The following is a 70,344-nucleotide window of genomic DNA, read 5'->3' on the forward strand; positions in this document are numbered from 1 at the left end:
GGAAAACTAATGAAAAGGGCTTGAAAACTTTGAGTTTTAATGATAAGGACAAAATAAAGGGTAAAGTGAATAGTACCAGGATTGACTTTTTAGTGTAAAAATGTGGTTTTTCGTTAAAGTGAACAGTACCGGGTGCTTTTGGTTAAAGTTCCCATTACTAAATTGTCTCTGATTTTTGTTTTCGTTTGGTAGTGGTAATTTAGTAGAGTTTTAATTAACAAAAAAAATGTTCTATTAATAAATAGTATAGATACTGTAGAATGCTGATTGGACAAATAAAAATATATGGCTTCTAAATCCGAAGCCTCATTAAGAAGTGATGTCCAACATTGCGTTTGGAACCAAGTAAATTACTCCTTTTGTTTCACAGGAATATAAATTACTTAATCCAACACACTGTGTACGTCACTTTCATTCCATTGCCAGTCCGGTCATTGGCTTTACCACCACCACAAAAAGTCATACTTCACAGTTTTCTTGTAGAGTATACAACCAAGATAAACTCCAAACCTAAATTTTGCAGCCTTCTGGTTTTCTGGCCTCCAATGAACTCTGAAATATATGCCATACTTCACTGAAATCCCCCCCCAAAACTCTGATATAATTCATGGGTTTTCTGCAGAAATCACGAATGGCATTCAGCTAAAACCAAATTCCAGAATGAAAACCCAAGTTTTCTTTTCTCTTGGCTGATGAGCTTGGTGGGTTTTTTTACCTGTGTAAGTTGAATTACATTTGTAGGAAAATATGGCTCAGAACCATGAGAGGGTGCCAGAGAATCTGAGAAAACAGTTTGCTGTTGCTGTGAGGAGTATTAAGTGGAGCTATGCAATTTTCTGGTCCTTGTCAACTACACAACAAGGGTAATATGCTTTTTTAATATTAATTTAATTTTAATTGTAATTTAGTTTCGTTGGTGAATAATTTTCAGTTTGTCTTGTTTTCTGATATTTCTTTGTGGGGATGTTTATGGTGCTACAATTTACACCAACTTCCCTTTCTAGGGAGACCTAGGCTAAAAGGGGTATACTAGTTTTTTCTGTACTGGAAATGGAGTTGTTCTGCAGTACAAAAATGGATGAAATTAATATGGATCCTCATGTTGTTTAAGTACTTAAACGCTCCGGTAAAGCGAATTTCAGGTCCTGCATTTGAGCTTAAATCCCTTTGAAAGTGAAAGAATAAAATTAATTTGGAAGGACAACTGGTAAATGGTAGTTTGAAAAGTGAAAATGTCCTCTTTAAAGGATAAAGTACTTGCCTACTTGGCTAGGAATTCAACAAATTTCAACCCATGTCAAATCTGCATCCCTAGATGCCCTTTTTTTATTTTCTTTTTGGTTTTCTTAGGTGGGTCTCAGTTATTGTTGCTCAGGATAATTTGTGTTTAGCTTTAAATTATGATCACTATTTTGTAGGGTGCTGGAATGGGGTGAAGGGTATTACAATGGAGACATCAAAACCCGAAAAACAGTTGAAGGTGTGGAAATTAAAACCGATAAAATGGGTTTACAGAGGAATGTGCAACTCAGAGAGCTGTATAAGTCTCTTCTAGACGGTGAGACTGAGGCTGAGCAGCAAGCTAAGGCGCCTTCTGCTGCATTGTCCCCGGAAGATCTCACAGATGCCGAGTGGTATTACTTGCTTTGCATGTCCTTCGTATTCAATCCTGGCGAAGGGTACTATACTGATCTCTTCAACTGGTTTAAAAAATTTCCCTTGTTGCTTAATGTTTCTCTTTGCATGTGTTTATGTGTTTTCCTTTCTTTCGCTTTTAGATTTCATGTCAGCTTATATGTTCCATATTACGATTTTGTAACTTAGTTCTCCACATTCTGTATAGTTTGCCAGGAAGAGCACTGGCAACTGGGCAGACCATTTGGTTGTGCAATGCTCAACATGCAGATAGTAAAGTTTTCTCTCGCTCTTTGCTGGCGAAGGTTTGTTTTTCTTGGCTGTGATTTGTTTAAAGTTACTGCTAATTTCAGCTCCTATGATTGTCTAATATTAAGAGCCGGAAAGTGGACTGACTGCTATTGTTTTCTCTGTTCACTTGTTTTTGTATTGATGGATATCAACGGTTGCTCACAGAGTGCATCTGTTCAGGTATAGTGATTCCTCCGTGGTATTCATCTTCTGTTTCATTTCACATTATGTTTAATTTGTTAGTTTACTTCACGACGTCATCAGTGTGATATTTTTTTGACACTTTTGCTTTCAGACTGTAGTCTGCTTTCCCTACCTGGGGGGTGTCATTGAGCTAGGTGTGACTGAGCTGGTGATTTCTCTTATTTAGTTAAATTACTTTCAATTTCCAGTTATTTTAACAGTCTTAAGTTGTGTCTTCGTTAAAGTAATTCCTCTCCTTGTGTGATATCTAAAGGTAATGGAGGACCTTAATCTCATTCAACACATCAAGGCTTCCTTACTAGATTTTTCAAAGCCCGATTGCTGTGAGAAATCTTGCTCTGCCCCTCATAAAGCAGACGATGATTCAGAGCAAATAGCTGCCAAGGTTGACCATGACGTAGTTGATACGTTGTATTTAGAGAACCTATATTCCCCTTCTGAAGAAATCAAATTTCATCACAGGGGAATTAACGATTTACATGGAAACCATGAAGAGGTCAACATAGACTCTCCTTATGGATGTTCTAATGGTTGTGATCACAATCATCAGACAGAAGACTCCATGATGCTTGAAGGTACCAATGCGGCTTCTCAGGTTCAGAGTTGGCACTTCATGGATGAAGACTTCAGCATTCAAGATTCCATGAATTCTAGTGACTGCATATCTGAAGCTTTTGTTAATCAAGGAAAGGCTCACTCTTCTGCTAAATGCAAGAATGCGAACCATGTCAATTTAAAGGAACTTCAAAACTTCAACGACACAAAACTAAGTTCCTTGGATCTCGAATCTGTTGATGAACATGTACACTACAAAAGAACTCTTTCTGCTCTTCTGGCAAGCTCAACGAAGTTGATTGAAAATCCATGTTTTTGCGACGGAGATTGCAAATCCAGTTTTATGAAATGGAAGAAAATAGTTGTTGGTGGTTGTAGGCCTACAGTACATCAGAAGATATTAAAGAAGATTCTGATCACGGTTCCTTTAATGTCTGGTGTTCGCTCTCCTAGGGCGATCGGAAAAGAAAATACGGAAAAAAATGTGTTCCCGAATTTGCAAGGTGACGATACTCGCAGGGAACATGATAAAATGAGAGAGAGTGAAAATTTGTTTGTCCTCAGGTCAATGGTTCCTTCTATCACTGAGGTAACTTTGAAAACCATATTTACATTTATTTTGACTTAAATCTTCATGTTCTGTCATGTACTATTTACCATTTAGTAAGAACATACTTTCCATAATTTGAATTTACTGATTTTTGTTTCAGGTTGATAAAGCTTCGATCCTTGATGATACGATCAAGTACTTGAAAGAGCTTGGGGCACGAGCGGAAGAGATGGAATCCTGCATGGACACCGTGGAAGTGATTGCTAGAAGGAAATTCCTGAACAGGGTAGAGAAGACATCAATCAACTATGATAAAACAAAGATGGACAGTGTGAAAAGGTCTTTATTAAACAAGAGAAAGGCCTGTGACATCGATGAAACTGACCCGTATCTCAATAGGCTTTTTCCCGGAGAAAGCTTGCCACTAGATGTGAAAGTGTGTGTAAAAGAGCAGGAGGTTCTGATAGAGATGAGATGCCCCTACCGGGAATATATCTTGCTTGATATAATGGATGCCATTAACAATCTGTACTTAGATGCACACTCTGTCCAATCATCCACCCTTGACGGTGTTCTCACGCTGAACCTTAAATCAAAGGTTTGTACTTCTGAGCCTTCTGGCGTATTACAATATGTTTAATGGTACTAGTAGTTGCATTCTAACCGGCTCTAGAACATATCCATTATCTAAAATGCCCGTCCCAAATCATTCACATTATTAGTCAATCCAACATCGATAAGTCCTCCATTCGAGATTAGTTCTTCACGTTGATTTGCTTTCATATCCAAACATTCTGGTGCTGCTACATTAACTGTTCTCTTTCTGAATTGGTTTCAGTTTCGAGGAGCGGCAATCTCACCAGTGGGGATGATTAAGCAGGCGCTTTGGAAAATTGCCGGCAAGTGTTGAGAAGCCGGAGAAAGCTAATAAACTCGTAGTTGTAGGATTTCTGTGGGCAGGGAGAGTAATGTAGCTACTTGATGATAAATCTGTAGCAGTAACTGGGGCAGTTTGATCTGGTTTCTAACATGCATTCCTATTTTTACTGTTTGACCTTGTAATTGGATACTAAGCTTCACGAGTAGTAACTTTGTTCATGGAATGTGATGGACAAATGGAACATCCAAATTCCAATGTAACTTATCAAGTATCTGATGTGATTTTAGTGAAGTAATAAGTTTCTCTGTTACTTCTGTTACTGCCACTGTAAATGTTTCAAAACAAATCAACCTTTTCCAAAGCACCGTAGAATTTTCGTGAACGATGTGCGGCAATTTTGGAATCTCCTTCATTTTCCAGACAAAGAATTAAAGATAATGTGTTCATTACTCAATAAATTAGATACCTTAAGTAAACTTTGTGGCCTAATCAGCACCGCACAATAGGGGGACCCTTTCAATGTATGGCTTACAGTTCAATGGTTGCATCATTGAATATGTGGCTAAATTGTAACTTGGAGTTGGATTACTTCATTTGAATGCATTGGCAAACAATAATGCCAAGTTGCCAATCGCCCACCATCTTCATGTTTAAAAATTAAATAATTTTAATTAATGGGAAGTGCCTTCGCTCATGAGCGGTAGGTCTCGGGTTCGAGACTTGGGAGCAGCCTCTCCATAAATGGGGGTAAGGCTAGCCGACATTCACCTCTCCCAGACCCTGCGTAAAGCGGGAGCCTTGTGCACTGGGTACGACCTTTTTTTTTAATTCTTCAAAGAAATATAATGTGGTAAGAAGAAGAAATTGAAGTAGGATTCTCTCCTCTCTTTTTTTTTTCTTCCCATTTCTCCCTTCTTATTTGAACGGTCACGATTAAGCCATGTCAACATCTTATATTAATTTTTTATGGAAAGGGAAAGACAAAATGAAAAATGTGAGAAGAGGGGAGGGACGGGACCGTTCAAATAATTCTACTCCGAAGAAACTACCACTTACATCACTTATCACTTGAGAAGAGAGATAGAAAGAGAACGAGGATGGTAAAAACGGGACAAGAACTATTCCTAAGTTAGAAGAATGTGAATTAAGTGAAACATGAACAAACAAATTGAATAGATAGGGTGGTGTTATGCACACACATTTTTACATTTTCCCATTGTTCTAAAAATCCTCAGCGCTAGGCGGCCGGACATTGCCCCGATTAATGTCTAGGCATTTGAAAATTAAGAAAGGGCTCCTAGACCTGCTGAGGCGCACGCCTAGGCACCCAACTAGGTTACGACTCACTTAGATAGAAAATAGATAACTTTTATTTTGCATTTTATTTTTTACAATAAATTATTAGGGACTTGTTGTATACTTAAATGAACACACATTATATGCTTGTTTCCTATGTTTTAATTATATTCCAATACTTCATAATATATATATATATATATATATATAGGCAGACACTATTTATACGAAATATAATAGATTTATTTAAATTCGTCTAGTTCACCTGGGCGTTAGGCCCCAGCATGCCACCTGACTAGCGCCTAACATCTTTTAGAACCTTGCTTTTTCCACACACTTTCTAATTTTTGGTCGCCGGATTGAATACATGCTTATAATAAGGACCATAATATTAGGACAATATTGATAAATACAAGGACTATATATAAGTTGGAAGTTGGGCTTTCCAACCGTAAATCCTTCTCCTATCAACTATATAGACTAGTCAAAGCTCCCCAAGCACAAGCACACAGGCACATACAAATTTAATCACATACGCTAATTAGAAGATAGAGTTCAATTTTCTTTTTCTAACTTTCACAGTTAGTTATTTTGTGTTTGATCCCTGCAAAATCCCTCACAGTAAACCCAACTTTTTCGAACTTCCCTCTCTCATTGCTCTCTCTGAACTTCAAATAATCCAAGCAAACAAATGGCTTGTAAATCCTCTCATTCCCTTCTCCCACCACATCTTCTGGTGCAAATATCACCTTCTCATCCTCAAAACACCAAAAAAAGGCCAACGAAAACCGATTTTTCGGCTGCTTTAAAATGACTCTATGTTCTGATGACCTCAAATTATCATTGCTCCAAGCTTGAAACATGTCTCCTATGTTCACCACCAAGGTCCCCTCACATGGAGTTATGTGCATCCACTTTCCCTCCTTTGATCTCACTTGAAGCCCTCCGATTTCGTCTTGGTACACAATTGTCACACAGCTCATGTCAGTGTGCATTCCAAGTCCTTCAACCTCTTGATGTTGATCTTCCAAACATTCTGGAGGGGTTGAGTAGTTGTTCACTCTCAAGTAACCATGGCAATTTTTGAATTCGGATTCGTAATGTTTCTTCTCCAATCCATCCCCCAAGCTCATCAGCGCAATCCTTACGATCTTCTTCGATAGTTCTGCCATCTTGCTCCCATATTCTTGTAATATTTCACTGGTAGAAAGAAACAAATAATCAAAAAGCAAATATACCTCAAGCAAATATACCTCAAGAAAAATCTCTTTCGATACAATCAACATTAAGCAGGAGAAAATCAAACACAGAACCTCGGATGCAGGTGTGAGCACTTTAAACAATTAGAAAGAAGAAAAAATATACATAAAGAAAAGGTAAATAGAAGCATCTTTATTTATTTACATAAACATATACTTGTATATATATATATATATATATTTTACAGATATAATACCTGAATTCAGAGTTGTGTTGGTCAAAGAGAACTTGTGCAGAACTTTGAGCAGAATCAAAGAACTTGGGGCCAGAAACTCTGAGACTTTCAAAGTAGGGAGAGGCTATGAATTGAGGGGTATAAGTTTTGGCAGAAGAGGAAGGACCAAGTTTGAGTTTGGTATCAGAAGGGAGGTTGAACAGGTCATTTGACAGAGAATATAGTTTTCTGAAAAGATCTTTGGAGATCCCATGATTGGTGATGTGGAAGAAGCCCCATGTTTTGAAGGCTTCAGCTAGAGAGGATAGAGAAGATGGGTGCAATACTGGCTGAGAAATGTCTAGCATGGGGAGTTTAACAGAAGTTTGAAATATTTCTGACATTGCATCTAGAGTTTGTAGAGTCTAGAGCCTAGGATGTAGATAAAAAGGTTACTTTGTCCACATGGGGTTTAAGTTATTAAATAGATGGTTGGTTAAAGTCTAATCAAATGGGGTAGCGCATAGATTAACTTGATATGCTTTCTCATCGTGTGTTGATACTGGATGGTTTGAGATGTCCTGGTATTAATTGGACGATATTTGGCTGCTGCAAATTCAGCAGTAGCTCATTTTTTACTCAACCATAGATGGACAAGTAGACCTGTAAACGGGTCGGGTTTATTGAATTTGGATCGGGTTCAACTTGACCCGTTAAGTTAACGGGTCATTCGAATCCAACTTGTTAAGCTAACGGGTCATCCGAATCCGACCCATTAAGCTAACGGGTCACCCGTTAACAAGTATTATTATTATTTTTTCGCATAAAGTTTATTTTTTGTTATTAAGACTTTACTAAAATTACTAAAATATTCTCAACTAACAGGTGCTAACGGGTTGACCTAAAATGATCCGTTATTTAACGGGTTCACCTATTAGCGATCCGACCCGTTAAGCATCCACCCAAATACAAATATTAACGGGTTGGGTCAGGTCGGGTTCAAAATGCCAGGCCTATGGACAAGTGTCTAAATAATTGAAATTGTAGACACAGATTGAACACATGTCCATTTATGGTTGGGTAGAAGCTGAAGTTGTTGCAGAATTTGCAGCAGCCAAGTAGTGTTCATATTATTTAGGATGCTCGTTTAAATGATGTTGAGTCAATAAAGAATCTTGTACCTGCGAGGTTCTTAAGGGTAGCCATTTTTCTTAATGCAGATAAAATGGTGCACTATGTTAAGACATTTGACATAGGAAAGTGGAAATTTAGTTGTTTCTTCACAGAATTAAAATTAAACCATTTTAATTTAAATAGTGTATCAGAACTTTATTGTATGTAATGACAAAAAAATAAAACATAAACATGTTTGACTATATTTATAGACTTAAAACTAAAGCATAACTTTTGGTATTTCGGTGAAGCAATCCTATGTAAATCAATTGAAGGCAGCTAATTAAATAATTTAATTTGCAGTTACAAGTAGGCAAGAGTACAGGCTGTAAGTTGGCATCCAGGTCATATGTATGGACTTTCTTAAATTCTGTTAGCATGTTATGCATGGCTTCTGGGTTCTCTGGTCTGCATATTTAAACCACCCCCCCCCCCCCAAAAGACACGCACGCACAAAGCATATATGTGAGAGAGAGAGAGAGAGAGTAATGTGACAATTTAGTTTTTAAATTATTATCTGAGTGAAAATTAGGTATATAAACTATTTATCAGAAAAATCAGTCCTTAAAGTTAAAAGTTGCCAATTAAATCCCTAATATTAGATTTGATGCTCTTTTATTCAAATTTTTTGTCAATTTAAGTCATGTGAGACACTTTGGAGGGTAAATGGTAATTTTTCATGAGTCTAAGGACTTAACTTTTCAAAAAAGAGTGTATAGAGAATTTTGGAGGGTAAATTAGAAATTAGATTCCAAATATGCAACTTTAAAGACTTTTAGGCAAGAAAATGATGGTATTACCATCTAAAATGTTTTACGTGCAAGTCACGTGACTTAAGTTAACGAAAAATTAAGTGTTTTAGATTATCAGCTTTGAATATAATAATAGAAATGAAATTAGCAGCTTATAATTAAATTAATTAGCACATTTTCCTCTCATTGTACGTGTTCCCTTTATGAAATGAATATCATACTTGAATTTCAAAAAAGAAATAAATCGACATTTCACCTTATATATTACTGGAAAACGTTTTTGACTAGCAAAGCATATGTAGAAGTTGAAGCTAGAACACCACGTGAAACCTGAGTGAAAATTATGTATATAAAGTATATCATTGCATGTCTGCCACTCTAGTTTTCCACATAGGAAAAAAATCAAAGACGCATGTCACTTGGTTTATCTTTTTAGCCTCGATGGTACAAGAAAAAACTTTATTCAAATGATAAACTTAAATAACAACTGAGAGAAAGACATGAACTTTGATTGAGAGCATTCACTAACAGGAACGTCCTCAAATCAAACAAATTAAAAAATTATACAAAACAAAGCGAGCAAGCAAAGCCAATGAGCTACACATTTGGCACAAATTAAAGCAATATCCATGATGACTGGTTTTTTTTTGTAATTAATCTAGAAATCAACAATGGCCAAAATGGTAGCTTAAAATCAAAAGCAAGCTAAGTGCCAATATCTTTTGGAGTCTTTTTCCTTCTGTGAAACCATGATGAACAATTTAAGTAAATGAGGACAATTTTGAAAAGCTAGATCACCTCTTTTTCATTAGGCAAATTGGGTGTTCTAATGATTATATAAAATACAAGTCCTGAATTAAATTTTTTTATATAAAAAAAGCTATATGTGGGTAAAATGGTGATTCCATAAAGGTGATTCAATTTCAAAGAATGTATAAGAACGTCTAATCAGTTGGACAATCAAAATTTAGTTTAGACAGTGCTATTCACACACTTAATTTTACTTCCTATACATTCTTGTTAATTTTTTTTTATCATTGATGTTCTTTAATTTATTCGATATAATGATAAATTGCATTATTTTAGCACTACTCTTTAGTTTTGCATTATTTTAGCCAATTGCATTTTTTAATTGTCGTTATCCAGATAAAGCAAGGAACTTTGAGCTACTAATGCCCTCTGCAATTAGGAAACTGCACCATCATTCCCGTTTAATTGTCAAAGAAGTATTCAATGTGAAACTTTTAACTTGACTATTAATTTATTTATACCAAGTTGGCAGATCCCACTAGGCTATAATGTTGTACATTTTGTGCTTTGTTGTAAAACAGTGAAGGTCCACTCAAAGAATTAAATAATGGGCAAGTTGTCCTTCCATTTCCGTTGAAGCTTGCAGCACACTACTTCTAGTTTCTATATGGGGTGTGATATCTACATACCTATTTTTACTTCTCACACACCTCTTATTAATTTATGTTCATTGATTTTTTTTAATTCATCCGATCCGACGACCGAAAACTAAAAAAGTGTGGAAGAAGTAAAAATGGGTGTGTAGATATCACACCCCTTTCTATATAAATATAAACCCCACACAACATCAAGGTGAAAAGTTCACGGAAGAGATTGTGAAAGAAGAAAGAGGAAAGAAAAAGAGAGGAAGGAGAGAAGCGAGAATAGTGAGAGTTATCTTTGTACTTCTGTTATTTTAAATTATAATGAAAACACTACTGCTGACCCCGAGGATGTACTCCAGTTACATTGATTATAAAGGAACATCATAAATTTTGTGTCTTATTTCATTTATTCCACTACACACTGTCGATTTTACAATATGCTTAAACTAAACTAAGGAAGTGTTTGAGGGTGTTTTTTTTATTTTTTTTATTTTTGGTAAATGAAACGATAGTAGATTGATAAGTTCAATTAGTGTTACAAAAGCCAATTAAGGCGATACAATATCCTTGACAAGTAAATCAACGATTACGCTTGGGGGGTAACCAACCATTCACTAGATTGACTAGATGTAACGCCGACACGGTCAAGCCGGTGAGCAACTCCATTGGATTGGCATCGAGCATGGGTGGATGAAGCTCCAGTGATTGAGGAGAGAAGGGCCATGATGTCCTCGACAACCTGACCAATGAAGGACAGATTGGGGGGAAGGATCCTTCAAAGCCTCCACAATCTGGAGGGAATATGACTCAAATATGATATTTTGAAAATCCCCTAACTGACGCCCAAACCAGAAGTTCACGGAAAGCCAAAGCTTCCGCCTGAAGTCGAGAGAAAGCGTTCAAGAAATGACCACATTTTGCCGCTACAAAGCAGCCCCGATCATCGCGAAAAACCCCGCCGTAGCCACCGATTCTCCTGTCCACATTCCAAGCACCGTCGACATTCAATTTCAAGTTGCCAGATGGCGGTGCGAGCCACTTTTTGGGGGGCGGAGGATGCCAGTAGGAGGAGAGATGGCTTTGGGGAGGGTGGTGAATTCCTGTCACAAGTGGAGACTTCGAGCAACAGTAACATTAGGAGAGTCAGAGGAACCTGGAACATAGTCTGTGTTTCGAGCGCCCCAGGTCTGCTGATAGACCAGCAGACCATGAGAAAAGTATCAAAGGCCCAAGGTGGGAGATCATCGATAGCATCCATAGCCCAAGCAAGTGGTGAAGATGGATTGCGTCCGAGAAAAGGAATGCCCAGTGGAGACGATAACCACGAGCATTTGGCAAACGGACAGTATTTCAATAGATGCAACGTCGATTCATAAAGGTGGCAGCATTTGAACACACCACCTATGACCCATGTTTACACGGGTGGCAGCGTTGAGCATATTTTTTTGTTCCAAAGGCAAATACTAAACTTTTATCTTGGGCCTTGTTTGGCTTGGCCCATAATGAGCCCAAGTCAGGCACAACCTATCAGATTTGACATAGAGAAATCAAACCAAACACTTTAGGTGTAGGAATAGACGCTCTTAATTACTTGAGCTATAAGCTCCTTGTACAAAATTGCATGGTTCAAAGTTTTATTTGTTGTTACATTGGAGAAAATAAACACACCAAAAATATATATCGTCTTCATCATTTATAAAAGTTAAATAAGACATCCTCCAACTAAGTGACGATTCACTCTTGTAACGTTTTTTTTTTACATTAATACCAGAAGAAAAAAACATGTCGTTTTAATTCAATGACATGAAACGTCTATTAGTGGCTTCTTTAAACGCTTAGACTTAGTCCTTTAAACGTCCAGTTAATTAGTGAACCTGCCATGCACCATTAGTTTCATTTTCTAATTATATTACAGCATTATATATACCATACAAGTATTTTCTGTGAAATATGAGTGAATGCCCACATGCCGCCATCCATGAAAGGAGGAACCCTTGAAGTACTTCTGGTTGATGCTGAAGACATTAGGCACACAAATCTTCTTGGTAAGCCATGGTTATATGATTTTAAACTCTCCACCCTTCTCAAAAGGAGCAATTTTCCTGTAGGTTTTGTACGCGCTAAGATCTAGTAAAATTTATGCGGGGATTATCACACAACAGTAGATTTCACTTATTTTTACTACAAATCAACACTATGCGTACTAGGAAATCTATGTTAAAAAAAATAAAAGATCCTCGAAATTAAACAACAATGTTCTATTTTTCTTAGTTTTATTTCACTTCCCAATTAATTTCTTGAACTAATATTTGAGTCCGTTAGACAAATTACACTAAATTTCTGTTACGAGTGTCCCTTTGTGGACACTTGGTTTTGGTGGTTGATTTAGGGATTAAATCGAAAATTCCAAAATTACTGTTACAGGTAGACCATCCTACTACGTGATCATAAAGTGTGGAAACCAAGAATACAGAAGCAAGCAATCATCAGGTGTTTCTTAAATTTATTCTTCTTTGGACTCCCATTTGGATTATTATACTGCTATATATGCATAGAGGTATTTGCTTATTTACCCTCTGAACTTGTATGCAACTATCAATTTCCTCCTAAATTTTAATTTTAGCCGATTACCCATTGAACTTTTTTAATTAGCCAATTTTCCCCTTGAACTTTAACTTTAGCCGATTACCTCTCTGAACTTTTATAAATAGCCAATTCCCCCATTGGCTTTAGATTTTAAAAACTTTCTTTCAATTTTTCATCCATCCAATTTTTCATCATTTTTGCCCTCATACAGTTGTTATGTATTGTTTTCGTGATCAACATGGATTAAAATTTTTAAAATTTAATGTTAGGGAGGAAATTGGCTATTTATAAAAATTTAGGGGCTAATCGACTAAAATTAAAGTTCATGGTAGAAATTGACAACTCCATACAAGGTCAAGGGGCAAATCGCCAAATATGCCGATATGCATATATATACAGCATTCCTTAGCTAATTAATTAAGGGAGTTTTAACAAAAAATTCCTGGTACTGTTCACTTTTGACGAAAAATCACATTTTTACACTAAAAAGTCAAACCTGATACTATTCATTTTACCCTTTATTTTGTCCTTTATTTTGTCCTTATCGTTAAAACTAAAAAATTTCAAGCCATTTTCATTAGTTTTCCTATTAATTTAAATTGGGTTCTGTGATGCATATGCAGATGAAGATGAAAGAGTTAGCTGGAATGAAAAATTCACGTTTGAATTCCCCTTATCAAATTGGAAAAAGTTGACTCATCTCAAACTCAGAATTATGGACACTGAATTATTCACAGATGGTGGATTTGTTGGTGAAACCATGTACTTGAATGCCTTAATATCTCTCGTGTTTACCCTAAACTAAATTATGTGCATGTTATTCCTAAATCTCATTTTCTGCTAATTAATCATTAATCTTTTCTTTTTCTCAATAACGAGCTTTAATTTCTGCTATGCAGGATTCATCTTGGTGGGATAGTTACTGAGGGAAAGGACAGAGGATTTATTGAATTAAAACCAGCTCCATACAATGTGGTGCTTGAAGATGACACCTATAAAGGAGAGATAAAAATTGGATTTCGATTTACTGCAAATGTACGTATATACTTACATTGTTGACGAATTAATAAATCGTGCAATCAAACAAGATTTTATAATTGAGGATTCTAATTTAGTCTAGCAACGCACGTAACATGTTAGACTGTTAAGTACGTTAACCAACAAGCGAACATTTCTCAAGTTTATTTGTCAACTTCTTTTTGCAATGCTAAACATGTTGCATGATGATTGTACTATATATGCATGCAGAAAGAATCTCATGTGGTAGAGACAAGGGAATTCTCGGCAGATGACAAGACTAAACCAAGAGGATCAATCTGTAGGAGCATTGCCAACTTCTGGAGAATTTTATGGTGGAGGTTCTTGTTTTGTCACAGAACGGATTCTAAAAATAAGTAGAAGCATACTTAGGGAATCACATCATGAGTATAATATGTATTGGAATCAGTATTCTTTTTCTTTATATTGGCATGTTATACTTCAAAACAATTCATTGTTTGTTTTAATAAGAAAAGAAAATGACGAAACGATGTGATCTTCACATTTAAAAAGAATCCGTCAATACAAAGTGCAGATATTTTATCACTAGAATTATAACTTGTTGATGCACAAAACCGGAGGTCTTGGAACAATGTAAATTCGACCGTGAATATGCAAGAAAGTAAAGAACACAAGATGTATCGTGGTTCGCCCCAATGTTTGGGCTACGTCCACATTAATGTTGATTGTATTTCTCTTCTCTGTATGAATGTATGGATTACAAGTGTGAGGGAGTCCCCCAGAGAAGAGAGAGAGTTTGAGATAGCTCTCTGTTTGTGAGCTGAGAAAGAGAGAGTTTGAGAGAGCTCTCTGTTTGTGAGCTTTGTGGCCTCTGTATGTGAGGATGAGAGCTTTGCTCTGAGTATCAGAGCTTGAGGATTGTGAGGGTGAGGAGGCCCTTTTATAGACAAAGGGCTCCTCCCCTTTTTACATATTTGCCCCTTCATTTATTACATAATTACATTTGAGTCCCCCGAGTATTTATATGAGATTTAAATATGAAGGCCCTAAGTATGGTACAAACAGTAGTCCCCCAAGTCTTCAGTCAAGAGAGTCTTTTGGCTGGAGACTTGAAATTCAGTCCATGTGTGAGCCGAAGTAACTAGATGTCGTCTAGAACTAAATACTCAATATGAGACGGTGCTCAATGTGAAATAATGCTCAACTAGATGTAGCACATGTTGCAAGGTTGCTCGACTTGTGGCTTATGTTGCCTTGGTTGGCTCGGTTTGTGGTGTTGAAAGTGAGGGAGTCCATTTTATAGAATAAGGGCTCGCTCCTCAATACATAAATGATGGGCTAGAGTTGATGCTCGCGGCGAGGCGGTTGCTCAGCAGACGACAATGCTCTCTAATGATGGTGAAGGAGTCCATTTTATAGAATAAAGACTCGCTCCTCAATACATAAGTGATGGGCTAGAGTTAATGCTTGTGGTGAAACGGTTGTTCAGCAGGCGGCGATGCTCTCTAATGATGGTGATGGAGTCCCTTTTATATAATAAGGGCTCGCTCTTCAATACATAAGTGATGGGCTAAGAGTGATGCTTGCGGCGAGACGGTTTCTCAGCTGGCGGCGATGCTCTCTAATGATGGTGAGGGAGTCCATTTTATAGAATAAGGGCTCGTTCCTCGATATATAAGTGATGGGCTAAGAGCGATGCTTGCGGCGAGGCGGTTGCTCAGCTGGCGGCGATGTTCTCTAATGATGGTGAGGGAGTCCCTTTTATAGAATAAGGGCTCGCTCATCGATACATGAATAATGGGTGCTCTCTAATGAAAGTGAATGAGTCCCTTTTATAAAATAAGGGTTCGCTCTTCAATACATGAATAATGGGCTAAGTCCCCCAAGTATTTTTTATGAGGCCTTGTTGCGGAAGCCCAATATATGGTACATAGTGTAGTCCCCCAAGTCTTCAGTCAAGAGGGTCTGTTGGCTGGAGACTTCAAATTCAATCCATGTATGGGCCGAAGTGGCAGTTGTTTGGAGGTTGTCTTTGGATACCATGCACTGAAGCTTTGTAGGTGTAGCTTTTGAAAGTGAAGCTTTGAAGCTGGAGCTTTTGTAAATGCAGCTTTGAAGTCGGAGCTTCGTAAATGAAGCTTTCAAAGCTGGAGCTCTGTAAATGAAGCTTTCGAAGCTGATTGACATGAGTGATGCTCATGAATGTTTATATGAGTGATGCTCATGAATGTTGACATGAGTGATGCTTATGAATGTTGACATGAATGATGTTCATGAATGTTTATGTATGATTGACATGAGTGATGCTATGAATGTTTATGTATGATTGACATGAGTGATGCTCATGTATAATTTTGGAGTACTGGACGTACTTTTGATCACCTGGTTGGTGATAATAGCGACAGGCTGCCGAATAATTTTGAAGTACTGGGCGTACTTTTGATCACCTGGTTTATGATAATAGCGCCAGGGTGCCGAATAATTTTGGAGTACTAGGCGTACTTTTGATCACCAAGTGATAATAGCGGTAGGGTGCCGAATAATTTTGGAGTACTGGACGTACTTTTGATCACCTGGTTGGTGATAATAGCGGCAGGGTGCCGAATAAATTTGGAGTACTAGACGTACTTTTGATCACTTGGTTGGTGATAATAGCGGCAAGGCGTTGGATAAATTTGAAGTCATAGGGCCTGGCTCTTTTGGGCATATGGGCCTTGGCCTTCCACATAACATTCCAGCCCATTATTTTGGGCTTGCCGTTTTTATTTTTTTTATTTTTATTTTTTATGATTACCCTCTGATGGGGTTTATACAGATGTCTCCGAAAGATAAGAAAAATAAATTACATCATTAAAAAAAACTGCTGTAGAAGGTGGGTATGGCAGATGGTTGGATAGTGGGATAGCATGTGCAGCTGGTAGTTGCAAGGGGCAGCCACAGAGATCCCAAAGAAATTGAAATTCTCTATAGAATAATAGGTGGTGTCCACCATAGCATTAAACATGCGCATGTGACCACTGCTTCCTCATGAGTGTTTTTTCAGTGGGATACTTTTGCATGTTATCCCGTGGGTTTTCTTTTTTTCAGTGGGATAGTGGATGACCGCTGTCCAGATCCGCAATCATGGTTTCCATGCTTGCCAACAGTGGTAGGGACCAGATTTATTGAGATCCCTATCCAATCTCCTTTTCCTGCTTTCTTAAGATCCCTTTCCAATCTCCTCATTATGGCAGTTTTCAAAACCTTTTTGACGACATGGAGAGCGGCACCGTGGCCACCGACACCGGCGCCGATGATGAGCAAGTCGTAGTCGAACGACTTGGGAGGGCTGCCATTGCCGGAAGACGAGGAGGCCGAGATTGTGGAAGAGCGGGAAAATGAGGCATTTTTTGGTTGCTGGTTGTTGTTGGTCAAGGGGATGACAGTGAGGAATAGAAGGACGATGAGGGCCCTTCAAACATTTCTTGTTTCCAACAGCACGTCTGGTTTTGAAACCAAACTTAATCTGAGAGTGTTTCTCCTCCAAAAAAATTCAACTTATAGTGCACTTACCTTTCAAGAAAATTATCATAGGCAAGGCTCTTATATAGAAAAGTGTGTGTAATATTATGTTTGTTATCTTTGATCAAATCCAGCGGCATCATGAATGGCCCAATTGAGAGATAACTTTGCAGGACGCCATTGGAGAAAGCTTCGAGCTTTGTGGGGTTGTTGCAAGAAAGCTCGGGTCAACGGGTCTGCTGTGAGCTTGGCCCACATCTCGAGACCTGAGAAAGCTTCAGCATCAGGGTTCATGGGCGAAGGTCCAGCCCGGGAGCGGGCCGCACCAGCTTGAGTGTTGACCAAACCAGACTTCCGAGCCTTATTATTGGGATCGATCTCGAGACCCTTCTTATAAGCCAAAACGGCGTTGTTGTACTGGTCGAGGATCTCAGCAGTTTCCTATCTTCTCAGCAAAATCCCGTCTCTTTTGGTCTGTGACGATCCAGCACAACCCATTATACAGAGAGACGGTAAAAAATGGGAACCCAAGAGATTGAGAGCTCTGAGCAGATGAGGAGAAGAAGAAGAAGAAACAAGCAAGCGAGCAGCTTTGAGGTTCAGCTTCGTGAAGACGCAAAGTCCAAAAGTGGAGCATCCCGGCCAACCCGACCCGATTCTGATTCCGACGAGAGACCCTGCGGGTTTTCCAGTGAGAAATTAAGAAGCTCCTCGATGTCTTTGAGGGGCAAAAGGCCATTGGGGAGGCAGATTTCTGAGAGAAACTCTTTTGATTTCTGTTTGCAGATTTCATCTCCATGGTAGAGCTCGTCTGCCTTGGACTTGATCTCTGCTGTGATGATAGAAGACATTTTGGTTGTTTGATCTACTTCTTTCCAATTTCTGGAGGTTTTTTTTGGGGGGGGGGGTTTGGCTTTTCTGAAAAGTGGAAAAATGTGTGGGTTGTGGGGAAAGGCGTGAGTTCAAAGGCAGAGAGAGAGCTCTGTGTCTATGTCTCTGTGTGGGTTTTGCAGATTCACGGTGGAGGTGAAAAAATGAAAAAGAACAGACATAGTTTTTCGTGTCGTTTCCCACAGACGGTGTCAAATGTTGATGCACAAAACCGAAGGTCTTGGAACAACGTAAATCCGACGTGAATCTACAAGAAAGTAAAGAACACAAGATGTATCGTGGTTCACCCCAATGTTTGGGCTACGTCCACACTGATGTTGATTGTATTTCTCTTCTCTGTATGAATGTATGGATTACAAGTGTGAAGGAGTCCCCCCAGAGAAAGAGAGTTTGAGAGAGCTCTCTGTTTGTGAGCTGAGAAAGAGAGAGTTTGAGATAGCTCTCTGTTTGTGAGCTTTGTGTCCACTGTATGTGAGGATGAGAGCTTTGCTCTGAATATCAGAGCTTGAGGATTGTGAGGGTGAGGAGACCCTTTTATAGACTAAGGGCTCCTCCCCTTTTTACATATTTGCCCCTTCATTTATTACATAATTACATTTGAGTCCCTCGAGTATTTATACGAGTTTTAAATACGGAGGCCCTAAGTATGGTACAAACATAACTTATGTGATAATTGTTAGTCTGATAATAACATATGATACATCTTCAAGATTAAGAAACCATACACTTGAAACCTAAATCATAAAGGGCCAGAGATTTGGGTGAATATTTACATAAATGATTACATATTTTTGAGGTAAAACAATAACGACTTAATTATAACATTAATACAATGTATAAACTTAAAATAAGGCATCATGGACTAAATTTGAGAGTCTTTAAATCAAAGATTCAAAAGCAAAAAATAAGGCCAACTTGGTGAAGGTAATAGTCACCATACTGGTGGATATGTGGCCTTGACAAGCACAAAGAAGTAGTTAAGGAATGCAAGTCACATCCAAAAAGCCTAAAGATCTTCAATCCTGGCAACTAGAAATTCAATCAATTTATAATTCGCTATATGAGAGATTTTGCACATGAAATCACCAACTAAAACTTGTAAGGGAACAAACTTTTTTTTTCTTTTTACAAGAAACGATAGCATAGTCTTTCATTAATCAACACCAAACAATTACAGAGTGTCATTGGGTACATAATTCCAGTGACCAATAAATTGATCTGGAATGAATTTGCACAAAACAGGCAAATAACAGTAAAACCCTAGTAGACACCCACAAGCACAACCACACAATCGCCAAGCGCACAAGAACTACCAGTACAGATCTGTCACAATAAATGATAGTCGCAACAGAGAGATACCGACAGACACAACGGTCATTGTTGAATAACGAGGCCACAACAAGTCATTGTGAAAGTGCGAGACCACGTCAAAGTCATCGTTAGCATACGAGACTCACAATACACAATGCACAAAAGCGAAGACCAAATTAGCCAAAACACCAGTGCCACCACGGTGCACAAGGGCGAGAGGAACTACACTACACAGAGAAGGGTTCTGATGTACAACTCATAACAGGGGGAACAAGGCACTCATGCCAAGGCCACTTACAAATTCCGGACAGTGGGATGTCGACATCCACGCATAAGCCGAGCCAAGCCACAACAGACGTACACACCAAGCTCCCAAACCAAACCAATCTTCTAGAGTTGAAAGCATCGAAGCTGTTAAGGAGGGTGACACCACCATGCAACCGAGTTGACGAGGGGGGATCCAACTCACCTGCAGCACAAATTTAAACCCCACACTAGGAAAACGAGTGCCAAATCGAAGAAAATCTTGAAGGGGCATGGCCCTGGTCAGGGTATAGGGCATAGATCCATGGATATCTACACCCAAAATGGTGGGAGAGAAGTAAGGGAGATGAGAGGAGGAAGGGAAATGTCGGGAATGAAGGGTCGGCGTGAAGAGGTGGGAAGAAACAAGAATGGTGAGGGGTGGATGATGGTTGAGATGGGGAAGAGGGGGGAAGAGGAAGGGAGGAAGAGCTAGGAAAGGGAGGGGATAGGCTGCCACTAGCCCCCAACCATAGCTAGAGGCCGGCGGCGAAGGGGTTGACAGCTAGGGTTTGGTTGAAATAGGGAGAGCTTTTTGGGAGAGAGCAAAACGTTGTTGGGAGAGAGCAAATTGTTAAGGGAACATTCTTTAAATACAAGTATTGTTGACTTTGAAAATAAACTGCAAAAGAAGCCAATAGTAACTGCTATAATAGAGGCTATGCACGCAAAACCATCAACAAATCTACAAGTTGTATCAAGATAATCACACCATCTCTACTATATATGATACTCATATGAGAGACAATCGCACAAAAGCAAATCCAACACTTACAAAAGAGGAACTAACAACTATAAAACCTACACTACCCAAAAACACCTACTAATTCTCAAAATTTTAAATCATGAATGCCACCACTGAATAAGCGCATGTTGAGAGTATCAATGTCACATCAGCGAAATGAAGGATATGCATATGCTTATAAATAGTTGGGCTACTCCCCATATTGCTAATTAGTTTTATGGTGGAATCCCAACTTTCTTCATGGTATCAGAGTAGGTTGTCATGCATGTGAAATCCAACGGTCACAGGTGCTCCACCACCAGATTTGTATTGTCCACATGCTAGGCTTGAAAACTCGCCGCACGTGAAGGGTGTGTTAAGAGTATCGATCTCACATGGGAGAAAGGAGAAACCTTGAGTGTGTTTATTTCCTGATTTTGAGTTTTATTGATTTGAAGAACCTACGTATTTTATCTATTGGCTTTATTTCATGATTTTGAGTTTTATTAGTTTGAGGAACCTCCGAATTTAATATGCGATATTATTCTAGACGATTATATTTCTCTTTGATCAAACAAAATTTCTATCGTTTTATCTAACAAAATAAAAAATTAGATAAAGACGAAGTCAACAAAAATGGACTATTATTCACCACATTAGACTAGAAAAAGGAAAATGAAAAAAGGAGGAACAAAAGTAGAAGTGCTTCTCATTCCTTCTCCCCTAATTTTATCATTTTGTTATGATTCAAATAACAATTCGTTATACTTAGCACTCCCCACCGGGCGCCGGGCAACTTTTATTCCATCTATCTCTCAACGCTTCAAGGGCTAGAATTAAGTCTCAAAGAAATCATAAAACGATAGGGATATCATGAGATTTTAATGCGGAGTAGGCCGAATTTACTGGTTTCAAGTATATAGGCAACAAGCAGATGACATTTTACCGGAATGGCCGAACGTAATGATACATATACACTCTAGTGCAAATTCAATTCTACCGATCCTCCTTCCTCTAATAACTAACAATTTAATCCATTAAACTATCGTTTGTCAAAAAAATATATATAGGTAACAATAATGCAGGCAAGACGAGCACAACATCAACATAGAGAGTCAGATTCATGAATTGATTAATTGAGGGAATAAAAAAAACGTTTGACCTTAAATATAGTTATGATACATCCCCTAGTATTAATTACTATATGTCAACCTTATCACGCATCCAAAGCACGAAGAATGGATTATGGGAGGCACGTCTATACAACTCTTTCAGAAGCTAAATTTTTCTTTTAATATTCAAGTCTTATTTTTTAGGTCCAAAGACATAATAGCAATGGAATTTTCGTTTCTTCTCAAAATTAGCCCACCAAGGAAATCAAGAGAAATTCATTTGATGAATAAGTAGAGTTGTTTTTCTTTTCACACAAGCAATAATGGGAGGAGGAATCCAACCTCAAGTGTAGTGGAAAGTGTTCTGCTAATCAAGCAAGTGATGAATCATCCAAGTTATCCAAGTAAATACGACATTTCTCTTCATCCATTATGTCCTGGTTCAAATGCTCCCCACTCCTTAACATAGATTAGATTAATATCGCGTGTTATTTCTAAAAAAAAAATATCAACTAAATCACAAACCTCTTGCAACAAATAAGTATTATCATGCCGGGTAAATACTAAAAAAATAAAGGATTGTTATGAAGATTATTCACTATATGTGATTTATAAATCCTAGTTAGATTGAGTTTTAGATTACCCATTATTCTAGTGATTCTTTCTTTTTAGACTTTACTATATACTCTTGGTTTACTATAAATAAAGCCCCCGACATAGGGAGAATCACACAATCCCTAAGCATTCTACAATTTCTTACCACTCTCACCAGCTCTCTCCTTTAGAAAATTGGCCACAACAAGAATAATACTAGCTTGGCACACCAAATTTTTGCACCAAATGATATTGCATCAATCAAATATGTACTTCAATTTAAATTGGAATTTGAATAATAATTGCAACAAAATTTATAAGGTGTAAAACGTGCCACATCATTTGGTGAGTGATTGAATTTGGTGTATGTAGCACACCACCAAAAAGAAACTACAAGAATAAAAATCAAAGAACCAAAAACAAGGTAGATGGAGGTGATTATGGCATGAGGGAAGTTGATTAAGGTTGAGGGAGGTAATGGAGGCTCGACAGAGATATCAAAGTTAGCCAACTTGATGGAGATAATTAAGCACAATTAACAAATGTGACCCATAAATTTGGTTACGTCTCATTCAGAAGCACTTAGAGAAGAAAATATTGATTAGTCAATACAAATCTTAACATACACAACACGTATATGCATCCATATTAAAACTACATTATTATTTCTTAATTTAATCTGCAAAACTGTTTCCAAATTATTATTTATTATCCCTTCTAAACGTTATTATATTTCACGTACTCAGAGATTCATGAATATAACCCTGCAGAGCCACATGTACATGACGTTCATGCCCAACTAAGATGCAGTCTACCTGTCTGAAATACAACCATTTTTGCTTCTGGGTTTGTGCTGTTTAATATCATCACTCAAGAACTCGACGATCGGACGGCTAGCATGTTACATTTTCCACGATCATGGTGATGTGAGCATTTCATTTTTCAGGGAAAACTTTTCTTTTAGAAAGGGAAAAAAAGAGTGTTTGAAGATCAAAGGCAAATGCTAAGGAGGAGGGAAGTATTTCAAACGGTCTTCAGCCAACTTCAACAGTTCAAATTCAAATTCATGCATTAAAAGGTAAAAAGAAAGAATGTTACAACGTTTTCTTTTTTCATTCAACCGTTTGCTTTTAAATAATTTTCAAATTTCAGTTGGTTTCACCCCAAAAAATCCCTCCAAGATTGCTTTTTTTGCTTTAAATTTTAGCTGCATATCAATCAATAATTTATTTTGGTCCTCCTAAAAAACAACCTATTTCAAACCTCTTTTGCTTTTGTTTCAAAGCATACGATACGTACTTTTTTTCATCTTTCTTTTTTACAATTTTATTTCTAATTCAAAATTGTAGAATATAAACCAATTCCCGGGTCTTATTTTTGGATTGTGAGTCCTACAACTAACCCAAATTGTCACATTTAAATGATTAAATTCTGTGCAGGTTTTTGAGATTTTAGACTAAGACCTCAAGTTTTAGAGCTGCAATGGACAATTCACCAAGTTATGATGAACACTACGATCTTGGTTACCAGCCTTCACCTTCTTCTGTGGATCAAACTGATCATTCGCTCGCGGAAACTTCAACAAGTGGCGATTCTTTCATGTACCGCCGGACAAATTCAGAGACCTCGGCTTACTCCGAGTCTGTGGATGACAGCAGTTACTCTGGTGAAGCTTCTCCTTGGTTCTACCCAAATGTAAAATCCAATCCGCTGTCTCTTACCAGACTTGGATTGAAGCAGTACAATAAGAATGCTTCCGATGATAAGCTTGAAGATCACAAAGCTGTTGATTCAGGTAGGTTTCAGTTATGTTTATGAAGAGGAGGGAAATAATTTCTGCACACCCTTCACCTTCTGCGTACCTTCCTTTTTGCCGACCTTTGGATGGATTAATCCCAAGGGATAGAAATAGACAGAGGTACGCACAGAAGAAGAAAAAGAGTGTGTGGAAATCACTTCCCCACCAAAAAAAAAAAACAATTTAAAAGCACTAATAAGCGACTGGAATATGAAATTTGGCAGAGCTTGAGATGATGAAAGAAAGATTTGCAAAACTCTTGTTGGGTGAAGACATGTCAGGAAGTGGGAAAGGTGTATGCACCGCGGTCACGATCTCAAATTCGATAACCAACCTTTATGGTAACTCTCTGCTTGCAGATTTTGAAGATGAATAAGAACTTAATATGTCGATTTTTTCGATTTCAATCTCAATGAGTCAACTTTTCGGATTTTCTGCAGCCACGGTGTTTGGACAAAACTTGAGGCTAGAGCCATTGAATCCTGAGAAGAAAGCAATGTGGAAGAGGGAGATGAACTGTCTTTTATCAGTCTGTGATTACATGGTAGAACTCATCCCCATATCACAAAACTTACAAGAGGGGGCACAAGTGGAGGTAATTGTCGAAAACCCTCCTTTCGTTGGATTAGGTTCTGCTATCTTTGCTTGTTCTAACATTTTGTGTATTGGTCTTTCAGTTGATGGAAAGCAGGCCAAGATCGGATCTTTATATCAATCTTCCAGCTTTGCAAAAGCTTGATGCAATGCTCATTGTAAGACTTGCCTTGCGTGATAAGAAATCGCATATTTTTCTCAAAACAGAGCAAGTCTTTTTCAATCAAGGGCTGAAAGTTCATGAATTTCTTTTCTTATGGCAGGAAGTACTTGATAGTTTCCAGGATACAGAATTCTGGTATGCAGAAAAAGGGAGCATGTCTTCAAATTCAACGCGAACAGGATCTTTTCGTAGGGTGGTTGTTCAGCGGAATGAGGAGAAATGGTGGTTGCCTATTCCATGCGTTCCTCCGGGAGGCCTGTCTGAGAAGGCAAGGAAGCTTTTGAAACACAAACGCGACAGTTGTAATCAAATTCATAAAGCAGCCATGGCAATCAACAGCAGCATTCTTGCCGAGATGGAAATCCCAGACTCATACATGTCAACTCTTCCGAAGGTAAGTCCTCAATCAACCAACATAAGTTTTGTTGTGGTCGAATTCGAACCCTGAACCCTTTTAACTTGAAGTTCGGGGTCGATTTAATCCTATAGTTGATCCTAATGAAATTCTACAAACTTGCTAGATAGCTATGGTTTATAAGAATAAGATTGCAAGAATTGCAACCAATTAATGCTGAAAAGCTAGGGAAATGATATCCGCACACTCTTTTCTCCTTCCGCACACCCACGTTTATTTTTTTCCCTTGATTTTCTTTTGATTATACAATTCAAAGGCTAAAAATGGATAAGAGTATGCAGGGGAGAAAACGAGTATGTGGAAATCACTTCCCTTCTACATTGGTTCGTTTTGTTTCTTGTAAAATAGTAGGTTTTATCTAACTTGGTTTTATTCTTCTACGAAACAATTTTTCTCAGAGCGGAAAAGCTTGTCTGGGAGACTCCATATACCACTACATGTGCACGACGGACAAGTTCTCCCCAGACCAACTTCTGGACTGCCTCGACATAGCAACTGAACTGGAAGCACTTATTCTTGCAGACAGGGTCGAAGCCTCGATGTACACGTGGAGGCGTAAAGCGTGCATGAGCAACTCAAAATCTTCCTGGATCATGGTGAAAGATCTGATGTCAGAAACAGAATGGAATGACAAGAATTATGTTTTGGCAGAGAGAGCCGAGTGCTTGCTGTTCTGTTTGAAGCAGAGATATCCTGAGCTCTCTCAGACATCCTTGGACACATGCAAGATCCAATGCAATAGGGTAAGCACATTCAAGTGTCACTTCTAAGTTACTACCCGATATGAATCACACGAACATTTTCTACAGGTGCTAAATTCGTTCAACAAATAACGTGACAGACGACATGACAATACCTTGTTAGAAAACGAGCAAAACACGATTCCTTCGAGCACCCGTAAAATTTTGACTGTTTTCGTGTCGGCGTTTTTGCAGGATGTGGGGCAGGCAGTGCTAGAGAGCTACTCAAGAGTGTTGGAGAGTTTGGCATTCAACATTGTTGCCTGGATTGAAGATGTAATTTGTGTTGACAGATCCGCGAGAAACCAAGACAAATAGAGAGACTGCAATGCAACTGAGTTGGAGCATTCTTCTCAAATCCAACATTTGATTCCACAAATTTTGAAACAATTTAACTTTAGCTGCTTAATTACTTATTTAAGCTAATTTTTAGTGGTTTCCCCTGTTCTACGTTTTGAGAAACTCGGCGTGAATTTGTACATTAGCATCCAGTTAACCAAATCAAACAAATTTTAAGTGTTGTAGAATTTCTACGTATCTGTAATCCTCTATTTCGTGAAGCTTGCAGGAAATACTAAAACCAATCAAACCGGAGTCTTGGTGAACCCGGCTGATGCTCCGGTTATGGGAGTAATATATTCCTGCCGGGAGATCTCTGTAGGATGCAACAACAAATCACTGAACCCCATCGCACATGATAGTCTGGTAGATGAACCAAGCAACAAAACAGCCTTTGTTTTCATTGAAAGTATAGATTTCCGACGCAAACACAGGAAAGAAATGGTGGCGAAACAGCCTGAAATTTGCATGACCAAAGGAATCCAAACGACTCTTTCCATTAAGATCAGCAAGATCATGACAACCATTTATACTGTATCAAGAAAAGGAATCCGATAATATTTCGCCCCACAAGTGCACACGATCAAAAAAAATTGTTCACAAGATGGACAGCAGCATCGCACAACTAACGCTATATACTTGCAGCTGAAACGAATTCAAATACGAAAGTAATTTTCCTTGGGAATCAATAAAGATCATGTCAAAATAGCATACACAAAACTACTACAGTACCAAGCAGAGATCTCTGTAGGAAATCACCATTACATATATGAATAGAATACACTGCAAAGACTATGCGTTCGTCACAAAGCAGTTTTGTCCGAAATGCAAAACATCCATCCAACAATACCAACAATAATGCTGGAAAATACAGCGCTATAAAACAAGCTTATTGCACAGTAAGTGTGCGGGAGAAGGAAGAATGAACTCAGCTTTTGGGATGACACAAAATAAAATAGAAAGAGAACGTGAATTCAACGCATACTACCAACTGAAACTGAAGAATCAATCTTCCTGATAATCCCAAGTAAACTATAAGTAATCTGACCACATAGACATGGTCCCAGACATCCAAACGAGTCTTCAACCATTCCTAAATCTTATTTAGTACATGACCGAAAAACTGCAGCTGGTGAGGTTTGTGTTTTTCTGACATTGTGATGCTCTCCATTCCACCACTAGCATCTACCAGTATGCCTTGTTTCTTCGACTATTAACAAATCATATCCATCTTAAACGACAGCACACCAGGAAAGGACCACTTTTCAGACAGCAGAATAAATGTAAATGTGCCCATAATAATAAGACAATATAAGTATGTAAATATGAAATATACTTGTTTTTTGTTTGTGCAGGCACACATTTGTGTGTGCATGTGGGAGCGAGAGAGAGAGAGTATAACGTAGAGATTGATTATAAGGAGAAAAAAGAACAGCTACATATCATTCTGCAGATATCTTACTCAGATCAATTGGTAAAGTGAACAAATCATCTCTATATATACAACTGCCCTCCGTACAGCATGCGGAGGTGCACATTTGGATGGGGGGGTGATCGAAGGGTTAGTAGTCAAGCAGCCACAAGACCCGATAGTATGGGCTGCATAACATCTTCAATTTTCTTCCAAAAGGACCCATGCTAAATTTTTTCCAAAAGGAACTTGTGCGTCCCCCCCAAAAAAATTTCCCTCTCAACAGCTTCTCGATCATCAAAGAAAAGGACCCGCACAACACGTTGATCCTTATACCAATTATGCACAATGAATGTAAACATTAAGTTACCTGCTGAGGGGGTCTCACTCCAGAAAAATCAACAGCAAAGTTTTCTTTTGAACTCAGCTGTCATCATCCACAGCACCAATGTATGTGAGATCCTTTCGTCTCACCCTCACAGTCCCCTTGAGCCAGCTAGATGCTCGAAGATTGCCATGGTCCGCACTGCCTATCAAAGCACTGCTACTTGAAGATGGGCCTGATCCTGCACCATCTTCCAGCAGCGTCCATGGGTCAATATCCATATCATAATCTTGTGATGGCAATGGTTTAAATTTCCCTGGTATGTTAGTTACTGTTCGCGCAAGAGGAGCCTGATTTCTCTGAGGTGGGTTTGAGTTTCCAGCATGCAACCCAGAAACCGATATGCTGGGTTGAAAAACAGCCAAACCAGTATCTGGAACAGGTGGTGGTTGGCAAGAGAAAAAGCACCGAACAGAAGGGAGAACCACTGGCATTGCAGTTTGGATACGCCAGCGAATCATTTCAGGAAGCTGCATTCGATCTAAGTCTTTCTGCATTCACAAGTACACATATAAGACAGGTAGAAAACCATTTACCTAAACTGAAATTCATAATCAATATTAACAAATGAACAGATTGAATGGAAAAAGTGTACTAACACTCAACAAGACAGGATACGTAAACATATTTTTTTAACTTAATTAATTTTGTCGAAAATCCCAATACAGGTATATTCATCCAGCAAACGGATGGGGTTCATGGAATGCAAACTTTTAATGTCACATACATCACTTGACATAACTTCAAAAGAAGGGAGTGGGGGAGGACTTTGAAACAATGAAGTTATTTTGTTCATTGTTAAATAAAATTGAAACTGACGGTGCCTACTCTATGTAGTGGTCAAAATTTGGCACTTTTTTTTTCCTTTCTTGGGAGTGCAGGGTATGTTCTAGAAAGCTTACAAGAAGTTTGTAATGTAACTTATAAAATAGCAGTACTGCTTCCAAAAGAGAAGCACCTTAAAACTTTGCCTTCCCTCCTTTCTTTTCTTTTCTATTTTGTTGTTTGTAGGACACAAAAGGAATGGAGGATATGAGGAAGGTTACAGAAGACCAAACCTGCAAAATATCTGCCAGTTCACAATCAAATGCAGCAAAATCTTTTCCCCCCTCATTTGTTGACTTAGTAGACCTCAACCACCTTGGCCGGTAACTGCTTAACAGCCCATGAAGAACGAACAATAACTGATTAAAGAGACTTTCATTTGACAATTCTGCAAAAGCTGCAGAGGCAGCTTCTCTTGAAGACTCTGCATCCCTCTTAGAGAAAGTACTCTGCATGATATTGAAGCATAGGTCTGCACCCTCATGCACAACTCGGTTTCCTAGAAGACGTAGTACTACAGAGGCAAATCCATGCCTCATGTTCCGGGCAGATGGCTCCCTGACAGACCCAACATGTTCAAATTAGTCTATCTGGTGAACAATATTCAGCATTTATCAAATCATGTACAAACCATCACGACAAATACAGCATACAGATGTTGGAAAAGTAACACTAAACCAAGCAAGAAGAACATCGTACAAAAGGCATCTACTATATATCTAGGCTAAAATAAACAAAAATTACAAAAATGAGGGCAACCGAAAAGCCTGAGAATAGTGTTTTAAAAAACTAGTTTTGAGACTAGCTTAAGTGGTTTTTTGGGCGGGACTAAAAAAAAAAAAAAAAAGCCTCTGCCCCGCCAGAGTGGGCTATTTTTCCGGCGAGGCACAGTGGAGAGGGGCGACAAAGGCACCCATGAGGCGTTTCCCGGGTGATCTGGGCATGTGGCTTTTTTTTTTCAAAAAATAAAAATAAAAATGAAAAAGCCCATACACAAACCGACGTCGGTTTTGGGTAGGGTTTTTAATACAGCAAACAAATTACAGTGATATAAAACTATAAATGCCATAAGGGAAATTTTATGCTCATTTTTTAACTACATAGAACAACACGTTTATATTCATTTCAGATCTTTCTTACTTTGCTATGGTTGGGTTGTCGAAGGATAAAGTACTAACTGAAATCATTAATGAAAGTCGGGAGGATGCACCACAAGTGGACTCTTAATTAACTTGGTAACATTTGTTATGGGGTTTAAGTGTCTTATACCCTACAACATTTCTACACGTTGAGAACATGAAGATAAAAGCTCTCAAATTATCATTCTGATAATCATACTTACAGAAATGACAGTTTCTTTACCACCTGATGCACCCTATATATGATGCATTAATATATTCATAATTCACTTCTGTTTACATCCTTACACAATAACAAAAAACAAAATGTATCAAAAAGGGTTATTAAATACGCAGTTCAACTAGATTGTTTAAAAACTGCAAAGCAAGAAAAAGGAATCAAACAGATATTCAAGAAGCAAGTCTTTGCAACACCATAGCTGCCCCACAAATCACAATTAGATGAACAACATAACCAAATAATCACACTTCAGTGACACTAATATAGAAACAATCAGCAGCGAGGGAGATACAGGCAATTGCTAACCAAGACAAACAGGCACATGCTCATGCAATCAAAATTAGTACAATACCTCACCATAAATTGTACAATTACCTGTCTGCCCATATGATAGGAAGCAATCTTAAGAGCAAATGCAACCGCAGCGACATAGAAGCTCGCAAAGCTGCAGGGGACGGTGGAGCATAATCAGCTGCTCCTGCTGCACGCCTAGCTAATCCAGGACTGCCACCCCTTATACCTTTGCGGCTATTTCCTTTGCCAGTGGGACCTTCAACTCCAGAAGGAGTTGGTCCTGCTTGCTTATGTGTCCCACGAGTACCTGCACTAATTTGTTGCTCAATACTAATCAACTGCTTGATCAAATCATTTGCAAAGGTATTGCGCGACTCATCAGAACTTTGATCTATACATGGAAGAAGTAATTCAATGAGAGCCCTCTCTGTCACATAATGCTGAGTGACATTGTAGCTTTCAATGTCCAACGTTTGACTGGCCCCTTTCCCATACTTTTTTGAGTCTGTTCCCTCTTCAACCATCTCACCCTCTTCAAGGGAAGTGACTTCAAATTTTCTCTTATCTCCCCTGTTTGTTACAGGATCAACATCATAAATACACCATCCCCACGGCTTCCAAAATTGGGTCTTAGTTGAGAGACCTTTACTCTCAGCAATATTAAGAAGTCGTTGTCTAATTGTTTTTCGTCCATAAAGAACATCTGTGCCACCCAGGAACCATTTGACCTGCAACAACATAGAATCTGCTAGTGACCTCCCAAAAAGATGAACCACATCCGAGAAAAGGGGTGCAGCATCAGGTCTAACTAATAACCTTGTAAGGATGATCTCGATGAAATGTTTCTCATTCTCGGAGGCAGCAGCCCTTTCAGGACTAGGCGAGGACGACCGAATGGCATCCACTAAAGACGCATCTTGAGTCTCAAGTTTATCAATAAGGGCCTGTTCATTCAAAAGGAGCCTAAGCTCTACCCACTGCCAATGAAATTTTGCAGGTTGCAGGGTATCTAGAATATGTACAAGCTTATCTACAAGCTTTGTTTCACGCTCTGCAAATTTAACTTTAGACTCACCATGTCCAGAGACCTGATTTGCTTCACCCTGTGTAAATGAAGAGTGTGGCATCTTACAATCCATTATGGCATTTAGGAAAAGCCTTGCACGTAATGGAACAAAAGCCATGGATTTTTTATGCATGTCTGAACCATTTAACTCTAGCATGGCTGCAAATTCAGCATCACTGCCATCTGCAGCTACAATATCATAGAAACCCTGACTATCTCTCAAACACACATCTCGAAAAGGAGAGTGCTTTATAGCATCACCTATAGCTGTTGTTAAAGATTGATATGATTGGTTAAAATCATCACGCGCTGCAAAGCTAGTGCTAAGAAGGTATGGCCGCCACATAACAAAAGCAAATATAGAATAGGCAGGTGGAAAAACCAAACCAAGAGGGAGCATACGTTGCATCCTTGAAAGAGCTACTACAGAGGGTTCACCCAAGAGTTCCACGACCAATCCATCAGAGACTGTTCTGCAGTTTCCAACAAGAAGTCTAAACCAATGCACATAAACTTCAAGCAAGTTATCACCCTTAAATGCCCCAGCAGAACGAGCATTGCCATTAGAGTTGGATCTACTACTCCTTACAAATTGAATTACGTCCAACCTTTCCTTTAACCTGAATAGAGTCACCAATCTCTCCAAGCTAGTAACCCCTTGAACAACCGCCCCAATGATTAGTGCAGAAACAGCAGCTGCAACTTTTGTTGTCCTCCCAATAACTACTTTACTGTTCAAAATGTCATTAGACATGTTAGTGTTGGAATCATGGGATTCAGGAGAGGATTGATATTGATTTCGAGACGCCTTTCCAGGAGCAAGAGCAGAACAAGCTTCTGTCGCAAGAGCTACCTCAAATACACGGGTTTGGCGCTCTCCAAGAGCTTCCTTAAGGAGGCATAGGCAACTTATATGGATACGCAAAATACGCCTAGCGAAGTTCAAGGAATCAGTGGCAGATGGAAAGGTTGAATAGCTACCCCCCATTCTAAAATCTGGAATCTTTGCTATAATTAGCCCTACATTGCCGACAATAGCAGAAACGGCAGAAGACACCAAAGATGGATCCCCTTCTTGAGCAGCACCACCAGTCTGCCTAATGCAGTCCATCAGTTCTGTAATTACTTTTTGAGATATCTGACATCCGTCATCCCATTTATCAACAGGAGGGCCTTTAGGAGCACCAGTAGCAAAGAGCTTTCTCTCTTTCCCAAAAAAATACTGAAGGGCATCATCAACATTCACATTTCGTTGCACTATTTCTTTCATGTTTAAACCCACCCTGGATAACCGAACACCGCTAATCTTTTGGCGGAAAAAATCATCAAGATCTTCGACTCCTGCTGGAACACCAAGCGGAAACCCCAACTCTCCATCCACTGACTGTCCAGACTCAAGTTCAGAAAGAAGTCTCTTATCACATGTTGGCTTGAAATTCTTTTCCCATTCAATGACACTAGCTACATTGCTGTATCGCTTCAATAAATACCGACTGTATGCTAAGGCAGCTGAACCTGAAACTCTTCCATTAGGTGCCACTATGGCTGAAGCACGGTGCATTGTAACTGACAAGACTTCTGGAATAAGATCTGTAGCAATAAGTATGTTCTCATACCTGAACCAAATCCACTGTTAGGAGACTCAACGGAATCCAAAGTAGAATGCTTAAGTGTTTATGTCAAGAGATAAGCAGATAAGTCAGGGGGAACACACTAGTACTAAAGGTACTGGACAAGGACGTTGATGATGATATAAGTAAATGTAATTTTTAAAATCAGGAAACAAATTGCTCCCAAAGATGGAGCATTTGCTGTCATGAAAACTATTTCATACTGGGTTGATAAGTGTATGTTTCTAAAGACACAAGGTTACAAATACTAAGAACAAGTGCTCTAATTTTAGTTGGACAGAATAAAGCAAATTTATTCCGACTGTCTTACACTAGCTAATAAAAAAAAATTAAAAAAAAAAAGACTAAACTAATTTGAATGTGGTTTGTACAACGAGCTCTCAGGATTTTAAACTTCATTCACTTATTTTATCTACTTCCAAAGAGAATCAAAAAGTGAAACCCATGCATGCATGATAAAAGTTATTTTTTAAAGAGAAAAATGATAAGAGGGAAGGATAAGCAAATCTGCCAATAAGAGAAGAGAAACAGACTTATCTCAACATTTTGTTTAAGTTTTATGGGATATAAAGAAAGAGAATGCACCTTCGGAGTGATGATACCAGAAATGCCTCCCCCACTTCACACACTTGACTTTCAGCATTTCTTGGCAACAGCATAATGTTCCTCCCACTATGGATTGTAGAACTGGGGCCATTAACCTTTGGCAGCAACCAAAGCAGAAACTTGACTGCTGAAACTAAATCATTTGAAACATCCATCAAATACAGTGCAGCAGAAAGTTCATCTTCACCAAGCTTCCACCGTATGGAGCTCCTATCATCAACAGATGTGAAATTCCTACCAAATTGGCCAACCTTCGCAATGGTCTTTTCAGTCTCTTCAACAAGCTGCCTAATAACAGTCATCAACCAAACCGTAATTGTCCTCTTCTCTACAAATCGCAGCCGCTTTAAAGCTTTTCCAATTGAAACAATATCCCCACCATGGTTCATTTTGGTTGGATCTACAAACTTCGGGGTTTCCCCCTCAACTCCACCTTTATGGTGAGGACAGCTTACTTTATTATTGCAGACATGACTCGTAGATGCTCCCTGGCTACCTTCAATCCTAGCAGCTGCAAGTTGAGCAAGGCTTTGAGTTTTACGAACTATCTTCTGCCGGTTCCTAGAGACCTGTTTGGTCGATTTAACGGGTGGATCAACCTTCAATGGCTCCAAGGACTTAGGTCTCTTCCTCATCCACCAGGCATCTTCATCATCTGAAGGAATTGGAGAATTTCCTTGGATGCATGAGCTCCTTTCGTCACTCACTTTTTGCCTCTTTGCTCTTCTGCATTCTTCACACCCAGGGGTGCCTTCTCCCAGATCCATCTTGTTAAAGGTTGACCCAAACGGCCTCTTAACACTTCCTTGGGATTCATCAAACCCTGTTTCTGTCGTTGGGGATGAACTACTTGGGAGATGCAACAGAACTGATATTGCTTCCTTTAGTTCTTCGACATCAACATCAGTCTTACTACTTTTACCAGACAATACATTGGGTGATGGCTGAACAGCCTTCCACCGATCCACAGAAACTGGCAAACCACCATCTTTTCCAGGAATGGAATAATGCTTTTGCTTCAGAACAGACATATTCATATTCACATTTTTATTTTGATTGGAGAGAAGCCCACGAAGTATTAGGCGGCGCTCAGTTGAGTAGAAGTTCATGGCCTCTGAAAGTTGTGGCCCTTCAGCAATCCCTGCTTCTTCCAAAGCATCGTGCATAAAGTGCGCAGGCAACAGCTTCAAGATACGAAAATGCCTATTCCAACGGTCGACTTCAACCCCCGTTCCATTGGTATCCATAATTCCACTAACTATCAGTTGCCTAACATAGGCATGAGGATTAAAAATACCAGACCGGATAAGTTCGATTACAAGTAGTTGAAGGCGCTTGAAACCTTCTCCTTTGCCTGCTTCATGTTGATCAATCCAACACACTATGATATCATGTAAAGGACCAGGGCTCTCAAATATATTTGATGATTTCATACTTCTTTGATCAACATTTTTTGGTTTAATTTCACAGGAATTTCCCATGGAAACTGTGACAGGAAAATTGTTCTGCTGGGTAGAACCTTTTGCAACACTACTGACTCCAGGGATGCTATCATTCTTACGTTGAGGTGAAAGTTGCAAATCTCTCATCTTTAGCTTCAAAAGCCGAGTAACAACAAATACCTGGGAGAAATCCTTTCTGCCAGTAAATTTCAGCTCACAAGGTGGGGCAGTCCTAAAATCCCTGAAATCACATGTTGCCCACTCACAGAGGAAAAATACAGAGCAAACACATGACAAGTTTGCAGTCCCAATCCACTTCAACGAAGTTCGCAAACATGGACTAACTCCTGCAATCCAACTTTCATTTGCAACTCCATCACAAGGATCTTCAAACAGAAATCTATAAGCCGCTCGAACATCTCCCTGCACAAGAGATCCATCTAGGGCCTGTACAGCTTTAGCTATACTATGGCCTGGATAGCTAGGTCTTGCAGCCTTAGCAAGATTTTCAGCATGTTTCTGAATGGATGAAACAATATGATCAAAAGCCAGGGACTGATATTGAGTATCAAAAACTTTACTTCTGAATGCAGAAGCAACTTCTGCTGAAACATTTTTAATCTTTCTCGCATCAGACATCTTTGGTAATCCATCATTTGCAACATAGGAGACTACAGAGGATGGTAGAGGAAAGCAATCAAAAGCTACAAAGGTATCAGGCACAGCAATTATTAAATAGCGAAGCATCTCAACCAAAGAAGACACTGTATACCCCCTATGGGAGTTATCTACAAGATCTGATCCACCTTGAGCAGGTTCGCCGATGAAACGTACAGCTACTCTCACAAGATTGCGCACATATGTTTGAGATAAAACAATAGTTTCCAGAACACCGTATATAATAGGCAAAAGCAACTGCATAATCTCAAGCAATTCTTTCTCCTGTAATAGAATAACTATGATTATAAGAGGCAGATTAAGATAATTTAAACCTCAGTAAATAGTGTTTAGAAAAAATAAACACATAAAAAGTAATACCTGTAGTTGACTTAGAACCCACTCAATGATGAGTGTAGGAAGAAGCAGTCCCTCAGCATGATGCCATTGCAGAAGCCGCACCACATACCACCATTTGAAATGTATAGAAGGCTCCTCACCATCAAGGACTGCTGATGCTGGATCACCCCTTTGTGGCAGTGACCCAGCATAGAGAATTTGTGGCGATCTATCTCTGTTGAGTGAAGTGGAGTGAGAACTATTTCTTGAGAATAACTCATCGAGAAGGTACTGCAGGTAATCAATAATATCTTTTGTCCACAGCTCTGTGCGGGACAACTGAGCTTTATCAGATGTCCCAGAAGATATATTGGTAGAACCTGGCCTGACCTGCAGCAAAAACATCAATAATATGGTGAAGTGTCAGCTATATTCCAATATGAGAAGTATTGGCAAACAGGTTATGATCAAAACCCAGCTCTGTTATGATTGTAAGGAAATATATACCTGATTAAGATAAGTTACTTTAATAAACCAAGTTGCTCGAAATATATACCTGATTAAGATAAGTTACTTTAATAAACCAAGTTGCTCTCAGCAATGGAACATTATTCCTTGTAAGAACTTCAAATAAATATCTTTTCCTATATCCATGAGGGACATGATCAGCCAATGAACGCAAGCGCTTGTGTTGTTGTGATAGACCCTGTATGCAAATGGGAAATATATTATAATCTGCTTATAAACAAGAATAAATAGAATGACTTATTGAGTCATGGAATTCAACAACAAAACCTCTCATCAGTTATTTCAAAACACTGAGGTTGTTCAAATTCTCACCACCCATACTAGGTTGTCACCATTTTGATGAACCCTTTTGTACAAAAAAAAAAAAAAAAAAAAAACAAACAAACAAACATTTGACAAGTTGATTGGGTAACTGTGGCCCTCATTTTTCTGCCCTCGGCAAGACATTAAGATGTTTGGGACGACCCAAGTCACCATATCACAATGCTTCTTATCTACTTGACAGTGTAACCAAAGGGGTTATAGCTACTAGCCATTCCTATGTTTCAGAGTTTCTCAAGCAGAAGTGCGCAATTAGAGTGGATTGTACGGTCTATGCCTTTAATCTTTCTATACAAAAATAAGGTTAACATTTATTAGAAGCAACTGTGTGTTCAAGAAAAGAAACATTTATTAGAAGCAACTGTGTGTTCCAGAAAAGAAAAGGCATACCTCAATCCATTTTTTTCGCAACCCTTCACCACAGGGCTTTTGTTCAGGAAAAACACCTGGCTTTGACAACAGTGAATCAACAAGAGGAACACCGTACACTTGACCAGCCTGCCATGGGAAAAAAAATTAAACATGCAGCAGTCCATGATGTGACATCAATCATGTAGTAACCTCCAAAGCACTTTAATACAAGAACATATGGCAATATGCATGTTTGCTGCAGAAGAAATTTCCTAAACATAAAAAATTGTTGAGCAAGGATAAACTACCTTTCTCTTTTGAGCACGAGATTCATTAATTGCCCTAAAACGTATTTTGATGGCCTGGAAATTAAGAGAATCCAAAATATCATATAAAATACTAGCATTGAAAAATACATGAACCCAAAGAAAGTGGTGGAACTACATCAATATTAAAATCGATATATCCCTCATAACTTTCCAAACTAAGTGATGTACCTCTTTGCACCTGAAGACAAGGGGCTTGCCAAAAGTTGGAGCCTGACTTAGAGAAACCTCTCTTGATTCCTGGAATTTTTGGCACATGAAGTCATTATAAACACCCATGTGTTTGGACCCACAAAAATTTGAATCTCAAAATACGCTAACAAGATATATAGTAATAATAATTACTGTTATCCAATAAGAGCGGACCATATAAAAATGGCCTTCAGCATCAAAATACGCAGTATAAATGATTTGGTATTAAAAAAAAGGACAAAAAATGACTCTTCGAAGAAGTGCAAAAGGATCCGCACAAATGGTTATAAGGAGTAAATTTCGGTGGGTTTTTGTGAAGAAACAACCGCAGTGGATTTTCAGATGGGTAGTCTTTCTTAAGAATTAAGAACATCTTGAATATTTCTACCAATTACTAGATTATAAAATTGTACCTCAATTCCTTCAACAGTCTCTCTGTATCCAGCTTGCACATATTCTTCGGTAAGAGTTTCCTCTGGGCAATTTGGTTTTTGGGGGTGAAAGTCAGGTGGCCCAAGTCTGGGGTTAAATAAAATGGAAATGACTTATACTGAGAACCATAATCAGCAGATATAAATTTAATGGAACAAAAAATATAAAAATATAATAAACATAACATTTTGAAAATAATATATACGTTAGTGTATCCAGTGGTAAAAAAATTCCTGCAAATAAAGGAACTCAAGACTGTAACAGCACATAAATTCTCTTCTTTACAGATATTTCAAGAAAAGGGCACTAATCTGTGTGAACATTACCGGGAATTCAAATCGTCTTTATCACACTTCAACTTGTAAGGGTTTAACTGTGAAGAGCGCCTGCATAGTTAAAAACAGCGCACCAAATTTTATAACAGGGGAAACAGTCAACTTATCAATAATTAAAAAATTAAGTAACTCAGTAAACTGGGGAAAAAACTAAGTTATAAAACCATTATAGAGACAATATAATATTGGAAATGTAAGAAGTTGCAAAATTTCGAGACAAACCAGCCTACAAATGATGACCTAATAAATATCATTTAAATATTTATGGGAAACACTATTTATTATAACATAGTGAAAAATTGGCAAACAAGAAGTCCACTAATGTGAAAAACTAAACATTAACTACCATTGAAATTAAAATTACAATATGACCTAAAATAAAAACAGATTTTTTTTTTCCATGAAAGAGAATGTAATGCAACATATTTGTGGAGCACAGTTACCTAGAAGCTAGAGGCAAGTTCGGAGATGCAGCCGATTCAGCTCGGGTAGAATCCCTCCCCGATGTCCCACCTATGGCTGTGTTGTTAACTGCACTAGTGCAGCCAGTGGCATGATACCTGCTCATTTCTCCCAACTATCATCGGCATACTGCCCCCAGCATCGAACTGCTACAAGAAGCTGTCACGCTAAACCATCAAGTTAAATCACGGTTCCCCGTTATTATGATGAAAGCCATCACCATAAGAAACTACAGTATCATTAGTTTAATGCAGAAATACAAATTTGAGAAGATAATGGATGCAACGCAAGGATTCACCTCATGAATAATGTATGCAAATATCTTCAGTCATAAGCTACATAACGCAGGTTGGCATTCCTTCAAGGCAAAACTCTTTGCTGGTAAACATGACAGTCTTTCAGAACCTACAATGAATTGCACACTTCCAAAATTATATATGTATACATAGACAGGATGGGTGGAGTATGGAGCAAAAGAATTTTTAGTTCTCGGAAACAATTTAAGATGGATGATTTGAAAAGTGTGATCCGAGTACAGAATCTATTTGTTGCTTAATCAGTTATATAGTCTTTTGTAAACCTAATCCTACAAATAATGTTGAACATTTGACTTCTAAAGTTTCTCGCACTAAAATTTACAACCATCAGGTATTTACAGTTAAGTGAAAATTCGCTCCCTCCAATATGAAGAAACAGTTAGGAGTTCCAATATGAAGAAAAAAGCTAGAACTCTACTGAAGCAACTAACATGTAAAATTTTACACAGGCCTGTTCAGGCAACATATATCTAAGAAATGCCTACAGTTTTGATTTTCTCTCAACAAGTATTGTATTTACTAGGGGAACATTCAAACCTAAAATGAAACGTGCGCATTTGCTTTAAAGTTACCAAACTTGATATCATGAACGAAACGTTAAACTCCTAGAGCAGCTAATAAAATCTTTGGCCTCGTAATTCACAACCCAATTTCGTAAAGTTCATATCTTTCACATTACACATGTACGTAAATAATAAGTCCCAATTTTCAATACATATAGAAAAAAATTAAAAAAAAAAAGCAACAGAACCTAACCCAAACAATTTGATCTGCAATTCTTTAGCTGAGACACATTAGAAATCCCCAACAGTTAAACCGCAAGCTCAACCAATAAGTGCCCAGAGAATAAGCACACCAATTTTCAAACTACGTAAAATTAACAATACCAAACCTGAGCACTAATACAAACCTAAATCTGCTATTAAGCCTAAGAATCTCAAAGAGCCCTAAAATCCGAGCTAAATTCCCAATGGTACTGCAACAAATTCGCATTCCAAATCATCGATTCTAACACCAAAATCACCATAAATTGCAACAGAAAACAAAGCTAGGGTTTTGAACAAAATACCAATTTCCAGACGGGAGAGGAACTTCGCGAGTTGGGGTTTCGGGCAGCGAGTGAGGCTAGGGTTTTTTATGGCAATGGGTATAAAAAAAAAATTAAAAAAAAGGCGAAGACTTGGGGACAAAACCGTAATAAATTAATGAAAAAGATTTGGGATTGCAAAGAGGCGCGGCTCTGAAAGTTTGCGATTCCACGAGGAAAGAGATGGATTTTAGAGAGAGAAAGTTGTAGAGAGAGAAAATTGGGAAGGAACTGAACAAGGGTTGAGGTGTTTGACTCTTTAATCTCTTCTTGCTGAGGATGACGATGATGCTTCTGTTGCTTCCTGTGTTAGAATAAAAAGCAGAGGGTGGGCGATCTCGAGCTAGTAAATTATTACACTGTATTTTTCCACTTTTTCTTCCAAATTTGCCCTCGTCTTGATTATTTTTAATAAACAATAACGTCATAAGGTGAAATTAAGTTGTTAGAGGGAAGAGAGGTAGAGATTTTTGCCAGCACCAAAGTATATAAGCATAGAGGTCGCACTTGGTGCGATGACAAGTGCTTTCGTCCATGAGTGGTAGGTCTTGGGTTCGAGATTTGGGAGCAGTCTCTCTATAAATGGGGGTAAGGCTAGCCGACATTCACCTCTTCCAAACCCTGCGTAAAGCGAAAGTCTTATGCACTGGGTACGACCAAAGTATACAAGCATGATAATTTTTTACCGCTAAGGTAAAAGCATCTAGCATGTCTTTCTTCTTCGGTTTTTTGCTAGACTGCTGCAGAATGGCAACTTTTGTGGGGGTAGAATGGGGACTAAATAATTAAGCTGGATCAGATTTCAAATGTGTTTTATACAAAGTGCGTGTTTTTCTATGCCTTTAATAGAAAATTGATGATTTGCATTCCTCATGGTAAAAGTTGGTAAGAAAATATTACAAATTTAAATGCATTTAGGGTTTAGTATTTGATCCACATCCGCGCCAAGATTAACATTATGCTCATACTTAATTTGGAGGATTAGTCGACAGACGGTCGAAAAATGAGTCAATTAATTCAATAATTAAAAGCATTTTTAAAAGAGATGTCAAAATTGCCACGTAGGCATACAACAGTATAAAATGGCAGCAAACTCTCTTCTACCAAGCCTTCAATTTCTTATGTGGCGCTGAATCATTTGAAGGCAAAGCCTTTTGCTGTCAAATTTGATAACTGATGTCAAATTTATTAAATGATTTTTTAATAGATTAATATAATATATAATAAATGTTGTTATATTTTTGAAATATTTGATTGGTTGCCTTATCCATTGAACTCCACAAAAAGATAAAAAAAAATTTATTAAATGACATTATTATTTAACATATTGGGTGGAGCAAAATATTGTATAAAATGTCAAATTGCCACATAAGCTATCAACTATCATATCATTTTGATGTTTAAAATTTGACATCTCCTTTAGAGATGCTCTAAGTTAGTTGATTCGACAAATGAGTTGTTGCAGACTTATAAACCAATTTATTTACATCTAACATTGTAGAAATTTGCATGACAAATTAATTGAACGGTTAGCTTCTGCAATTTGCTACTAAGATGGTTCCACCAACAACTTTGGTAACTTTTCAAGGGCAAAGTATGGAAAGTACATACTATTTTGGATTTAGTTATCCTCCCGAGTCCCTAGGGCAATGTTTGGACACCATCCTAAATGGAGGGCAGTGAAATATGTCCCATTCTTGGATGTGTATGCATTTGGTTAAAGGCATTTTCTCTAACGTACTTCCACTAATAGCACTAAACTTTTAGGCTTCCATTCTCTACATGAGAGAGTTTACTTTCAAAGTGCAAAAATGCAAAATTCTGCATGCATGCAAATAAACCTACAACACCCATGTATATATACTGGTTGGAGCGTTATGCACTAATTGTCTAACTCACAAGTTGACGTGTTTCTCATAATAATTAATTGGGTAATCAAGATCAGCACGCATTGATTGTCTAACACACAAATTGACGTATTTATCATAATAATTGATCAGGGAATCAAGATCAATACGTGAGAGTATAAATATGAATAATAATTGATCAAATTATCAAAACCAACACGAGATAAGTGAATATAAAAATAACGTTGTATATAGAAGATCAATTTAAAACTACATTTGTACGGAAGAATTTCTCGAACTCCCTAAAACTAAATTAACTGTCCAAACTGTAATTAAAGCCGTTGTCAAAGATTCAAAGTAGTTCCTAAAATAGCAAATATTGTTGCTATTGTTTGATTTGTACAATTTGGTAATTTCGCATATTCTAACCTACCCTTCAAGACGAAGGCATTGGATTTTCTGCTTGAATGCATAGGACCGACCTATTAATTGGCGTAAAGATGTCCAACGTCGAGTATTTTGCTTTGGACCTTGATAGGTTAAGGCCAGTGGTTCCGTTAAGCAACCAAATACCTTTTCCTCCAAGGCACTGCTTTTCTTTCCAAAGTATCTTATCTAGAAAATATTAAATTTAGATAGCAACTTACGTATAACAAGTTCATCGTTATGAGACATCTTATTTTAAAAAGTCACATTAAGATAAAATTATGCGTTGGTATTGTATTATTGGGTCATGAAAATGTGATGACGGTAGACTTGTTTTATTTTCTTATCTTAAAAATTACTGAAATTAAAGAGAATGGGGTGAGAAAAACTTTTACCGGCATAAGTTGTGAAGTCCTTGGACCATCATATTGCTGAAGATAAAAAGAGTTGAAATGCAAACTAGACGACAAGTTTAATAATGATGTGATTTCTTGGTGTTCATTTATGAGTTCCATCGATAATCGTTTGTGCGTATTCTCAAAGAATCTCACATATTTAACTAATAAAAACTGTTGTCTATTACTAGAACGTAGTTACATGATATAGTTTTTTTTTTTTTTTGAAAGGAGGACAACTGATGACAAGTCACGGTTATCAATCATTTTTGGGCGTGGAGAGGTTATGAGAAATTTCAGCATGCCCTTAGCCACAGTCACATGGTATAGTATGTGTAGATGACGATTTTATGTTTGGAGATCGTATTAATAATATAATTATATGTTATAACATAGATAAATTAGTTATATTATGTGACATTGTTCTAGTTTCACACAATAATATCTCAAATAGATCATTTATGATCATTATGTAGTAATTCAAAAATTATATAATCTACTAATTGCTGGTTGGTTTTTTTAACTAAAAACCTTTAAAAAAAAACTCACGACTATATGGGACCGGTGCACCTTATCCTACTTGGATGTGTCCAATCTACACCAACACTTACAAATTAAGGCGGTCTACATATAAATTAAAAATAAATTAAAATTGATTAGTAAACCAATTTATATGTAGACCACCTTAATTTGTATGGGTGTTATAGTTTTGACACATCTGAGCAAGATAAGATGCACCGGTCCCACATAGTAGTAATTTTTTTTAAGAGAAAGGGTAAAGTAAATAGTACTATGATTGACTTTTTAGTGTAAAAATGTAGTTTTTCGTTAAAGTGAACAGTACCGGGAGCTTTTCGTTAAAGTTCTTTTTTTTTTAAGGTTTTTAGTTAGACCTATGTATAAGTTGCAAAAAATGAATATGTTTTCAATGCACAATTTTATTGTCTTTTTGTGAGAGTTTGTGAAGTTTGTTTACATTGATGGTACTCGTTTTAACTATGTCACCTTGGCGTCTGAATTGTACATTACTAATTGTTGTTGTCTTTGTCAACAATACATTCCTTATAAACCTGTAAACGAATCGAGTTTATCGGGTTTGAGTTAGGTTCAATCCGACCCATTAAGCTAACGGGTCATCCGAACCCAACCCGTTAAGCTAATAGATCACCCGTTTCACCTGTTAACGTTTTTTTTTTTGTTCTTCTACATTCCAATACACTTACACTTAGTAACTACAAATTTCACTGCCAAGTGGACCTTTACAACTCAATAGGATGGCGTGTCTAGTTCACCTGCTATGATGTCCATCTGGAATAATGTTGTGAATTATTTTACATTAGAAACTTAGATGTTGATTCTTCTACTGCTTTTTGCATTAATATGGTAGGCTGCAAATGATTTTATGATAAGATTTAGAGGGTAAAATTGTGTAGGCTTCATTGATCTCATTGATCTTATGAGATATCTTTCTTTATTCTCTGTTTGAATCTTTTAAACTCAGAGTGTGATACTTAAGAAAACAATTATTAGAGCACTTTAGACTAATCTAAATCTTTAGTGAAATTACTCAAACATCCTCAACTAACGGGTGCTAACGGATCTAGCAGGTTGACCCAAAGTGATCTGTTATTTAACGGGTTCACCTGTTAGCAACTCAACCCGTTAAGCATCCATCCAAATACTAATATTAACGGGTCGGGTGTAAAATGCTAGGTCTAATTCATTATAAGTCAAGCAAAACCCCAGGGAAAAAAAAAAGCTCAGACATAGCCCACAACAACACAAAATAGAAAACCTTAAATCTGGCAAGGAACACAGCAGCCGCACCACCATTCGACTGAAATCTAAAACCACCACAGGAAAAACTTGTAAATGGAAGAGCCAAAGGCTCAAACGAAAAATGAGGGTAAACCAGCCACCCGCGTAAAAGTGATCTTATATTCCAGCCAAATAATGCAACTTCGACTTTAAAAGCAACTCGGCACCCAAAAGCACAATCGAGGAAGATTCTTGATTAATCTAAGAAGCAGAGAGTGGTGGTTGAGATATAATGGCAAGAAGTAAAAAGACGGGAAACTAACTGAAAACAAGAGGTAAGAGAGCATAGATTTGAAATAGAGGGTTTTTAACTTTAATTCTTTAATAAGATTGAAATTTAAAATTGTTTGTACCATACTTAGAGCCTCTGTATTTAGACCTCGTATAAAGACTCGAGAGACTCAAATGTAATTATGTAATAAATTAAGGGGCAAATATGTAATAAGTGAGGAGCCCTTAGTCTATAAAAGGGACTCCTCATTCTCACAATCCAAAAGCCTCACATTCCCAAACAAAGGCTCTCATATTCAGAGCTCTCATCCTCACAGAGAAGCTTTCTCAAACCCTCTCTTTCTCTGGGGGGACTCCCCCTCACGCTTGTAATCTATACATTCATACATAGAAATACAATTAACATCAATGTGGACGTAACCCAAACATTGGGGTGAACCACAATACATCTTGTGTTCTTTACTTTCTTGTAGATTCACGATCGGATTTACGTTGTTCCAATACCCCTCCGGCTCTATGCATCAACATTTGACGCTGTCTGTGGGAAACAACACAAAAAGTTATGCCGATCTTTTTCATTTTTCACCTCCACCATGAATCTGCAAAAACCCAAGAACCCAAAGCTTTCCTAAAAAAACCTAGAAACAAAAAAGATCCAAATCTCAAACACTCATCAGCTCTCTTTTTCTCCCTCTGCCTCCGAGTGGTCAATGCGAGTGAAGGAATCTCATAGATAAATAAACCCATAGAAAAATCTCAACTTTTTTCTTTTCTTTCTTCAAATAAGAAGAAGAGACAGAGTTTTACAGAGTTTCTCAGCCTATCAATGGCGAAGTCGAAGAACAACAACACCACCAAGAAGCTTTCTTACATTTCAGTCCATTCTCAGATTATCAACTCTCTGTCTTCCTCTTCTCTGCAATCACTCCTTGTTTATCCCAAGAAATCTTCAGGGAGCAAAAGCAGCAGTTGCTTGAGCTGGCTCAGCAACTACAGGACCCCAAGGTTCTGGGTTTTCTTCCTCTTCCTCTTTGGAATTATTGGGATGCTGAAGCTAGGATTCAATCTCGATTGTTTAGTCCCGTACTCTCCATACCCATGTTCCACAACTCAACTCTAGGACTTGGTCTCCAATAGGTACTTAAAATCACACATGGGTTTTGCTTTAAACGGTGAAAACATATGACGGCGCCGTTTCAGAACCAACTAGTGAGGGGGGCTTGATCGGAGATGATGTCGGGGATGCGATTGCCGATGTCGAAGGAAAGAGAGATGATTGTGGAGGCGATTGAAGATGGGTCGGTGAAGGGAAAAGAGTTTGCGGTGTTGACACTGTTGCAGTTATGCACTGAAAGTGTGAGGAACATAAGGTTGCTTGTGAGGGAATGAAGGATTCCGCCATTGGTTACACTTTCGCATACTGAGACTGTTAAAGCCAAGCACAAGCCTCATGATCACCGAAGCGAAGCATCAGCTACAATGGCAGCCAGTGCATCAGATTTATGTACGTCCACACTGCTGCAGCTGCTCATGTCTTTATAACAGCTGTCCACTGACATCGACGTGTTAATCTTATCCCATGACCAATGGAAGCCAGATCCCATTCTCAATCATGCATTTATTCTTCAGGTTGTTGCACTTGTCCAACAAAAGAAAAAGAAAGGCCTTCAGACAGCTCAACCACTCCCACAAAAGTGAAAAGAAAAAGCAAAAGCAAGTCTGCATGTGAGTATGTCTGGAAGTGGAGAGACATAGAGAGGTGCGGTGGAAAAGAGAAAGTAAAAGCAAAAGCAAAAGCTCAAATTCCCTTCAATTGTGCAGATGTTATCTCACTATTCAACCATCTGCCATACCCACCTTCTGCAACAGCTTTTTTGAATGATGTGATTTACTTTTCTTATCTTTTGCAGACATCTGTATAAACCCACTAAAGTGTAATCATAAATAAAGAAAGAAGGCAGCATGCCAAAAAAAAAAAACCAAAATTATTCGGCTGCTTGCTGTTATTATCACCATCCAGGTGATCAAAAGTACGTCCAGTACTCCAAAATTTATTCGGCAGCCTGCCGCTATTATCACCATCCAGGTGATTAAAAGTACGTTCATTACTCCAAAATTATTTCGCAGTCTGCCACTATTATCACCATCCAGATGATCAAAAGTATGTTCAGTACTCCAAAATTATTCGGCAGCCTGCAGCGATTATCACTAACCAGATAATCAAAAGTACGTCCAGTACTCTAAAATTATTCGGCAGCTTGCTGCGATTATCACCAACCAGATAATCAAAAGTACGTCCAGTACTCCAAAATCCAAGTGATTAAAAGTACGTTCAGTATTCCAAAATTATTTAGCAGTCTGCCGCTATTATCACCATCCAGGTGATCAAAAGTATGTCCAGTACTCCAAAATTATTCAGCAACCTGCCGCGATTATCACCAACCAGATGATCAAAAGTACGTCCAGTACTTCAAAATTATTCGGCAGCATGCCGCTATTATCACCCACTAGGTGATCAAAAGTACGTCCAGTACTCCAAAATTATACATGAGTATCACTCATGTCAGTCATACATAAACATTCATGAGCATCACTCATGTCAATCATACATAAACATTCATGACCATCATTCATGTCAACATTCATAAGCATCACTCATGTCAACATCCATGAGCATCACTCATGTCAATCAACATAAACATTCATGAGTATCACTCATGTCTATCAGCTTCGAAAGCTTCATTTACAGAGTTCCAGCTTCGAAAGCTCTAGCTTCAAAAGCTTCATTTACAAAAGCTCCAGCTTCAAAACTTCACTTGCAAAGCTTCACCTACAAAGCTTCAGTGCAGGGTATACAAATACCGCCTCCGAACAACCGCAATTTCAGCCCATACATGGATTCAATTTGAAGTCTCCAGCCAACATACTTTATTGACTGAAGACTTGGGGGACTATACTATGTATCATATATTGGGCTTCCGCAACTGGGCCACATGAAAAATACTTGGGGGACTTAACCCATTATTTATGTATTGATGAGCGAGCCCTTATTCTATAAAAAGGACTCCCTCACCATCATTAGAGAGTATCACCGCCTGCTGAGCAACCGTCTCGCCGCGAGCATCACTCCTAACCCATCACCTGTGTATTGAGGAGCAAGCCCTTATTCTATAAAAGGGACTCCATCACCATCATTAGAGAGCAACACCGCCTGCTGAGCAACCGCTTCGCCGTAAACATCATTCCTAACCTATCACTTATGTATTGAGGAACGAGCCCTTATTCTATAAAAGGGACTCCCTCACCATCATTAGAGAGCATCGCCGCCTGCTGAGCTACCGCCTCGCCGCGATCATCACTCCTAACCCATCACTTATGTATTGAGGAACGAGCCTTTATTCTATAAAAAAGACTCTCTCACCATCATTAGAGAGCATCGCCACCTGTTGAGCAACCGCCTCGCCGCGAGCACCAACTCTAGCCCATCATTTTTGTATTGAGGAGCCATCCCTTATTCTATAAAAGGGACTCCCTCACCTTCAATGCCACAAACCGAGCCAACCAAGGCAACATAAGCCACAAGCATAGCAGCCTCGCAACATGTGCTACTTCTGGTTGAGCATCATTTCAGATTAGGCACCACCTCATATCGAATATCAGTTCTAGACAACATCTAGTTACTTCAGCCCACACATGGACTGAATTTCAAGTCTCCAACCAAATGACTATCTTGACTGAAGACTTTGAGGACTACTGTTTTTACCATACTTAGGGCCTCCATATTTAGACCTCGTATAAATACTCAGGGGACTCAAATGCAATTATGTAATAAATGAAGGGGCAAATATGTAATAAGTGATGAGCCCTTAGTCTATAAAAGGGACTCCTCACCCTCACAATCCAAAAGCCTCACATCCCCAAACAGAGGCTCTAATATTCAGAGCTCTTATCCTCACATAGAAGCTCTCTCAAACCCTCTCTTTCTCTGGGGGACTTCCCCTCATGCTTGTAATCCATACATTCATACAGAGAAATACAATCAACATCAGTGTGAACGTGGCCCAAACAATGAGGTGAACTACGATACATCTTGTGTTCTTTACTTTCTTGTAGATTCACGGTCAGATTTACGTTATTCCAAAACCCCTCCGATTTTGTGCATCAACAAAAATAAATCTGGTATTGTATTACATATTGATAATAATCCCTTTATGTGTCCTTAATTCAAAAGAATTAATGTGCATTTGATTTAATGTCTCTCATTAAATATTTAAATTTATGAACATACAATTTTAATTTATTTTTTGACCAAAAAAGAGTTTTTTAATTTATTAATTTTATTTAACATTCTTCAAACTTGAAAGACTCAATTAATGCACCTAAATGTTAGTACCGAAATGTATTATATTGAACTAATGTATTTACATGTTAGTACCGAAATGTATGTACTGAAATATATGCACCGAAATGGATTATATTAAATTAATGTAGCTAAATGTGTGTACCGAAATGTATTATATTAAATTAATGTATCTAAATGTGTATACCGAAATGTATGTACCAAAATATATTATATTGAATTAATGTACCTAAATGTTTGTATCAAAATGACACACCCCGACCTAAATCAAGGTGTGATGGCCGTCACGCGAGGGTGACGTAGCCATGTGCGCAGTGCGAAAGTGATAAGGATATAAAAATATGAATAAAAAAACCAATTTAACTAATTTACACTAGACAAAAATATAGGTGCTAGAGACGAGATTTAAATATAATTACACACAACCGTAACATATGTAACCTAAGTGCAGTCCAGCATGACAAATACTAATTATACAATACCAGAAAGATGGTCCTACATTAATTACAGTCTGCCATAACCGCCGTCAACTCCTTGCAAGCCACCAACAAGCACACCTACCTAGAACCTAGAGGGGTGCAAAACAGAAGGTGTGAGTGGGTAAAAACAAAGCTTTTCAGAACCATTTCACTTATTAAAAGTAATAACCCCTCGCTATAAAACCCGTATAATTTTCCAGAAAATAGAATACATATCTATATCGAAACCATACTTGAAACAGCCAAATCCACATGTATGTCATGCCAAATATCTCAACATAATGAAATAAGTAAACCAAGTGAAGTAAATCAATGAAAGTAATATGTCAGCCGGTTCCACCTATTGTGACCTGTACGGCTGAACCTATAACTCATTAAATATGCATGCACGCGAGTCGGAACCACCTAGAGTGGTCTATACGACAAGACTGGGTGTAAATAAATGCGCTCAAGTGCTACGATCACGTGAAGATTGTGCGAATAATCACAGGTCACCTACGAGCCGAAACCACCTATAGTGGTCTGTATGACAGGACTGTGCACCTAACTTGGATCCAAGGTGAGCGTGCGGTGTGGGAGGTGAACATCACGTGAAGGATTGTGCCCTGGCCACGGGCGGGAGCACTAACATCGGGGTGCAGGTTTATGAGCTCTAAATGCATCAAATGTAATCATAACCATGCAACTCACATCCACAATATATAAACTCACCTAGAACTTACCCGAGTGTTTGCAACACCAACAATAATATATGCAACTACTAAATGCATATTCTAAGTATAAAACATTTGGCATGGCATTCAAAACATAAAACCATTTAAATAAGTTTTATAGGAAAAATACTAAGCATATATATATATTGAAAAACAAAAGTCCACTCACTGATATATGGAAGGGTCGTAGCCCCCGAGTCTCGTTTGATTGCGCTTGTCCTCTAGAAATGTCTCACCTATATGTTAAACAATTATTTTAACGTTATTTTAAGCACATAACCAAAACTAGAAAATAACTTTACATACGTTGCTTAATTGGGGTATTTGAATATATCATTGTGGCTTACTCAACCCCATGAACATCCCCATATTTTTAGAAAAATTTTCTAAGTTCCCACGTTCCCTCACGCGCCAGCCAAGGCACGGCCACACGTGCAAGCACGTGCCTGGCACACTGATGGATTTCGTAACGGCGTTAGAGAATATTCCATTAAATAACAACATATTCCGTTTATTTTACCTGACGCCGGTAGCATATTCCGTCAAAATTGACTGAATATTCTCTCTCCCTTGTTAGTTCGCCAGAGTCATGCGCCGACCACCGCTGCACTTGCTGGTTTCTGGAAAAACTTTAAATCTTAATATCTCACTCATTTCTAAACCAATTTCCATGAAATTTGTACCAAAATGAAGCTCCGGACAAGCAGAACAAAGTCTTACCACTTTTACATCCTAAACCCAATGGGAACTGGCCGGAAAATTTCTTGAAAAACCGGCTAAGTCTACAACTCGACGAACTCGAGTGTCCCAACGTCCAAAACCTTCCAAAACTTCTCTAACAACTTCATTAAAGTTGTTTTAAGACCCTCTAGAACTTTAAAACTCTGAGAAACACCCACGATCATGACGGAGCAACATGGCACCTCATTGGAGCTCATTGGTTCTCGAGTTCCCAAGATATTTCCTCTAAATTAAGGGTATAGTTTGACTCCTGAGCTTGCAAGGAACCCGGAAGTAAAGTCCACTAGCTCGATTTGCGACGATTTGAAGGGATTTGTGGCTGGTCTTAGGTATACGGAAAGAGATAGTGTTCGAGAACGAGAGAGAGTGTGTTCGAGAACGAGAGAGAGAGTACGGGAAGGTGAACACGTGTGAAGGTATGTGTGTGTCTTGATCTGGATTGGGCACCCATATACAATTCTTAATCTCTAATTGGGCCACCAATTATAGGCTAAAAATCATCCAAAACAACCCCAAATTTCAATTAGGTCCAAAGAAGTCGGAAATGAGATAATTGTTCCATTTCCTTAGTCCATTTATACATTCATAACCCAACGCTCAAGGGTAAAATCGACATTTCCATGCTATAAGGGATAAAGTACATTATAATTCAAGATGGGTCGTCACAATAAATGCATTTACCGAAATGTGTGTACCTAAATGTATGCATCAAAATGTATTATAATAAATTTAATGTACCTAAATGAAGGACAAAGTACATTGAAAATGTATTGTATACCAAAAATTAATTTATCTAAATGTTTACAACAAAATATATTACGATAAATGAAATGAAAATGAAAATTATAGTGAAATAAAATTAATACATTAAAAATTAGAAAAAACAAAAGAGAAATAATTAATAAATAAAAAATATAATTAATAAATGAGATTATTAATGTATTAAGGGATTAAAATTAGATTTTAATCCCTTAATACATTAAAAATTATAGTGAAATGAAAATGAAAATTATAGTGAAATAAAATTAATACATTAAAAATTAGAAAAAACAAAAGAGAAATAATTAATAAATAAAAAATATAATTAATAAATGAGATTATTAATGTATTAATGTATTAAGGGATTAAAATTAGATTTTAATCCCTTAATACATTAAAAATTATAGTGAAATGAAAATGAAAATTATAGTGAAATAAAATTAATACATTAAAAATTAGAAAAAACAAAAGAGAAATAATTAATAAATAAAAAATATAATTAATAAATGAGATTATTAATGTATTAAGGGATTAAAATTAGATTTTAATCCCTTAATACATTAATAATTATAGTGAAATGAAAATGAAAATTATAGTGAAATAAAATTAATACATTAAAAATTAGAAAAAACAAAAGAGAAATAATTAATAAATAAAAAATATAATTAATAAATGAGATTATTAATGTATTAAGGGATTAAAATTAGATTTTGATCTTACTCATAGTTTTAATCTAAAAATCATTTTTGCCAAGTATTAAAATGAAATTTTCTATTTGAAATATAGCTCAGAAAAGCTCCCATTACGAGTGATAAAGTGCCACCAACTCTATAAATGTGAAAGAGAGTGCCAGAACACAAAACGGAGGTTTTATATTTTAAGTACAAAATATCATTTCATAATTGTCTTTGAATTCGGATATGCCCTTTATTGGTCTTGTTAAAGAGGATGCAAAGTTGATATTTAGACTGGGGGTACTGGAAGACTAAATTTGTAAATTAAATTTGAAAGCTAAATGATTTGTTATCAATAAAAAATAAATATGTTATTAATACTTAAATAATAATTCAATTATTAACTTTCATGTTATTTTATTTACAAAATTTAATCTCATTTAAATTGGTCGCTGGAGAAGGTCTTGCGCATATTCATTGACATGCTAACAAAGTTGCTCAATGTATGTGACGTGGTTTAGTTTTCTTATAGGTGACTCTTTTTAAAAGATAAAAGGCCTGTGAGGATGAAATTTAGTTTATGCAAATTATTATATAAATATAAAATTTCATCCATTTATTATTTGCTATTCACGTAGCACTTGGTATGACATCCACGTATACAATCTAATTTGAACGGAATGATCAATTTCCACCTAATTCATCTAGTTTGGGATTCAGACGGTTGAAATTTAATATAACGGCTACAAACATGGGGCTCTTTTAAAATGATAATAATTATAGTCATTCGATCAAAATTCAACGACCTGAATCCCAAACCAAATGGATCCGAAGAGGATCCCTTTCCATTTTGAACCACATCCACAAGAAGTCAGTTAAAAAAGGTTGAGCTCACCTCCATTCCAAGTGACAAATCTAGTTGTTTTTGTTTTAAAGCCTTCAAATCTTTTTTTTATTACGATATATTTTACACTAAAGGAATGAGAGAATTCGATTAAGCTACACAATGAACAATTTAATTTAATATCAAATTCACCATCCACGAGATTTGAACTAAAATCTCTCACTTACAAATGAGGAGAAATAACACTAAGTAGCCCTTCAAATCTTATTATGTACCATATTCACATGTTCAGTATTTGCCACCCCGGACAAGTACACATTTATTAAACACCTAGTCAAACAATGTTAAGTTTCCAAAAAAAAAAGTGAAGATGGAAAACAAATCAAACGGTCATGTAACTTTCAGTTTATTGTTTTTAATTTTCATATTTTTTTAAATCAAAACTGAAAATAGTTTTCATATTTAAAAAAAAATGAAAATAGTTTCTAAATGAGTTTTCATATTAAAAAAAAAATGAAATAGTTATCAAACGACACTTTAGTCTCACACCACTAGAGAGCAATGAAGATTGACCACCAACATGTGTTTCCACTCTTCTTTGTTTAGTGATTAATGGCTCGTTTCATGGTTATTGTTCTATAGATGTCACAGCCCGTCCCGGGATTTCTTATATCGGGGACGTGAAATGACGGAATCACCCTTGACGGGTGTTAAGGTATGTGTGTGTGTGATATATTTTGGATTAAATACACACATTTCATAAACTTTTGGAAAAATTGTTTTAAGTTAGATTAATTGGTATGTATGTTTGTGTGGCTAGGGTTGCTTTGGACCACACAACCTGTCAAACTCCCTCTCTCTCTCCCTTCCCCCGTGCTTTCTCTCTCTCTTCTCCGTTCAGTCTCTCTCTCACTCTCGAAATCGTACGGACGAAGCCCCAACCCTCCAAAACGTTGCGGATCGACGCCAAAAAGGTATGATTCCTCATCCTTTTAACCTCCTGAGTCGATTGGTGTTGATTTTAGGTAGTGAAACCTTCGAAATCATGTGAAACCCGAACCCTCATTTTATGTCACTATTCATGCAATCGTAATATGTCGATTTTCAGGGAATTCTAAGCTTGTAGTGAACTTAGTGAGGTCCCAAGGAAGCTCGGAGTGCTTCGTTTGAAGGTTTTGGACGTCGGGATCACTGGGTTCGACTTTGGCCGGTTTTCTTGGAATTTCTACGGTGAGATTTCGTGATTTTTAGAGCCTTAAAGTAGTCTAGTGTGAAACTACATGTTTGGGGCTTCATTTTGATATAAAATTCGAAGAAAACGGTTGAGAAACGAAGGAGAACAAGGCATTTGAAATTTGCCCAGTTTTCCGGCCACCGAAAAACTCAGTCCGGCGAGCTCGCGAGGAAGAAGACGCGTGTGGGCACGCATGTACCCATGCCTGCCCTGGCGTGTGGGGGCGCGTGCCACGTCAAAAAATTATTTAAAAAATTTCTCGACGTCCGTGACATCGAGTAGGTCGATGTGGTATATTCATATACCCAAATTGAGCACCGTATGAGAAGTTATTTCGAATTATTGGTTATGTGTTTTAATTAACGGTTCTCTAGTTGTTTCGCATATAGGTGACACCTATCCCGAGGACGAGTGCATCGAGGGACGTCACGGGAGTTACGACCCATCGACTTACCAGTGAGTGGGCAGTTTTGTTTTCGTATTACCTATATACTATTGTTTTTCCCAGAAAATGAATTTATATGAAAATATGTTTTAAAATGTCATGCATGCATATGATTTGAGATATTTGAATTGATAATTGATGCATATATATATGAATTGACGCTGTGGACGCAAAGGTAAGTTTTACGTTATTCATACGATTTATTTTATGTGAATTGCATTGAAAGCTCATAACCTACACCCTTGGTGTTAGTGCTTATATTATTCATCGCACCGCACGCTCGTCTTGGATCCAAGTAGGTGAATGTCGTACAGACCATGTGAGGGTTCCGACATGCTAGTCGTATAGATCACTATAGGTGATTCCGACTAGTGGGTGGCCTTAGTTTATGCGCACCGATGATTGATGAGAGAAGCACTAGAGCGTATTCTTACACCTTTCCATCGTACATACTACCTTACGTAGTTCCGAGTGACGTGCAGAGTAGGGCCGTATAGGTCACTGGGGTGACTCTGGCTGGGGGGAATATTGAGCTAGAATTAGCCGTACAGGACCATTATAGGGTATCCGGTTATTTCATTATATCACCTGTTATATTGATGCATCCATATTCTGTTTTTAACATTATGACATGGCATACTTTCTGGTTTTGATAAAGATTGATGATTTGAGATATTTGAAGGTATATACTATTATGTTATTTTCTGGGAAAGTATACAGATTTTACAGTGAGGGGTTAGAAATGTTTTAAATGAAATGTTTTGGAAAATATTTGGTTTTACTGACCCACTCAACTTTGTTTTGCACCCCTCCAGGTTCTAGTTAGCAGTTGGTGGCTCACGAGGTCCTTTTCGGCGTTCTGACAGATGTTCTGCATGTAGGACTCACATGCGGGTGTTGTACTTTTAATTATGGTCCTACTTGATTGCACCTAGTATCTACGCTCTGAATTCGTGTGTTTTACATTATAACTCACTCTATTATGCTAGTAGGATATTACTGCTAGTGGTTGGTTTAAATTCTTTCATATTTCTCTTATCTCTTGCTTCTGTGTCGCACTTGTGGCTACGTCACGCTCACGTGATGGCCAACACGCATTGATTCCAGGATCGGGGTGTGTCAATAGAAGTGTGGTAACAGTCCATGGATAAAACTTAACCTTAAAATTCGGACTAGAAGAAAAAAGTAGGGCTAGTTTCGTTTGGTAACCGAATCGAAAATAAGAGAAACAAAATTTGATATGAACCCACCCCTAACTCCGGTCGTCGAAGGTGAAAGAGAGAGCGTCAGAGTCATCAAAGAAGATGGAGAGAGAAGGCGTTGCGTTGGTGGTGCGGCCAGAGAAGGAGGTAGAGAGAAAGAGCATTGGAGAGGAGTCAAGACAGGAGGGCGAAGTCGTCGAAGACAAAGAAAGAAAAAGTGATATATATTTAATTCGGTTTGATTGACTATAAGTGTGGTACTGATACATGTACCAAATTTTTTGGTTTCAGTTATCAAATTTTTTGGTATTATCAATTTAGTATTTGTTTTAGTCGGTTTCGGCTTTTTTGATTTTTTTTTCACCCTTAAATAAAATGACTAAGGCCCCGTTTGGGATTGAGGTGATTTTAAAAAAAGCCACTGTGAAAAAAAGCTGAGGGTCATTTTTGTGTTTGGTAAACTGAAAAAAAAGGCTTATTTTGGAAGCTGCTGTGAGAATAAGCTGAAAATCAAAGGAAAAGTTGAAGCTGCTATTTGCTGCTTTGAAAAAAAGCCAGTTTTTTCAAAGCACACGGAGCTACAGTGCTCCTTTAATGAAAAAACACACTATCATCCTGCTTTTTTTTCCAAAAGCACTTTCACAAAAAAGTTTACCAAACACTCTACTGGCTTTATTTCACAGCCGCTTATTCTCACAGCAGTTTTTTTTCAAAGCACAGCAATACCAAACCAGCCCTAAGAACAACATTCATGCTGGTCCACTCTAATGACATTGGCTTGGTTATACACCTAGGTGATTCCTGTGTTTTTCAAAAGTTTGCCTTAATTGACAGAGATAACATACCCAAAACAGAGGCAGAAGATTTGAAGTACTTGAATTTGCCCTTTTGGGAACTCTGAATTTAAAGAGAGCCAATGTAGTGCAGTCCACACTGATGAACGTTTTGGCTTCAGTTTACAAGATGAAAACATGGTGTTGAATATCGTTTATAATAATAATAAAATTTATTTATTGATTTGGTCTACGAAATGGCTTTTAGTCTTTATCCCAAAAATTAGATTTATCTAACATTGCCTATAAGAATTGTCAAAATCGAGTCACTTCACTTCATGTTGATCAATTTAGTCTCATGTGCTTTGAATAAAAGGACATTCTAGATATTTCATATCATGCTAATACAGATGAGCCATTAGTCAAATAACTCGACTTTAGACAAGTGGCTCTCTACCAAATGAGTGTTGCTCCTACGCTACGATATGAGTTCGAATCCTGTCAATTTTTTTATCTAACAAATCTATCGTTTGACAAAAAAAAAAAAAAAAATCGAGGTTAGCAGTTTTAGGCAAAATCCCATTTGGAGGGTAAAAGTGAGAACAGGACAGGGGAGCAGAAGATCCTTGTTCAGTTGATGCCCAACAAAAAAAAATCCGCAAAGCATCAGTCTCTCTCTCTCTTTCTATTTCCTAAAATCCATCTATTTCTCTCGAACCCTCTCCAAGTCTTGGCCTTTTGCGCGCCATTGCCAAACCCAAAAGCCCGCACTCCTGCTCAGAACCCAATTCAAAGCGTCGCAATTTCTCGCTTTTCTGGGAATCGGTACGCTGTTCAAAACCCTAGCTTTATATCCTGCTTCAGTTATGGTGTTTCGGTTGTTAGATTTTCTGATTTGATTTGGGTTTACCAGTATTTCAGCACTGTTCGGGTAGCTTTGATTTTAAAGTGCTTTGAAATTGTAGGCTCAGTAGCAGATTTTAGGTTGCAATATACATTGTTGGTTCCACGCTTCAATCCGAAACGAATGTAGCTTTCGGTCAAAACCCTTTTGGCTATTTAGCTGTTACTTGATGAATTGGGTTTTACTCGCTAATGAATAAGATAGTATTGGTTGGGTTTGATTATGATTTAAGACTGTTTTATTCTCTGCAGGCTGTGTAGGAAGCAATGAGCACCGAAAAGACGCCGCAGAAAAAGGAACGTCCTCAAATAGTTAAATTGGATAAAGCTTTGGATCTGGTGAGATGATTTTCCCCCGTCGTGTTATGAACAATGTACTGTTTTCCGGTTACTACTACCATGTCTGGTCTATATGGTCTAGAGCAACTAGAACCCGACATAGAATGCACATCCATTAGAATTTGAGATTTGATGATATGAAATGATAGTTTTCTTGGAGTTGTGTATCTTTCTGTCTCTGCGCCCGCATTTGTGCATGTGTGTGGGCACGCGCGTTTGTATGTGCGCGCGCCTGCATTTGTGTGTGTGTGCGTGTGTGTAGTGAATGAGCTCAGAAGGGAAATGCTGTTCTAATAGATTGATTTGTCATTTGTAATTGGGTTGTGAATATCTGCAGCAGGCTATTAGACAAGAAAATAATGGGGTTCAAGTTTGAACTAATTTGAAACCTCCCCAGGTTGTTTTAAATGAGATTGTTTTGTGTACATGATAACTCTGAAGATTATATGATTTTTATATGTTTATGGGGATAAACAACATTTACATCAATGCGGTATCTCTGTAATCTTTTAGTTAAGAGTATCTGTTTTTGCCAGTGATGTCATAGCAATCTGGTCGAAATTCCTTATGAATGGGGTGTCGTGGAGTCTAAGAACTATACAGTTCTTTGCAATGCTATTGATGTCAATCCTTTCATTGATTTTCAAAAGCTAACTTTCTTTGTGCATGAAAATTGGCTGATGTGCAGGCTAAAAAATGGCTTAGTACCATGAGTGAACCTGCAGAAGATGAGCCATTTGAAATACAGGCTCGGCCTGCTAGGCAAGTTGATTTATTTATCTATTTTGTGTTTAAGAGAGTATAATTATCTTTAGTTGCCAATATTGGCTGTTATTGAGACATTATTGACTTTCTGCAGAACTCTTTATTGAATTTTGCAGGCTTGGACTAGGTGCTGTAGCTCCCCGCCCATCCAAGTTTGTACCTTCAAATGATCCTCTTGAAAGGAAATTACATTACAAGTTGGATGCCGCAAGAAGAAATGCTGCTAAAATTGCAGAGGAGTCCACACTAGCTGCTAAAGATGATGATGAAAATGATGATGAAGATAGCAGAACTAGTGCCTTTGCAAAGAAAAGACCAGCAGCTCCAGTAACCCCATCGTTACGGGCGAAGAAAAGGCAGAAGTAACCATTTCACCTTGTCATGTAGGAAAAGAAAATTAACCATCTCACCTTGTCAAAAGTGAATCTCTGGTGCTTTTGTTCTCTTTCAGTAAACCTCACACAATTTTCGTTTGAGTAGACTTGACCGCGTTACGTATAAAGTTAAAAGTACAATCTTCATGAGAAATGCTAGTTTGTGTTTATGTAATTATATGATATGGGAGGCAAATGAGCTGCACTGCACAACATTGTTGTATTAATTCAGTCATTTTCTTAAGACATAATTCTTTGATAATATTAAAGAGGCTTGTGCGTTTGCCGATAACCTTTGCAGCTTCCTCTCCTATTATTATTTGAATCCAAAGAATATTTCTAATAAATAAATAATTTTCTTTCTGAATTTTGTTGTTTGCTGAGGAGAGAAATTTTGTGACGTCAAAGTCTTAGAGCTTGTTTGGCACTCTATTTGAATTTAACTTTTTAAACTCAAAAATAATTTTCAAGTTTTAGGCCTTAAAAACTTGTTTGATATGACTATTTTAAAAAACTGAACTCCAGACTAACTCAAAAATATAATATATTCTCTAAAAACACTTTTTAGAGTATTTAAACTTAAACTTACTCATTTCTTTTCTCTCCCCTCTCATTCAAAATCTATCTCTCTCTTCTTCTCTCTCTCTCTCTCCCTCTTTTTTTTTTTTTTTACCTGTTTAGTCTCTTCTCCAATATGTTCTCTTTATTCTTTCGATTCTTTCTCTCACTCATCTTCCTCTCTATCTCCACCGATCATCTCACTTCTTTCTCTTTCCTCCAATCATCTCTTACTTTCTTTCCTTCTATCTCCTCTTTTTCTCTCGACCCCCTCTTTTTGAATCTTTTTGTTCGATTTAAATTGTAAGATTAAAATTTTTTAAATCGAATACCAAACAAGTTTTTGAGTTTTAAAGAAAATTGTTTTCAAGAAAAATTCTACGTTTTGAGAAATTATAAAAAATTTCAAATATGATAACCAAATAAGCCTTTAATTTCCCTCAGACTTGAGAAGTTGGCTATAGCTGTGTGCTCCTTTGTTACATCCAAATTTAAATCCCCCTCCCTCAAAATTTGATGAATTTAGAGTAGATTATCTCTCTGTTAGTAAAGTTAAAAACAGAAGTTTGTTAATTCCCTAATTTGCATTTATTAAGAGAACAAAAAAATACTTGCCATAATTAAAGTAATACGAATCCAGCGTTGCATGATTCATATTTAATATTTATAGACATCACACTCCCTTAAACCACTTTTTATGCCTGATAAAATCTCCTCTTCCCGTGCAATATAATTTTTCCACAACTTTTATTAATCTGCAATCCAAAATCCAGCTTGTTCAACGCATATAACAAAACCTAGCATGATCTTCCTTTATTTTCTTTGTAATTACTAATTACAACACCAGTAATAGTCAGTCACAAGACTCACAACTCACAACTCACAACTTGTTTTTTTCTTTTGGAACTACACAACCTACAACTTCTTGTACTCCGACGCTTTCAAATACAACACCAAATACAAAGAACAAGGTAACACAATTGACAATGAATGAAATCAACAACTCTCAACTAAACACTCCAACCCTCTATAAATCTACACTTATAAGATCAACTCTCTACATTACCGCCTCGGCGGTTGACACAGATGACGACTCAGAAATGGTACCTGTTCTTATCTGTCTTGTATAATCGACTTGCAGAGAAGTGCCAGAGTTCTTGCAAGGAGAATTTGCAGACCAGATATCTGCTCCCTAGCTATCAAGGGCTTTCATTCAGGTGACTGACTGCTGCTCCAGATGCCCCCGATCCTTAGTTTTGACATGTAACAGATTCTATACTATCTACATGATTTCAGTTAACAAAGTTGCAAATCCAGTTCATACCGGATCCATGGTACTCCAGGAAAGCTAAAATGTTGCTTCTCACCCTCTGGAAGCACAAATATGACTTGCTTTCCAACTGCCTCAGCAAGAAGGTGGCTTGGCATTTGATAAAGACAAATCGAAGTCAGACTGTGTTCTATAAGTTGAGAATGCTCTCTGTTTCATTTGATTCAGATTTAACTGAAACATCTTCACTTCCGAGACTTCCTTCTACATAGCTTAATATGGTGTCTTCCATCAATTCTTGGAGAATGGCTTCACCCATGTCAACACCAATGGTCTCAGCATCGAACCGAAGGTCCATCCACGTTCCAGGTCTTGACATGTCTTTTGTGACAATCTGGTCCAAAGTACGAGGCAATGGAAGAGGACGGAGATGCCAATAAACTTCTATCCAGACCTCATCTATAGCAGTTTTCATATCTGGTACTGGTCTTATACTAGGTTTCGCAGATGATATCCGAGGGAAGCAACCATAATAACGCCCACAAACCTCCAGTAGAACTTCATTAATACAGTCAACAAGGAGCTTCGAGTCATAGCAAAGCTGGTTAGGAAAAAATTCCACCTCATCACACAATGATGGCTCAATAATTTGGTCAGAAGAAAGCCACTTCATACAGAAGTCATCCCAATTGAAGACAGAGGCTTGCATGACTGCTTTTACAAAATCAAACATTAGTTCCTTGTCTTCTGTACAGGTTTTTGCATTGTTAGCTTGCTCTGCAGCTGAAGGGTCATAATCTTCAAATTCGATCCTTAGTGGTTGTAGCTCTCCTGCAGATCAGTAAAAAAGTTAATATTAATGGAGAAATGCAAAACATATAAGGATTCAAAGTTAATCAACTGTCTTAGTATGAAGCATACCAAACCGAGAAATGGTTTTCCCGGGGCTGATATCATCCTCTGTGAATAGTGGCTCCAGAACTGAAACAGGACTTGGCCGCTCTGGTGTATCTATACCACTTTCTAAATCCTCAACATGCTTGGTGGTTAAAGAGCTGGAAGGGGATGCTAATGAAGAAGATTGCGGGTTTTCGTCATATGAATTCTGGAAGATGGGCAAGAATAATTATCAGGATGGAGATGATGGATATAAGCAGACAAGTTTACTAAAGGAAAAATAAATCATAAGCACAAAAAAGAAAGATATTAATACCTGTTGTAAGCATTCCGAAATTCTTTTATCATCATTTTGGTCATTTATGGCGATTGAAGAACCACTTAGTTCAGAGAGGGCATCCAAGACAATTTCTTCTTCCCAAGCAACAATTTCTTCTTCCCAAGCAATGATTTCTTCTTCCCAAGCAACGATTTCTTTTCCATTTTTAATCTCGACACCTACAAAAATTTTATAAAATCCTAAATACCAAAGAATTTAAAAGCAAGCACAGAGGCTAATCAAAATGTTTGTCATTGTAAATTCAACAGCTGCGAGAATCAATACCTTCAGAATTCTTCTTATCTACGACGGAAGGATGGGCTTCTTCCACTTCATTATCTTGAATCAGATTATCTGAGATGCTTGGTATTGAGTTAGAAGGCTGTACTTTATCATCAGGGTTATTGTCAGAATTAGACGGCAGACTCCCTAAGTTGTGTACTACCTCACCAAGAGGGCTGGCATTTTTCTCTTGCTTAGGAGACAATGTATTCTCATTGGCCTTCAAAAGTTTGTCATAAGCAGACAATCTCATCTGTGCGGTAACAAAGCCATGCTCCAAGTCCCTTCCAGGACTGCCAAAAGGAGAAACGTTGTACTCAGGAAGAGAAAGAATCTTTCCCAAGGATTTAGGAAACTGCTGTCTTGATATATCTACACCTTCATCTCCATTACTCAGCATCTCACAGAGATGCTTCTTGGCCTCAATGTAGAGGTTAGATAGCCTTTCATCCGCAAGACCATGATTTTCATGTTTCAAACTTACTTCAGGTTCTTTCACTTTCCCAGTCTTTTCTGCCCTCTTGATACCACCGGAAGGTTTAGCAATTCTTTCAATGTAGAAATGCTCTTTACCAGGGGAACTTCTAAGTTTTTCCTTACCAATTCCTTTGTCACTACCTCCCGAATTTTGACGCCCATAAGGCAATCTGTTTGAACTTCCAACAGTAGATGCCCCATGGTGTTGCTTTCCCATTGCATTCTTTAGTTTCCTTTTTATTTCTGAGAGAAAAAAGTGGGAACCAACTCTTTCACTTGGCCCTTTATTTCTTACAATGTTATGGGATTCTGGGGATGCACTATCTCCAGTTTCAGAATTTCGTAACACTGGATGCCCAGGCTTCAAAATGACGATTCTCTTTGAAGCTTCAGAATCCTCATTTTCCTTACTTGGGTTTCTTTCCTGAGGCTTGACCTTTCTCCTGAAAAAGTACCGCTGTTTACGGTTGACAAGCTCCTCAGATTGTTTTACATCACCAAGCTTCTGTTCCGACAACTTGGACTCTGCAAAGGAAGCGTATTCTTCATCTTTCTCTATCTGAGCATCCTGGAACTTTTGGACATGTTTTGCCAACAGTGAGTTTGGATCCTGCAAAAGTTTCAGAAACAATTCCTCATCTGAACTTAAGACCTCGAGCGCATCCATTAGCTCTTTGAAGTGGTGGACTTTCTGATCTTCCGTAAGATGTTTCCCATCTGCTAACTTATGATTCATGAACTCCTTGATTGCCACACATAATTTCTCTTCAAAATCAGAATGCTTGTCGCTTGGTTCCACAGGAGCTTCACCATTCACGTCATGATTCGCGCAATTGATATATTTCTGATGGATCTGGCAACATACCTCTTCCATTATCTCATCCATTCCAACATTACTTCTAGTTTTCTGCTCCGGATTCTGATTGCAAGAGCATCCAGATTCCGAGTTCTCTGAAGCATTCATAATATGGGTGTCCATGTCTCGGCTTTTCTTGCGAGTCCTCTTTGTTTTCTTCTGGTCCTTTCTGTTCTGGCTTGATTCTGACTGTTTAGTTTCCACTGCATGATTGCTTATCTCCTTCTTCATGCCCTGCTCACTGGACATTTCTTCTTCCATGAGTTTCTTCACACTAGGCTTACAAGCATCCACTAACACTATTGCTTTTGAGCTCCCATCGCCATCCTGAAGCATTTAGCACAGCTCTATGAGTTATATAATCACTCAATTAGTGAATTCAATAAATTCGATATGGATGCAACTTACAAGTGTGCCTTCGAAGTTTTCATCCAAAGTGCTCAAAACCTCAAACTTGTTCCTCGAAAGTCCAGTAGCTGCAGAAAGAGAATTAGGACTTGCAAGAAACATTGCCCTTCCGATGATTCCAAATAAAACTTTTACTAAAACCATTTAGATAAACATGTTAACTAGTAAAACTTTTCCAGAGAAATCCCCAAAACACAACTGCTACTCACTGAATTCATTTCAGCCTGAAGAAACTAATACCAAAAAATAGCACAAAATCCTTGCATGTTGCAAATATCCAGTTAAAAGTGAATTCTAAGTTGAGAGTTCTTACCAACAGCTTGCTTACTTCCATGCCTCTTATCAGAAATCAGCTTCCAGGTGGGGCGGCCGTGCCGGAAGTCAAAGATACTCATCAAACCCCACATGCAGCCTAACTGATCTTTCTCATACCTCACAGAGCGTTTCTGTGACTTCTTTGCCATATCTAAGGGATGAAGGAATTACCTCAAATTCAGAGGCTCGAATTCGATACACCGAAAGAAGAGAAATGCAGCTGGATAAAAGTCTGTTGCATAAACAAGGCAGATTCCAATTCCAACTCCTCAAGTTTTCCAACAGAGTGAGGCTCAAGATTCCTAAACTTTCTTTGGATGGCAAGGTATCTAAAGCCTTATTTTTTCACTCATAAAAGCCTTAACCAGCACCTCAAATTCTCCACAAAAAAGGCTCAAACTTCCTGCAATTTGGTCTTCACTTCAAAGAAAAGACTGTTCAAAGACAATTATGCACTTGAGCATCACAAATGGTGTTAAAAGGTCAAAAATTCACTCCTCAAATTCAGTGAACAAAACTAAGCAATGATGCTGGAAAATTGATCAGAAGCTTGAGATACACAAAAGTTTGAGATAAACCCAAATCTCCTTTTCAGAAATTCGATCCCAAATTCATGAGTTCTGCCCGATGGAATTTACAATTCAGAAAATTCGGGCATGCGTCTGGTGTTTTTTGTTTTTTTTATTAAAAAAAAACACCCTTTGAAGGTCAAGGCTTCTGAAGCAACACACGGCATGAAAATTCAGCACAGTACAATGCAGCATTGAAAACGACCCTTTTGAAGTACTCAAAATCCAACCCAAATTTTTTTTTTTTTGTCTTTTTCTTTCCGCAATTCTGAAAATATCACAAGCTTTGGAGAAAACCCAGATTAAGTTCAAGAAAATTCAACCAAACAATGGTGAAAACAAAGACTTTTTCTAAAAATTTTCAAAGTGGGCATCTTTTTGACAGCGAAAAAGGGAGGTGGCAATGGTAATCCAGCACCGACCCACTATTTTTTTGAGGAGAATGGTGAAACGGGCAGCCATTAAAGACTGAGAAAAGTGGAGGGAGCGAAGTGGGAAGTGGTGGTGGGAAAAAAGACAAAAACTTTACAATCCTTGCTTGCTGTTGGCGTTGGGTTAGATTGAGAGAGGAGAGAGAGAGTAGAAGAAGAATACGTGACAGTTGGGGTTAGGATTGATTTTTGATGGGGTCCATCCAGTGAAGGGAGGGAGGCTTTGTATTGAAGAAAAGTTAGGGTTCTCTCTCTCGATTTTCTTCTCTGTTCTGTTGTTCCAAACCATCATCAAAGTCGCCACCATCCCACTCCCCACTCTCTGACTTTCTCTCCCTAAAAACCTTAACTCTTGAGCCGTAGAAGAAAATGTACGTACGAAGTTGTTGACGTGTACGCTTTAGGGAGAGAGAGAGTTTCTCGGGATTTTTGCTCACCATCATAAAGTTTATTTAATGCTCACCATACATCTAATTATTTATCACGTATCAAATTCTTCTGAGTTTTTTAGCGTTGAGACAAACAGACGGACACATGTTACAAACAAGACCTTGTTTAGTATTATTTTCTCATGCAAGTAAATATTGAGAAGGAGAAATCAGACTCAGAATCTCGAGTGTAACATCGAATGATTTTCTTGAATGGTGAATGTTCATGATCAAATGAGATACAAGATTCTTGCAACGCAAAACTCGTTTTCTACTGTATTTAGTAAATATTGTATCAAATTGTTGACCAATTGAGGTACAAGATTCGTGTAAGAAAAATGATTTGTGACTCTTTGGAAGTAATGTTTCATCTCATGGCGGGGCGGCACAGTCCGTGACGACATCCACTTCTCATTTTCTCTTTGATAGCAGCTTCCACTATTCATTTACTCCAAAGTTGATATTCCATTGTTCCTTACGTCATGAGTTTAGGCATAACCATATTCTCACTTATACTCAATTGTATTCAACTTTGATAGCGATTGTTGACACAGTTGATTATTTGGCTACGACATACAATAAACCTTGAGTTTAATTTCAAAATTCAATGCTCAAAATCTAAAATCTAGGCTAGTAACGAATTCGCCACTATAAATTTGATAGCGTTTGTTGACATGGTTGATTGTTGAAAATTTTCTGTTAAATAAATGATCAAATGGAAAAAATACTCTCAATTTAATAAATAATAGGCCAAAATAATTTGACAAAAATTTAGTGTATTTTTTTCTTTTTATTCCTTATTCAACTGATATTTTTCACGGAATGACCAGAATGGTAAATAAAATCAATGATCACATTTATCGATTTTAAATCTCAATGACTATTTTAACTAAAAATCCTTCTTACCATGGTTTGATTACTTAAACCATGTAAATTTGCATTTTTTTATACTATATTTACATATTGAGTAGACGTGAGATTTTCTTGACGCAACTCTAATATAAATCCACGAAGTTCTTGTATGTATTACACACATCATATATACTGAAATAATGTTTTGCATGCAAATTTAACAATGTTATATATTTTCGTATGAAAGAAAAGAAAAGAGAGTGGTACTTTAGAATAAAACAGTGGATGAAGATTAAACACTGGGTCAGTGGTTTGGTGGTAAAACATTCGAGTCGTCCTTGTGATTTAAGATATGGATGGATTCAAATCGTTCAATTGGAAGCCTGCAGTGAGGCTGACTGGCTGAGGCATCAACAACTGACTGTCTGTCTGCTTTGAAATTTGAAAGATATGTTATTATTATTTGCATATCCTATTTATATATACTCAACGTTTTCTATTTCTACTAACACATAAGATTTTAAAAGGCGCTAGTTGGACGGCAGACTGAGATTTTTTTTACTAGCACAATTACATAAAGTGAATTACGACACTAATTAAGTACTCTTTGACCCAATTATAAACCTTTGTCTTCAAGTAATTATATCAAATGATGCCTGCAATTTGAATTCTAATTCAAGCTGTGGTGGCTCTAAAGAAAGTACAAAACCCCTGAGTCCCTGGCCCTTAGAAAACAACTTTGTTTTCTTTTTAATTTGTTCATAAGAAGCCATATTGTTAATATTTAATTCTTCATTCACTTTTTCCATTTAAAAAAAAAAAAAATCTAAGGTGCCTTCGGGACATCCGATAAAAAAAAAGTTAATATTATTTAATTCTAAGAGAATTATAATGTCCAAGTAATACAACATAAAAAAACATGCGATGTCCCAACTTAACCACATTTTATTAGATGTTGAGTTTTATCACAAAAGCTTTGCTGATATTATGGGTGAAGACTTTCATATATGAATTGTATATCATTTTGTTATATGACCGATGTGAGTATCTATTCTCCAACAATCATGTCATTTACCTTAGCTGTAAATTTACTGCATGTAAAGTAAGACAAACTTTGAATTACTTAGACCATCTCCAACCATGGGCTAAAAGCCAAATTACCCCCCAAATTACCCCCCCAAACACTCTCCAATCCATGCTAAAATTTTAGGCTAAATGCCAAATGCTATTTCTGGGCCAAATACCCCCCAGCTTTCCCCCTGGGCTAAATGCGAAATGTTTATCGGAATTTAAATTTTTTTAGATTAAAATGTTCATAAAATTAATTTACAATAATCTACATATTTATTTTTTAAAACAAAATTGATTTAAGAAGAAAATTTAGGCTAATTTCATTCTTTAATAATTCCGGGCTAAAATTTTAGGGTAAAAGGGTTGGAGCAGAAAAGATGTTTTTGGGCTAAAAGCTAAATTTTCCGGGCTAAAAAATTTGGCTTTTAGCCCAAGGGTTGGAGATGGTCTTAGACCATCTCCAAACCTGGGCTAAAAGCCAAATTACCCCCCAAACACTCTCCAACCCATGTTAAAATTTTAGGCTAAATGCCAAATGTTATTTCTGAGCCAAATACCCCCCCCAGCTTTCCCCCCGGGCTAAATGCCAAATGTTTATCGGAATTTAAATTTTTTTAGATTAAAATGTTCATAAAATTAATTTACAATAATCTACATATTTATTTATTTTTTAAAAAAAAATTGATTTAAGAAAAAATTAGCCTAAGTTCATTCTTTAATAATTCCGGGCTAAAATTTTAGGGCAGAAAGGTTGGAGCAGAAAAGATGTTTATGGGCTAAAAGCCAAATTTTTCGGGTTAAAAAATTTGGCTTTTAGCCCAAGGGTTGGAGATGGTCTTACTCTATAAAAATGTAGTACTATTCACACACATTCTTGTTAATTTTTATTTATTGATCTTCTTCATTTAATTCGATTCGACCACTAAAATTTAAAACGAATGTAAAAATTGAAAATAACTGCATGGATAACACCACCCAGAAAAATAGGACAAGAATTTGCATGGGAAAATGCATTTAAATGTTCGTCGGCATAGTGAAAAAAAATAAAAGGTAGGCAAATTAGAGCTGAGATACCAAATGCTTGTCCATGGTGCATGTGAGAAGCAGTTGGGCCTCAAGGGGCAGTTCAGTTGGGCCCTACTGCATGGGAAAGCAACTGGGTCCACCAAAACCACACACTTTACCAACTTCAATGCTGATTTATTGTCTAATCAATAGGCCCATATGAGACAAAGTGCCACCTTGCCTCTACCCTAATGTCCGTTGAATCATTTCACACGTCACTTTTATTCATAGGAACTTATTAAATAAAAAATAAAATTTCTACTCTAATGTATGACTTGCGGCCGATCGAGATTTTTTTTTTCTTTAAACTTGGTCAAAAAATTTAACATTCCAAAACTTCGAAAATAAGAAAGGAAAATTCGAACTTGAATGTAGCGAGTTGAGCTTACTTTTTTAACCAGCTTGATTAAATTAAGGCGAATAATGAATTTTTTTTTTTTTGGAACAAACCACAATATTTATATTAAGGGAGTGGGGGAGTGAGCTAAGCTTTACAATGAGATTGTCATAATAATATGGTTCAACTTCACTTTTGGTAAGAATCGATCTAAGATCTCTCACTTACAAGTGAAAAGAAATATAATTAGATCACAGTACTAAAGTATCAAAACCCAATGAAAAAGTTGGGTAGCACAATTGAATTA

The 70,344-nt window shown here is 37.6% G+C and overlaps 7 protein-coding genes across 13 annotated transcripts; 4 read left to right on the plus strand and 3 right to left on the minus strand.

Moving 5' to 3' along the window:
• The first annotated feature begins 404 nt into the window (after positions 1-404).
• Positions 405-4,434, plus strand: LOC114821796 (transcription factor EGL1-like). The gene is made up of 8 exons (XM_029095185.2): positions 405-863; positions 1,419-1,679; positions 1,844-1,940; positions 2,092-2,106; positions 2,222-2,278; positions 2,384-3,274; positions 3,396-3,833; positions 4,074-4,434. Exons 1-8 carry the CDS (start codon positions 748-750, stop codon positions 4,143-4,145), a joined length of 1,947 nt encoding a protein of 648 aa, XP_028951018.1. The 5' UTR covers positions 405-747; the 3' UTR covers positions 4,146-4,434.
• A 1,348-nt stretch (positions 4,435-5,782) lies between these two features.
• Positions 5,783-7,279, minus strand: LOC114821810 (gibberellin 20-oxidase-like protein). The gene is made up of 2 exons (XM_029095223.2): positions 6,868-7,279; positions 5,783-6,611 (listed from the first exon to the last, which is right to left on the minus strand). The coding sequence occupies exons 1-2, from the start codon at positions 7,227-7,229 to the stop codon at positions 5,981-5,983; spliced, it is 993 nt and encodes a 330-aa protein (XP_028951056.1). The 5' UTR covers positions 7,230-7,279; the 3' UTR covers positions 5,783-5,980.
• A 4,843-nt stretch (positions 7,280-12,122) lies between these two features.
• Positions 12,123-13,826, plus strand: LOC103401938 (elicitor-responsive protein 3). The gene is made up of 4 exons (XM_029105915.2): positions 12,123-12,189; positions 12,569-12,634; positions 13,354-13,492; positions 13,630-13,826. Exons 1-4 carry the CDS (start codon positions 12,123-12,125, stop codon positions 13,787-13,789), a joined length of 432 nt encoding a protein of 143 aa, XP_028961748.2. The 3' UTR covers positions 13,790-13,826.
• A 9,288-nt stretch (positions 13,827-23,114) lies between these two features.
• On the plus strand, positions 23,115-26,402 carry LOC114821909 (rop guanine nucleotide exchange factor 2-like). Of its 2 annotated transcripts, none has more exons than XM_029095342.2 (7): positions 23,115-23,243; positions 23,605-23,960; positions 24,188-24,304; positions 24,404-24,558; positions 24,641-25,114; positions 25,534-25,878; positions 26,071-26,402. In XM_029095342.2, the coding sequence occupies exons 2-7, from the start codon at positions 23,648-23,650 to the stop codon at positions 26,191-26,193; spliced, it is 1,527 nt and encodes a 508-aa protein (XP_028951175.1). In that variant the 5' UTR covers positions 23,115-23,243; positions 23,605-23,647; the 3' UTR covers positions 26,194-26,402. The 2 variants fall into 2 exon arrangements, with proteins under 2 accessions (XP_028951175.1, XP_028951209.1); XM_029095376.2 differs by lacking the exon at positions 23,115-23,243 and having other exon boundaries at positions 23,302-23,960; positions 24,641-24,715; positions 24,821-25,114.
• Positions 26,403-26,960: 558 nt separating this feature from the next.
• Positions 26,961-40,905, minus strand: LOC103401906 (mediator of RNA polymerase II transcription subunit 12). Of its 5 annotated transcripts, none has more exons than XR_003769686.2 (15): positions 40,563-40,905; positions 39,475-39,581; positions 39,158-39,343; positions 38,706-38,765; positions 38,361-38,466; positions 37,927-37,995; positions 37,738-37,791; positions 37,469-37,576; positions 36,786-36,935; positions 36,272-36,619; positions 33,771-36,175; positions 30,570-33,170; positions 29,069-29,393; positions 27,996-28,501; positions 26,961-27,445 (listed from the first exon to the last, which is right to left on the minus strand). XR_003769686.2 is itself a non-coding variant. In XM_029095261.2 (14 exons), exons 3-14 carry the CDS (start codon positions 39,280-39,282, stop codon positions 28,049-28,051), a joined length of 6,804 nt encoding a protein of 2,267 aa, XP_028951094.1. In that variant the 5' UTR covers positions 39,283-39,343; positions 39,475-39,581; positions 40,563-40,905; the 3' UTR covers positions 27,608-28,048. The 5 variants fall into 5 exon arrangements, 3 of the variants coding, with proteins under 3 accessions (XP_028951094.1, XP_028951129.1, XP_070679909.1); XR_011582249.1 differs by having other exon boundaries at positions 39,158-39,335; positions 40,563-40,900; XM_029095261.2 differs by lacking the exon at positions 26,961-27,445 and having other exon boundaries at positions 27,608-28,501.
• Positions 40,906-57,924: 17,019 nt separating this feature from the next.
• On the plus strand, positions 57,925-60,194 carry LOC114821926 (uncharacterized). 2 transcript variants are annotated; one of them, XM_029095407.2, is made up of 4 exons: positions 57,925-58,346; positions 58,677-58,763; positions 59,452-59,525; positions 59,645-60,194. In XM_029095407.2, the coding sequence occupies exons 2-4, from the start codon at positions 58,692-58,694 to the stop codon at positions 59,892-59,894; spliced, it is 396 nt and encodes a 131-aa protein (XP_028951240.1). In that variant the 5' UTR covers positions 57,925-58,346; positions 58,677-58,691; the 3' UTR covers positions 59,895-60,194. The 2 variants fall into 2 exon arrangements, with proteins under 2 accessions (XP_028951240.1, XP_028951279.1); XM_029095446.2 differs by lacking the exon at positions 57,925-58,346 and adding an exon at positions 58,434-58,550.
• A 1,054-nt stretch (positions 60,195-61,248) lies between these two features.
• On the minus strand, positions 61,249-66,601 carry LOC114821952 (uncharacterized). The gene is made up of 6 exons (XM_070823831.1): positions 65,283-66,601; positions 64,970-65,037; positions 63,232-64,888; positions 62,944-63,125; positions 62,652-62,835; positions 61,249-62,561 (listed from the first exon to the last, which is right to left on the minus strand). Exons 1-6 carry the CDS (start codon positions 65,431-65,433, stop codon positions 61,921-61,923), a joined length of 2,883 nt encoding a protein of 960 aa, XP_070679932.1. The 5' UTR covers positions 65,434-66,601; the 3' UTR covers positions 61,249-61,920.
• Positions 66,602-70,344: the final 3,743 nt, after the last annotated feature.

The sequence above is a fragment of the Malus domestica genome, chromosome 01, assembly GCF_042453785.1.
Source record: "Malus domestica chromosome 01, GDT2T_hap1".
In the NCBI taxonomy this organism is placed as follows: domain Eukaryota; kingdom Viridiplantae; phylum Streptophyta; class Magnoliopsida; order Rosales; family Rosaceae; genus Malus; species Malus domestica.

Coding starts and splice junctions, on each gene's coding strand:
- LOC114821796 (XM_029095185.2), top strand. CDS start 748: ATGGCTCAGAACCATGAGAGGGTGCCAGAGAATCTGAGAAAACAGTTT. Junction 1,680..1,843: donor GTATTCAATCCTGGCGAAGG/GTACTATACTGA, acceptor CATTCTGTATAG/TTTGCCAGGAAGAGCACTGG. Junction 3,834..4,073: donor CGCTGAACCTTAAATCAAAG/GTTTGTACTTCT, acceptor AATTGGTTTCAG/TTTCGAGGAGCGGCAATCTC.
- LOC114821810 (XM_029095223.2), bottom strand. CDS start 7,229: ATGTCAGAAATATTTCAAACTTCTGTTAAACTCCCCATGCTAGACATT. Junction 6,612..6,867: donor CAACACAACTCTGAATTCAG/GTATTATATCTG, acceptor TCTTTCTACCAG/TGAAATATTACAAGAATATG.
- LOC103401938 (XM_029105915.2), top strand. CDS start 12,123: ATGAAAGGAGGAACCCTTGAAGTACTTCTGGTTGATGCTGAAGACATT. Junction 12,190..12,568: donor TAGGCACACAAATCTTCTTG/GTAAGCCATGGT, acceptor TTACTGTTACAG/GTAGACCATCCTACTACGTG. Junction 13,493..13,629: donor GGATTTGTTGGTGAAACCAT/GTACTTGAATGC, acceptor TCTGCTATGCAG/GATTCATCTTGGTGGGATAG.
- LOC114821909 (XM_029095342.2), top strand. CDS start 23,648: ATGGACAATTCACCAAGTTATGATGAACACTACGATCTTGGTTACCAG. Junction 23,961..24,187: donor TCACAAAGCTGTTGATTCAG/GTAGGTTTCAGT, acceptor GAAATTTGGCAG/AGCTTGAGATGATGAAAGAA. Junction 24,305..24,403: donor TTCGATAACCAACCTTTATG/GTAACTCTCTGC, acceptor GATTTTCTGCAG/CCACGGTGTTTGGACAAAAC.
- LOC103401906 (XM_029095261.2), bottom strand. CDS start 39,282: ATGAGCAGGTATCATGCCACTGGCTGCACTAGTGCAGTTAACAACACA. Junction 37,996..38,360: donor AGACTGTTGAAGGAATTGAG/GTACAATTTTAT, acceptor CAAAAATTCCAG/GAATCAAGAGAGGTTTCTCT. Junction 36,176..36,271: donor GGGTTCTAAGTCAACTACAG/GTATTACTTTTT, acceptor ATTCTATTACAG/GAGAAAGAATTGCTTGAGAT.
- LOC114821926 (XM_029095407.2), top strand. CDS start 58,692: ATGAGCACCGAAAAGACGCCGCAGAAAAAGGAACGTCCTCAAATAGTT. Junction 58,764..59,451: donor TGGATAAAGCTTTGGATCTG/GTGAGATGATTT, acceptor GCTGATGTGCAG/GCTAAAAAATGGCTTAGTAC. Junction 59,526..59,644: donor ATACAGGCTCGGCCTGCTAG/GCAAGTTGATTT, acceptor TGAATTTTGCAG/GCTTGGACTAGGTGCTGTAG.
- LOC114821952 (XM_070823831.1), bottom strand. CDS start 65,433: ATGGCAAAGAAGTCACAGAAACGCTCTGTGAGGTATGAGAAAGATCAG. Junction 63,126..63,231: donor AGATAAGAAGAATTCTGAAG/GTATTGATTCTC, acceptor AAATTTTTGTAG/GTGTCGAGATTAAAAATGGA. Junction 62,836..62,943: donor TTTCGGAATGCTTACAACAG/GTATTAATATCT, acceptor CCCATCTTCCAG/AATTCATATGACGAAAACCC.